The sequence below is a fragment of the Trachypithecus francoisi genome, unplaced genomic scaffold (assembly GCF_009764315.1).
Source record: "Trachypithecus francoisi isolate TF-2019V2 unplaced genomic scaffold, Tfra_2.0 Contig01554, whole genome shotgun sequence".
NCBI classification, from domain to species: Eukaryota; Metazoa; Chordata; class Mammalia; order Primates; family Cercopithecidae; genus Trachypithecus; species Trachypithecus francoisi.
This window is the reverse complement of record NW_022681439.1, coordinates 2,036,207-2,108,070: the sequence shown is the minus strand read 5'-3', so window position 1 is coordinate 2,108,070 and position 71,864 is coordinate 2,036,207. Positions and strand designations below refer to the sequence as shown.

At 45.4% G+C, this 71,864-nt stretch overlaps 1 long non-coding RNA gene and 2 other non-coding genes across 3 annotated transcripts; all 3 read left to right on the top strand.

Annotated features, from left to right (window-relative positions):
* Window positions 1-1,882: 1,882 nt before the first annotated feature.
* On the top strand, window positions 1,883-1,986 carry LOC117063559. The gene has a single exon (XR_004428986.1). It is a non-coding gene; the product is annotated as a small nucleolar RNA U13 (small nucleolar RNA).
* A 27,485-nt stretch (window positions 1,987-29,471) lies between these two features.
* On the top strand, window positions 29,472-36,291 carry LOC117063143. Its single transcript, XR_004428763.1, has 3 exons — window positions 29,472-29,804; window positions 30,122-35,273; window positions 35,533-36,291. It is a non-coding gene; the product is annotated as an uncharacterized LOC117063143 (long non-coding RNA).
* A 27,214-nt stretch (window positions 36,292-63,505) lies between these two features.
* On the top strand, window positions 63,506-63,609 carry LOC117063565. The gene has a single exon (XR_004428989.1). It is a non-coding gene; the product is annotated as a small nucleolar RNA U13 (small nucleolar RNA).
* The last annotated feature ends 8,255 nt before the right edge of the window (window positions 63,610-71,864 follow it).

Here is a 71,864-nt window from a genome sequence, read left to right as displayed (position 1 = left end):
ACAGACACATGAAAACATGCTCATCATCACTAGCCATCAGAGAAATGCAAATCAAAACCACAATGAGATACCATCTCACACCAGTTAGAATGGCAATCATTAAAAAATCAGGAAACAACAGGTGCTGGAGAGGATGTGGAGAAATAGGAACACTATTACACTGTTGGTGGGACTGTAAACTAGTACAACCATTGTGGAAGACAGTGTGGTGATTCCTCAAGGATCTAGAGCTAGAAATACCATTTGACCCAGCCATCCCATTACTGGGTATATACCCAAAGGATTATAAATCATGCTGCTGTAAAGACACATGCACACACATGTTTATTGAGGCACTACTCACAATAGCGAAGACTTGGAACCAACCCAAATGTCCATCAATGACAGACTGGATTAAGAAACTGTGGCACATATATACCATGGAATACGATGCAGCCATAAAAAAGGATGAGTTCATGTCTTTTGTAGGGACGTGGATGCAGCTGGAAACCATCATTCTCAGCAAACTATCACAAGAATAGAAAACCAAGCACCACATGTTCTCACTCATAGGTGGGAATTGAACAATGAGAACACTTGGACACAGGAAGGGGAACATCACACATGGGGGCCTGTTGTGGGCGGGGGAAGGGGAAGCGATAGCATTAGGAGATATACCTAATGTAAATGACGAGTTAATGGGTGCAGCACACCAACATGGCACATGTATACATATGTAACAAACCTGCACATTGTGCACATGTACCCTAGAACATAAAGTATAATAAAAAGAAAGAAAATAATTTTTAAAAGGAAAAAGAAAGAAACTAAAAGAAAAAGAAAAAAGAAAAGAATACTACAAGTGAGAGTGAGAGGGGTTCCCTCCATATGCCACCACCCACTTCCTGTATTCCTCCTTTCTGTCATCAAGGGCTTGCAAGAGAGGCGAGAGAGGTGAAGGGAACCTCACCTCAGCCATGAGCTATGTCCTTCCCTCTGAGCAGGCTCTGGAAGTCTCCACTGCAGAGCTCCTGGCTGCTACCCTTTGGCACTCCGACGCCTTGGGCGGCATCCTCCCATGCGGGCACATAGTTTCAGAGTGGAAACAGCCCAGTGCTCTTATTTTACAGGACCCCGTGAGACACAATGGCCTTCCCAAGGGTACACAGTGAGCTCCTGAGTCCCTCTCTCCCTCTCTACCAGTGCATAGACACTTTGTCAGTCGGTGGCCAATGGCCTGGCCCTTGGCAAATGCTGGAAGGTGGAAGCTATATTGAGGCCTGGCAGCCTCTACTGTCTGTGTTCTCTTCTCCTCTCACCCCAGTGCTGGTCTTTCCTCTTTCCGCCTTCCCAGAGCCATGATGTACTCAGTGATTCATCAGTGATTGCATTTGTCCAAGCAGACAAACGCCTATTTCACTCCAGACTCCAGGGGAGGAGGTGCTGGCCTAGAATTGCAGTCATCAGAGGCTAAGTAGAAAGATATTTTGCAGAGGAGGATCATCTCGTCCAAACTCTAATATGTGCTTTTTCTAAAGAGCTTTCAACTTTTTAAACCCACAGGACAGAGCAGAGTCCAAAGCCAGAGAGGAAATGACCGGCCCAGGATCTCTCTCGGAGTCAGGGTTGTAGGAGTCCAGGTATTCTGATTCCCAGTTCTCCATCTGCAGATTTTCTCTTCCCTCCATTATCAACATATCTTGAGAAGAGAAGAGTCACATAAACAAGAAAAATTTCCAGCAGGTTTTCCCTGAATCTTTCCAGCTCGAAGTAAGCCTGACATATGGATGCTTATTCTCACTCCTATCTTGAACCTCATCATCAGAGGCTGCCAGAGTGAACTTAGAGCAAGAGATAAAAAACAAAAAACAAAAAAAAAAAAACAGTCCTTTAAACAGGCCATATCCTTTTGTGGTTCATAAGCATGATGATTGGGTTTTCAGGCTATTGTGTGAGATGTGCCTCACTCAAACTATGATGTGATGTCTGCACATTACCCATCTGATGGGAAGAAAAAGAAAAAAGGCCAGGGACAGCAGCTCACGCCTGTAATCCCAGCATTTTGGGAGGTTGTGGCAAGAGGATCACTTGAGCCCAGGAGTTTGAGACCAGCCTGGGCAATATAGTGAGACCCCCTCTCTACAAAAAAAAAAAAAAAAAAATTAAATTAGCCAGGTGCAGTGCACACACCTGTAGGTGGGAGGATCACTTGAGCCCAGGAGGTCGAGGGTATAGTGAGTTATGTTTGTGCCACTGAACTGCAGCCTGGGCAACAAAGCTAGACCCTGTCTCATAAAACAAACAAACAACCCCAAAACAGGCCACAATTATTTCTATTTGTTGAGCATCTAATATGTGCCAAGCACTTCCAAGTATCCATCCTCTGACATAATCTACACAGCAATCCTGCAACATCAGCTCAGAGACCACAAAGCCAGGAAGGATCAAAGCTGGCATTTACACTGAGCACTGCGTGACACCAGAGCCCATGTTTTTTGCTCCTTAAAATCTTAGCTGCAGTGGGCAACGTCAAAATGGAGAAAAAGACCTTCAGGGAGGTGACCCTATTGTCCCTCAGAGGCTACCAACTCCAAAGGGGTCCCTTCCATCCCGCATTTCTGGGTTAGGTTTTCCACAGCTCCCGTTGCCATGGCATTAGGGGCTCTTGTCACCATTTGAAAACCCAGAAGAGGAAAATAAGAGGGTTCAGCTCTTTGATTCAAGAGCTGACCAGTTCAGGGCTGAGCATGGTGGCTCATGCCTGTAATCCCAGCGCTTTGGGAGGCCAAGGCAGGCAGATCACCTGAGGTCAAGAGTTCAAGACCAGACTGGACAACATGGTGAAACCTCATCTGTACTAAAAATACAAAAATTAGCCGGGCATGGTGGCAGGCGCCTGTAATCCCAGCTATTCAGGAGACTGAGGCAGGAGAATAGCTTGAACCTGGGAGGCAGAGGTTGCAGTGAGCCGAGAGCTGAGATCGCGCCACTGAACTCCAGTCTGGGTAACAGAAGAAAACTCTGTCTCAAAAAAGGAAAAAAAAAAAAAAAAAAGAGCTGACCCTGACCAGTTCTTTTAAAAGATCAACTTAATCTGGTCTTTGAATGAGGATTAGAAATTAGAGACAGATGATGGCACTTGCAGGTCTTGAAGTTATTCAGCTTCTTGCTCTAAGAAGTTCTGTTCACTTTTCAGACATGATCTCATTCTCCTCGCCAGGATCATAGTGGGAGAGCAGAGAGGGGATGGGGACAGCTCTCTGTAGGGTCAGATGAGGAGTGAGGCTCATGCCTCCACCCCTGTGGCAGAACCTGCTCCCTCTCCTCTCTTCTCCTGCCTGGCATGAAAGCTAAGGCTATCATGCCACTGGCACTGTTCCAAGTAAGCTGGAATTTACCTGAGGGCCATGGTTTGCACCATCAAGTTTAAAATATCAAGAAACAGGGTCAAGTGTGGTAGCTCATGCCTGTAATCCGAGCACTTTGGGAGGCAGAGGTGGGCAGATCACTTGAGGTTAGGAGTTTGCAACTAGCCTGGCCAACATGATGAAACCCATCTCTACTAAAAATACAAAAAATTAGCCAAGTGTAGTGGCGGGCACCTGTAGTCCCAGCTATTTGGGAGATTGAGGTGAGAGAATCATTTGAACCCAGGAGGCGGAGGTTGCAGTACTGGGATCGTTCCACTGTATTCCAGGCAGGGCAACAGAGTAAGACCTTGTCGAAAGGAGGAAAGAAAGACAGACAGACAGACAGAAAGAAAGAAAGAAAGAAAGAAAGAAAGAGAAGAGAGAGAGAGAGAGAGGGAGGGAGGGAGGGAGGGAGGGAGAAGGAAAGAAAGAAAAGAAAAGAAAGAAAGAAAAGAAAGAAAGAAAGAAAGTCCCCATGTCTATAGACTATTAGAGCTGAGAAGGACATCCCTGTTCCAAGTTTATCCTCCTACTCAACACCCACCTGGCATTTTCCAGAGGGGCAAACAGGAGCCCAGAGGGATGAAGCGAATGGAAGGGAAAGAGTTCCTGTTCAAAACAGCCTCTAGGTATCACGTCCCTCTTTCCTACTCCAGTGAGGAACATTTTCTATGCCCCCTATAAGATGCTCAGCATATGCTTTGTTCATCATTCTCTCGTTTGATTTTCTCCATGCTATGGTCTGTGTCCCTCCAAAACTCTATTGAAATCGTAACCCCAAGGTGATGGTATTAGTAGGTGGGGTCTTTGGGAGGTGGTTAGGTCATGAGGGTGGAGTCTTCAGAATGGGATTAGTGTTCTTATAAAGGAAACCACAGATAGCTCATTCACCCCTTTTGCCAGTAAGGATACAGCAAGAAGAAAGTGCCAACCATGAGCCAGAAAGTGGGCCCTCACCAGAGAACAAATCTATCTTGAACTTGGACTTCACAGCCTCCAGAACTGTGAGAAATAAATTTCTGCTGTTTATCAGCTATGCTGGTTATGGTCTGTTCCTTGGTTTCCCCATCTGTTACATCTCCATTTGTTACAGCAGCCCAAATGGACTAAGGCACTGTATCACCCTGCTTGCTCTTGGTGCAATGATACAGTGAAAAGAAAATGCCCTTTGGAATCAGACAGACAGGTTTAAAGCTCAGCTCTCCTTGCATTGAATAGCTGTGTGATTTTAGCAAGTTTCTTAATATTTCCTCAAACTCAGGGCTGAGAACAGTCTGGACAGGTCCATTTTAAATCTAACACTCTCTGGTTCTCTGTCCTAGATTACTTAAAATAAGGTACTGGAGGACTCCAGCTCTTTGCTTTATGTGTTGATATTCTAGTACTTGTATTCCAAATGTTTTTCACATTCAGCTTTGAATTCCATGTCTCAAATTTACCACATTTTTATACTTAGAAACTATGGTTTACATCACATTGACCAGTTCTCAATACAGAGGGATCTGTTGGGAGTTCTGAAACAGAGACACATACCAGTTTCCAACTTGGCCAGACCACTCAAAAATGAAAGGAGAAGAGACAGAGCTCTTGCTTATGGAGTACGCTTCTTAGTAACCAGCTTCCCATTTTGTAGGTGAGGCCAAGGATGTCAAACGTTGTTTGTTTAGACATCTGTGAATTAGCACTCCCAGCTCTTAGCCCAAACTGCAGAGGAAAATTCATTTGAAATTTCCAATAGTCCCAGCCTTTGGCAGCATATAAATTAAAAAGAAAGAAATGGCCTGGGGGTGCAATTCTAGAACATCCTAGCACAATCAGTAGTACACTCAAAAATTGAGCACATTAGACACTATTTATTTATTTGTATCATTATTTTTTGAGACAGAGTCTTGCTCTGTCGTCGAGGCTGGAGTGAGGGGCATGATCTCGGCTCACTGCAACCTCTGCCTCCCGGGTTCAAGTGATTCTCTTGCCTCAGCCTCCTGAGTAGCTGGGATTACAGGTGTGCACCACCACACCCAGCTAATTTTTGTATTTTAAGTAGAGATGGGGTTTCACCATGTTGGCCAGGCTGGTTTCAAACTCCTGGCCTCAGGTGATCCATCCACCTTGGCCTCCAAAAGTGTTGGGATTACAGGTGTAAGCCACCGTGCCCAGCCTAGACACTATTTAATAAGAATTCATCCAGTATTTTATTCATATGTTTAGACTAAACTCTCTACTTACCTGCTTTGTCAGAATCACTCTCAAACTCGTAGGGCTTGGAGAGCTAAGTAACATTCTAATAATTCAGAAGCTGTAAGTTTTCACACTGAAATCCTTCAGTGCCCAACAGGCCTGAGCTAAAAATCCCTGAGCAGGCCGGGCATGGTAGTTTCATTGTTAAAAGTAACTTTGTTCTTGTTTATATCATGGACTTCCCCCTACCCTGAAGGATAGGGAAAGTATCTATCCCACAAAAACCTGCACTTGGGAAGTGCTCCATATTATTTCTGGGCTGTATTTTATTATTGGATCTGTTTGAAATATGGAATTAATCTCCATATAGCTTCTTTTGTTCCTCAGTTTCCCCATCTGTCATTTATTTTCTAGTTTCTATCTAGTTGTGTATCAATCATCTATCTACAGGTGTGAAGAATCAAGCAGTCTCTAAACATGGTTTTCTCCATTGTCTGTCACCCCTGTGAAGCAGGCAATAGTCAAGAGGAGGAAATTATTGTTCCAGCTGAGAGGTCATCAGTTAAAGAGCCTTGCATAGAAGGGTAAACATGATATCATCTCAAAATGCTCCTTGCAGGAAGACTAATAAATGTTGCCCCAAGGAACCCTTTATACACAGGATCTTGGCTCCAAAACTGGCTTCCAAGGAGTTTTGAGTCCTTCTATTAGGTTGGCGCAAAAAATGATTGCTTTTAATGGCAAAAAATCCCACAACTACTTTTGCACCAACTTAATACTTGCCAAAGATCTCCTACCCTGGTAGGACCTTTGTTCAATGTAACTATAGGACATCCTTCCTACCAAAGCAAACAACACAAATCAAGCAATTAAGTTATAAAATGAGGCTTGGCACCTAGAGGAAATAGAACAATGATTAAGAAGGAATCCGAACACCTAATAAAATAGAATCCATAAACTGGCAGACTATGTTCTCAAACTACTGCCACCAAATGTCATCTGACACATGTGGCTAAGAGTGGCAGGAGTGAGTTTTCAAAATGCTGTTGGTTGAAGAAGCTCCATAGATTATTTTGGGGTACTACTTGTGGGGTTCAATAGCAGGTCAAGTTTGCTTTGTGTCTCTGACAAATGACCTAGACCCATCTCCTGACGAGCAACGGAGTCTATCAGAATGCTTTTAGCTGCAAGTAACAGAAACCCCTGTTCAATCGATAAAGAACTTTATTATCTCATATAACAGGAAGGCCAGTAGAAATGCAGGTTTCAGAATTGATTGATTTGGTGGCTTGGCAGTGTCACCAAGGACTCGGGTTCTTTTCATCTCTCTTCCCTGTCATCCTCAGAGTTGGTTTTAATAATAGAATGGCAGGAACAATTCTTAGCATCTCATCTAGACCCTTCATCATCTTCTAGAGGCAAGGAAGCCTCTCCCTGAGACCTTGCAGTGCTAACCACCAGCCAAGGGGAAAGATACCCTTTCACCAGTCAAAACCACTCTGGAGCTGAGGGTGAGGTCATCTCTCCACAGGCACATGGTCACATGGGTAATGGAGGACACATGAACAAGATTGGCATACTGTTAAAAAAAAAAAAAGAGGGGGGAAATAGAGTGATCATTGCAGAAACCATGCTAGGACACAATAGAATGACTACTGAGGGACTGAATGCCTATAGGAGCATATAGGCAAGAATTGCATTGTCCTCAGACTGAGTAACGATATGGCTTACCCTCCTTTCCGGGCAACACAAGGCAGTCTGTCTTAAGAATGCTCAAGGAAAGTCAAATCATCCCAAAGATGTGACAGCAATGAGTGGAAGTGACATGAAGGGAGCTGGGGGATGGGTGGAAGCACATGACAATTACTCATACAAACCCACAGGCTTTCTGCAAGGTCCTGAGCTGTCTTCCTGCCCATGGGGAATGGCAAGGAGGGGATGTGTCACTGGCTGTTTCCAGCAACACTGTGACTGCCTGATAAACTGATGGTGTCAGTGTGAGTGTCTCTGGCTTATTAAGTTAATGGAGGAAGTAAACTTTTTTTCTGAATATGGAATGGACAAAAGCCAAGTTCACAGGCAATAGCCAACTCAAAGCAGGATGATAAGTTTCCCTTGGAAGTAGCCTGACATCACTATCTGAAGACTCCATCATGGGCATGATTTGACATTTATCTAGCCCACAGTGATTAAAAGACAGAAATGCCTATTCCTTCCCATCAAAGACTTTGTAGGAACTGTTATTATTAATTGTTATGGCTTATCTACCTTACAGTTAACAAAACAACTTCCCATAAATGATCCCATTAATTTCATATAACTTAGGTATTTGTTGTTATCCTCCTTTATAGTTGAGGAAACTGACCCTTAAGGAAGTTAAATAACCCACTCAGGATTACGCAGTTGGTGAATAACTCGACCTATACCCAGAATGGCCTTTCACAGAGGTAGAACCTCAACTTGTCTTTATTGTACAATGTGTGGCATCTGTGAGGCCCTGAAAGGTTGTAGAGGCTATCTTCCACCTTGATCTGAAATTGAGCTTGACTTTCCTACTAGGAGGAACATCCCATTGAACTAAGGCACCATGTCTCCAAATGAGTCCTACCGAAAGGTTCACATACTGCCTGGGAAATGGAAAAGAAACTGGAATCCTATTCTCTGCCAATTATACTTCAGTGGCCCGCCATGCCTTCCCTTCAATCCAGAGCTATGTAGCTAGCTCTTACATGGAAATAAGAGGGCCAGGGGTCCGTGGAAAGAAAGAGTTACTTAGACATAAGGTAATGAGATCAGTTATGAGGAGAAGGAAGACATGCTACAGGATTTTATCCTCCTTCTTACAGGAGTGCCTCAGGCTTCTGGAAAAGGAAAAGGGAGGCTTAAAACTCAAAGGATAGACAAAAGGGAAATGATTCCAAGCCTGGAGGAAAACCCAAAGGAATCTGAATTACACCTCTGGGTGCTGAGCCTTCCTTAAGATCCCGAGTTTCAATCGTCAGCACAACTTGCGAAGGACATTGAATCAAACATTCAGAACTTCCCAGTCTAAACAGCGGCAGGCAGACTCCCAGCTTGTCTCCAAGGGGACCCTCCGGGCGCTGTCTGCGGTGCTGAAGCAGCGCAGCCTGATGCCTGGAACAGGCAGAGACAACAAGGACCTTTCCAGGCTGCTCCATGTTCTGTCTCTGATTTAGCTTCAAGGTCATAGCAATCCCTAAGCCTGGAATTCAGCTGCTTAAAAGGCGGAATTGGGACAAAGTGCCAAAATCTCCACCTCTAGCTTTACACCCATCACTGACACCAGCTTTTTGAAGACTTAGAAAAATTATTTTTGAAGCTTCAAGATTTGTATCAGCCAAACTGCCAGGTCAGATAATTTGCCAATAACATTCCAAAAATCCACTTTTCTAGTCCCATTTTCTCTCTCAGTGGATCTTCCTTTCCCCATCTCAAATGCTGCCCTCTTATACTGGGCCTCTTCTACAACCCACTTCCAAGCTCCTATTGGAAGAGCATCTGGGAGACATCTTTTATAAACCAGAGTGAATTTAAGTCAGTGCGGGCCTCCGTTTAAAACCTTACATTCAGCCAGGTGCAATGGGTCATGCCTGTAATTCCAGCACTTTGGGAGATCGAGGCAGGAGGATCACTTGAATTCAGGAGTTCAAGACCAGCCCAGGCAACATGGCAAAACCCCATCTCTACAAAAAAAAAAATACAAAAATTAGCCAGTCTTGGTGGTACACACCTGTGATTCTAGCTAGTCAGGAGGATCAGATGGGAGAATTGCTTGAGCCCAGGAGTTTGAGGCTGCAGTGAGCTATGATTACACCACACCACTCTAGCCCAGGTGACAGAGGAAGACCCTGTCTCTAGAAAAAAGAAAAGGAAAAAATGAAAACCCTTGTGTGCCATGGAGTGAAAAGTTATACTGCCACTTGGGAAATGTATTTTGAAGGCAATAAAAAGGTATTTCTCAAGGCTTATAATGCCACACCCATGGACAGCTTCCTATTGAATGACCAATGTTCATTGCTATCATCATTGCACAACGTAAAGGGTTTGGGTATTATAGGGGGAAAAACACATTTAATTTACTGTCAACCAAGAATGTTTAGTTATTCAAGTGAAACACAATAATGACTAAGACACAAGCTCTGTTCTCAAGGCATTCCCAACTTAGTTGGGGGAATGAGTGGTGGACTACAGACTGATAACTTACATACCAAGACTTCAGCCAGGTTTCATAGGAGTCCAGTGACCTGCCTAGAGGACCAAGCCACAAATCTTGAGAAGAAATTTACTAGGTTAGCAAAAGGGGAAAGAAAAAAAGTACAAGTTTTGAGGTTAGAAGACCTAGGTTCCAATCCTAATTCTGCCAACTAGGATGTGATCTTAGGACAGTCATTTTAACTTATTTTTCTTTATATTTAAAATGAGAAGAATACCGAGTTGCCATAGAGATTAATTGAGGTAATAAAAAACATAATTTATAAACTGCAAAGTACTATTAAATAAAAAGTTAACAATTTCTGACTGTTCAAGAGCTTGCATGTAAGTGCAATGAAGGCAGGGCCAGGTCCCCCTAGCTAGTTACAGTGCCTGGCATGTCATCATCTTCCCAGAGACACGTATCAAGAGCCTTTTGATTGTAAAAGAGCTCTGACTTGGAGAAGAAAAATTACAATGTTTGTCCTCAGTGGCCATTTCTGCCCAAGCCACCCCTGGGGTGTGGGGCAGAGAGGTGCAATGGAAAAAAGGCAGCTTTCACAGGAGGAGTTGGCCTACAACATTAGCTCCAGATGGAATTTCAGCTGGAAGCATACAGAAGCAGCTGAGCTCAAAGAAACGACTGAGGTTTTCTGGACCTCCTCTCTGGCTAGTGGATGAGACGCATCAGAGAGAAATGGAGGACAGGTGGTGCAGGCAGAAGGTAAGGAGAAGGGATGAGTAGAAGCAAAAGAGAGGTCACAATGGAGGGTCACATTCCAAATCTTTTGCTTGGGTGGAAAATTTTAAGGAATACAGCTGTCATTGTGTATCTCTCCATCCTCAAGAAGAGACACTTTTTAGAAAGAAGATAACCACAGATTATTAAAGTTGGATGAGACCTTTAAAATGATCTAATCCAACATCTTCATTTCACAAATAAGATTAGGGCCAAGAGAGGTGAAGTTCAAAGTGTAAAAAAAAAAAAATGATTTCCTGATGAAACAGAACAAGGAGTCAAATCTGATCCACAGGTCAGTTTGTTTCTCACTACTCAATAGTTGAAAGAAGGTAAAGTTTGAGGTGCTGTAACAAATAAATACAACACTGTAGAGACCTAGTAAATAAATAAGGGTTTTTTCTCCACATTAATGTAACAGTCACAATATGAGTAGCATATTGGTTTGGATGGTCCAGGAAATAGACTAATTAGGGGACTTGCGTGCTAGAGGTTTACTGGGGAGTACTCCCTGGAGCAGCAACTGGGCAGAAAGTCTGTTGCAGTTGCAACAGAAGCTTCAGCCAATGCCCCATGGGGCTCTGATGTCCCTTTAGAGTTGTCTAAAACTAAGGCATGTCCAATTTAACTTAGCACTGTCCAATCATTGGATATGGGATGCTCCTGGGGGAGGGAGTGGAAATATTCTGGTGAGGCAGCTCTCTTTGGCCAAGAGCAATTCCTAAAGAAGAATTCAAATGTGACCCATCAGCAGCAAATGCTCCCAGAATCTGGGAGAACGAGTGCTTCAGGACTAAAGGGGAAGACCTGGCAAGCCCTACCACAGTATCCACTACAGTAGTCCAGGTTTTGGGTTGGAGATAGGACAGCAGCTTTGCTCCACATAGTGATTCAAGGATCTAATCACTGTTCAACTATCCCTTAAGAATCATCATTATCCACATGTCCAAAGCTGATCATCATCAAGTCTAGATTTATGCCAGGGGAAGAAGAAATACAGCATGATAAAAACACACTACTCTATTAATAAATAGGCCTGGAAGTGGTTCAGATTCCACTGACAAGAACTCAATCACATTACTATACTTAATATCTAGGTAAGCTGGGAACTGTAGTCTTGCTAGGCAGCACGCACCCAGCAACAGTTCTGCTATTACCAGAGAACATATTGAGAAAGAAGGCCCTAAAGTGCCATCTATTTTTCAGTGAATATATGGTTAAAATGATCTCTTGGTGTTTTAATTCCTCTTTTGGAGGTGGAGAACACATATTCCTTGAGCTTCTTCTACCCTATTATTCTTCCTGAAGCCAAATTTACTCCAGAGATAATCACTACCTCCAGTGGTCAAGCCAGACTGTTCCCTGGGTGGGGGTCTTTCTTGATTGCCCTTGGAGTGACCCAGAAAACTATCAAAGAGTACCTTAGAGACTATCACTCTATTCCAGAGAAAGCTGGGGTTCTAGATTTCTCCAGGAAAATCTGCAGGGCGCAATGACTTCAAGTCTGTGCCCCTGCCCCCGACCCCCTCTATGAATGTCATCCCAGGGTGAGATACAGAGACTTGCCCTATGAAGCCTGGCCTAAGTCACAATTTATGAATATTCTGTGTCTCTCTCTCCCTAAGTCTGTCAGATCATAAGCAGTGTCTCTTCTGCCTCAATACCCAATATGACCTGATCCCACTTATTTCATATCAGAACCCTGTAACCTAAGTGCTGTTGAAGAAAGAACTGATGTTTTCAAGATCCAGGGCAGGACTTTTGAGACGTCTGTCTAAAATCCTAGAACTGTTTTGATAGTTCTGGTTCTCTGCAACTCAACAAAGCCCTCTGAGAATACAGTGTGGAAGCATTTTTCATTCTTCCTGTTTATAATCATATGGTCATACTAAATCCCAGAAGGCATCCTTCTCCTGGGTCTCCAATGTGGAGAATGAAGAATGGGGATCTGCATTTGAGATATTTCTAGCAGTCGTGCAGGGGGCACCGCTGGAGTCAGAAATGTCTATATATGACCATGTGACCAGCCTACCCTGCCCAAGGACTCCAATCACAAACTAGGAAGAATTGGGCCAATTCTTTTGTGGGTTTTTTTGTTTTGTTTTGTATTGTTTTGTTTTGTTTTTGAGATGGAGTTTCACTCTTTTTGCCCAGGCTAGAGTGCAGTGGCACAGTCTCGGCTCACTGCAACCTCGCCTCCTGGATTCAAGAGACTCTCCTTCCTCTGCCTCCTGGGTTCAAGCGATTCTCCCGCCTCAGCCTCCAGAGTAGCTGGGATTAGAGGTGCGTGCCACCACACCCAGTTAATTTTGTATTTTTAGTAGAGATGGAGTTTCACCATATTGGCAGGGCTGGTCTTGAACTCTTGACCTCAGGTGATCTGCCCTCCTTGGCCTCCCAAAGTGCTGGGATTACAGACATGAGCCACCGTGCCTGGCCTATTGGGCCAATTCTTATTGTGAGCACCAATGAGATCTATCCCTCCTGAAAGTGTCCTTAGAGTTTTAGGTGAGTACAGCTCTACACATGAAGAAATTCTTCTAGATATCAGCATCCTCTCTTTGATTTAGCCCATTTTGGCAACTTACAAAGCATGTTTATGTCCATTAACTCAGTGGTTTCAAAGAAAAAAAAAAAAGGTGCAAGCAGCTACCCCAGGAAATATGCAGAACCATCCATGGAAGTGCAGGAAGGAGAATACCAGAGCCTCCCTATAATCCAAAATATCAGAAAGGGAGCTTTATTAATATTCGATACGTGGGTTGACACTGATGACTTTTTTGTCTGTGTGTCAGTAGCCCAAGCGTCACTTCCAGGAAACACATTATCCTGAGGGAAGAACAGGAGTTCCACAATGTGAGAGGGGTAAATGAAGTTCCAGATTATACAAACTGGTTTTAGTTAAACTCACCCCCAACAAAATGGATGCTTGGCTTAGAAAGATTCCTGCAAAGAAACCCCTAATGAAAGTGAATACTAATAACACAAGCAACCAGACAAGGCAGAGCTGACAAGTCTACTCCTGGTTAGAGCTCTTTGCAACCACAGTGCAAGATTACAATGATGACTTATTCAGATCCAATACGAAGTTGGTCAAAAATTTTTAAAATTATCACATGGTTAAAAATGTGATTTAACATCTACTATTATTAATAATGAACCTTACCCTAAGTGTACATTAAGACTTGAGATATTTGGCTAATGGTATAAGTGCATTATATAATTTACAAATATATAAATATACATACATTGGGGTGCAAAGTAAAATTTTTACTAACGGGGATCATAAAAAGATTTAGAGAGCATTTTCATAAGTCATCTAAACAATTCCTTTTCTAATTTTTATTTTTATTTTAAGTTCTGGGGTACACATGCAGGATGTCCAGGTTATAATCACACCGTGAGTCATATTATTTTGCAGATGAGAAAACTGAACCTCAGGGTGGCAAAAATGCCCAGAGACCATCGGCTATAGGATTTATGTGGAGGCAAAGACTAGCCAATAGAACTGGTACCCCAAAAGCTGAGTGAGCAATTCAGAGAGACATCTGTGGAAATTAAAACGCAAACTCCTCTCCCAAAGCTAATGAGTCCTAGGCTCTGTCCTGTTCTACTCCAAATAGATTACGCCAGGAAAGCCAGCACCACAAAGAATAGCTCATTCCATCATCCCTGAATGATGTCGCCCTGAACCCTAGAAGCTTGCAGAAATGTCACCCTTTAAGAAAAAAGCTGGCATTTGCCCTAGGATGCTTTAAAGACCCTGTCATCATTACCATCAACAAACACTTAGAAATGTCGCCTTACTCTGCAGGTCTGGAGCAGGAAGAGAGATCACAATCCCAGGCAATTCAATCTGACTGCAAAAAGGGCTCTGATCTGGGCAAAAGCCAAGGTGTCTCACATTCATCCCTTTGGGGCTTGCAATGTTTAAAAGTAAATTTTCCCCCACCACTAGTACCCGCTGGGTGGAACTAGTCATGAGAAGAATGGAAACCCATTTCCCTCTGCAGCAATCCGGTCTGCCTCCCAAAGCTCAGAAATGTGCTGTGCTCAGCATTTCTGTGCTGATGCAGCATCCATGGTAGAAAAGGCAGGGGCGGCCGCAGCGCCGCAGCAGCAGTTGCTCTAGGGGGTGGAAATCAGATTGCACCATTCCTACCTCATTTGGCAGCAGAAGCATCGAGTCACAAGGAGGATGAGGTTCTAGCCCAGAAGCATCTGGGCTATGTCATTCTAAAGGTGGTGAGTAAAATGGCTATTCACTGGGGCATCAGGTTTTCTTTCGTGCTATTTCCCTGAGTGGAGAATCTGGGTCTAGAAGGGTGTGTGTGTGTGTGTGTGTGTGTGTGTCTGTGTGTGTGTCTGTGTGATGGTACACATGTATGGCACTTACATTTTCATTTTCACTGAGCAGCAATACTTGCAAAGCTGTGAGTGTAATAACTAAATAGATCATAGTGTTTTCAAGCGGGAAGGGGTCAGAAATCATGTATTCAAGCCTCTTGTTTCACAGAAGAGGATTCTGAGGTTCAGAGAGGTCAAGCCATGAGATTACAAAGCTCGTAAGTGGTCAGCTCTGGAACCCAGTGCTCTGATTCCTGGTACAGGATTCTTCCTGTTACTCTACATGGGTGAGCAGTGACTGCCTCTGTGCCAAGTGACCTGTGTCCCTGGGTATGAGACTGAAACCTGCAGTTGCAGCATTAGTGTCACTGAGACACGTCTCGATGTTTCCAGTAAACATGAGAAGCCATTTCTCACTAACTGCAACCTGGGGCGCGGCAGCAAAACAGCGGCACGTGTTTGCTATAAATTGCTCCGCCCTAATGGCTACCTCCTCCCCCGAGGTTACTCTCCAGGTCACGTTGCAAACAAAGTGTATACGGCACCAGCAAGTCTTCCCAGCAGAGTCAAGTGGGCTGTTGATAGGGCTGGAGAGTGTTTCATCAATGATATCCTCCTTTTCTTGCAAGAAGTATTTGCTGAACGCCATCCCTATGCCAGGTTGTGTGCAAGCCACTGTCACGTTCTTTATGTTATTTAATGCTCACCACGGCTTTGCAAGGTATTACTATGCATACCTGACCAGGAAGCAGAATGAGCCTATGTAAGGTTAAACAGTACAAGCTATTTGAGGTCTCTTAAAAATTTCTAGTTTCCCTAAGAATTATGGTTTTAAAACAGTTATTTTCTATGATCTTCCTTACTAGAATCACCATTGCTCCTAAACTGGAAGGGGATGTTCTTTCCTTAACAAAAAGCAATTATCTGCAACACTTTGGATCAGATGGGCAGTCAGAGAAGGGAAAATGACATTGAAAACTGGAGATCTTGACTCTCAGCAACTGCATGAGCTTTTGAGGTTTTCTCCAGTTTTTTTCCCATTTCTTTGGGTTCTGTTTCAAGTTAAGATTGCACAATGTGTTCAGGAATCTTGACTTTTTAAACCAGCTCTACCCCTAATGGTTTGATCTTGAATAAGTCAGTCTACTTATTTGGGTCTCAGCCTTCTCACTGATAAAATGACGACTAAGAGAAAATTATCTCCATCCTCCCTTCAAGCACTGAAATGTGTATGTAGACATTGACTCCTTCACTCACTCAAGCATTATCTTGAGTTTCCAGGACATGCTAGATGTGGCACTGGTGGTGGAAGGGTTTTAGAAATAACCTCCTCCAGCCCTATACCTTTCAGCTTTGGAGAGGTTATTTGCCAACAGTTATAGTTCCAGTCAAGCCCCATCAAAACTGCCCAGCATGCGTTCCAGGAACTAATCATCAGTTCAAATCATTCAGAGTTGGGAGAAAATTTACTGTGTCCCTCTGCTGGCTCTAAACAATTTAAATTCTCTTTCCTCTTGCCATTTCCTATAGTAACATTTATTCAGTGTGTAGTCAATAAAACACAGTGCCAGGCACTATGTTAAGAAGTTTTCATGCATTACGTCATTTAATCCTGACAATAATCCTATTCAGTACATAATACGATTAGCCCTGATTTACAGATGAAGAAACTGGCAACTTGACCAAAATTGCACAGAAAAAAAAAAAAAAGAAAAAGCAGTGAGGATAGAGTTTTGGTTTGGGATGATAAAAAAGTTCTGGAAATGGATCGTGGTGGTGGTTGCACCGCATGTGAGTATATTTAAGGCCACTGAATTATACAACTTAAAAAGGTTATGATGGCAAATGTCATGTATATTTTACCGCAAAAAAAGAAAAATGTAATGGAGGAACTTCAGCCCAGATTAGCACCCTACTCCAAAATCACCTACCCTACCCCTAACCACTCCTCAGCCAGTGCTACCAGACAGGACTCAGAACTCAGAAATAGAGTAGGTGCCTCTACAAAACCAACAGCTGAAGGGATGTGTTTCGTCTCCAAAGAGGAGTTTAGGAAATTTTTCCTTTGTTCATTCTTCCTTTTTTCTTTAGTTTCTTAGCCACAAAATCATGGCCCACACATCAGGAAAGCCCCCCCTGCTGCTGAAGGTAACTTCTTCCGAATGATCACCAGATCCCCAAATCTGGGAGAGTCCGAAATCACTTCCACTCTCCTCCCATGTCCTCCTCTGCCTGTAAGCCGAAGCTCTGTCTACAAATTCAATTCCACTTCAAACACATCTAGATGCCAGGTCGCTATTTTGCATGAGGTCCTGGTTTATGTGTTGTGGGGGAGCAGAGATGAGAAAGATACCTTTTCTATCTCAAAGACTTTATAAGCTAGCATAAAGGGCAAAATACACAAATAGCACGGAAGGAGAAAAGTCATTCAGTAAAATTGCAGAGCACGTAGGCTAGATGTGAAGGCTGCAGAGAGGAAGAACACACCAAGCTAGCCCCCTGCAAAGAGAACACAGAGTCAGGGAGAAAGGCCCTCAGAGGAAAGACGATAATCAGCTGAGAGGGGAAGATACTTGCACTGGAGGATGTTTCTCCTCATCAATAAACCAGCTGTGGTCTTTTCCAAGTGGTATTAGGATCGAAATCTCACCATCCTTTCCCCTTTTTTTCTTCCTACCTTTCTCTTTCTCCTTCTTGTTTTTTTTTTTTTTTTAGGCTTATCCTGTTTTTTTTTTTTTTTTCAACTTCTTTTGTTGAACACTTAAATCTTCAATCTTTGGTCTTTCTTCTTTACTAATATAAGTATTTTAAGACTGTCAGTTCTCCTCTGAGTGTTACTGTAACTCCATGACACAAAATTTTAAAAAGTAGTCATTAAATTAATTAATCAAAAATTTAAAATATGATTTCTTTTTGGAATAATGAGTTATTTAGAAATGCCTTTACCTCCACCCCCAGATTTATGGAGAGAAGCATGTGATTTGGGGGGGAGTTGATTATTTCTAATTAAATTATATTGTAGTCAAATAAGATGGTTTGTATGATATGACATCACAGTATTTGCTGAGACTTCTTTTGTGGACTACAACACAATCAAGTTTTATAAATGTCCCACGTATGCTCAAAAAAATGTGATTTTTCTAATTATTGAGAAGAAAATTTCCAAATGTGTCTGTTAGAGTACGTTTGATAGTGGTGTTGCTCCAATCTTTTATATTCTTTCCAAATTTTTTAATCAATTACCAAAGAAGGTGCATTAAAAGCTCTTACTATATTTCCAATTTGCCATTTGTCATTTTCTCCCCAAAGTTGCTCTTTTTTTTTTTTTTTTTTGGCTTTTCTATTTTGAAACTATGTTTCTAGGGGCATACCAGTTTACAGTTGTTCTCCTAAGTAGTTGTTCTTTTTCCATTGTTTATTATATACAGCCCATCTTTGTCACCAACAATGTTTATTGTCTTCCAGTCTATTTTATCTAACATTAGAAAACTATATCAGCTTTCTTTTGATTAGTGTTTACTTATCATTACTTTTCCATCATTTTTGTTTCATGTTTTTGGTGAATCTCTTGTAAACAGCATATAGCTAGATTTTCTTTCTGATCTAGCTATATTATTTTCTTTAAGCTCTATGAGGCAATTAAAAGGATACTCTAATATCTTGTCTAAAATTTTTAGCTACTAATTTCTAGGAGGTTGTCAGGGTTCTTATTGCCAGAAATGAGGGATTTTGGACCCTATTTTTCAGAATTATAAGGATTTTTTTTACATTCTCTCCTTTAGGATGTTAAAAACTGGACCTTTCTCTCATTCAGTCTGTGTTGTTTCATCACATCAAACAAGTTCTGAATTTCATCTTGTCTCTCCTAGACATCGCCAAGGAATTTCACATTTATATCTAAATTCTTCTCTTTTTCTTCTTGTAATGGTTCATGCTAATACATTGTACCGGCAGTGGAATGTTGATAAAGTGGCTACTATGGGGTATACTTCCTTGAAAACAGACATTAACTTTAAGGATCAGGTCCCCCAAAAGAAAGAGAGTTTCTTAAACCTTTGTAAAACATGATGAAAATCAGCATCTTTTGCTAAACTATCACCCACAAAACATTGGGGAACTTCTCTGGCTTTTATCCAGAGTAAAGCCAATTATACTAACAGCCTTTCTTTCCCAATGGTTGCCTTTTTCTTTTCTTTCTTTTTTTTTTTTTTTTTTTTAGGTAAAATATGTCTTCAGCTAATATTTGTTGAGCACGTACTATGACATGGCACTGTGTTAAATATTTCTTTATGCACTGTGTCATTCATTGTATCCGGACAATGACTCGAACACAGGTGTAACTATTATCTCTCTATCAGGGAAGCTCTGAATGTTTGGGGTTCTAGCAGGGCCAGGCTAAGGCTCGGTGAAAAAGGAAGGCAACAGACTGTCCAAGTTCCCTCAACACAAAACTCTACCTCTTCTCATCGGTCCCTTCCGCTGGCTTCCTGCGAGGTTGTGCAATGCTTTTGTCTTTGATTTCTAGCTACCTGATCAATAACTCTGCGGCCTTGGGCTAGGAAGATACTTCACTTCTCTGGGCCTCAATTTCCTTGTCTGCCAGCTCTAAGATGCTCTCTGGTCTCCCACCACCCCACACACAATGGGGTCAAGACCTCCAATCAGCTGAGAAAGGCCATGTCCCCCGCTCCTGTTCAAGCTCCATTTCTGCAGGAGTTTCTGACACCCTGCCTTAGGATTTTAAAAGCTCCTCCTGGAATTCTGGAAGGAGCGGTAGCAGTGCCTCCCCATTTCCTTCTGTGCTATTCTGACAAGGCTTGTCCAGTCACATGGTGGGTCAACGATGGGACTGATATGAAATAATCTTTCCCCGAGTTCCCTTTGGCTCAGGCTGGGGCCAGCCATGGACCACACAGGCTGGAGAATGGCATGGAGCATGGCAGTTCACTGCTGGCCACTGCCAGCTCTTCTTCTGGGGCTGGGAACCACTGACAGGAGCTGCAGTCCTCAGGCTCACCTTGGTCCATCTTTTTTTTTTTTTTTTTTTTGAGATGGAGTCTTGCTCTGTTGCCCAGGCGGGAGCGCAGTGGCATGATTTCGGCTCACTGCAACCTCCACCTCCCGGGTTCAAGCAATTCTCCCTGCCTCAGCCTCCCGAGTAGCTCACTTTGGTCCACCTTTTTGAGAAGAGGCAGAAAGGTGGAGACGCACAAAACTGGCATTCACTGGGTGTTATCTCAGTAAACAACAGCCCTATGGTGTCGAGACTATCATTGTCCCCATAGTGCACATAGAAAACTGGCCCAAAGTCACCGAGGAGGTAGGGCCTGGAGCTGGAATGTGGACTCTAATCTGTCTTGGCTCTGAGACCCATGCTTCTTCTCTCACAGGGTGTCCCGTCTACAGCAGAAGGGGCCAAGGAGCCACACAAAACCAGCGCCATTTCCGCGGTGCCCAGAAGGCGTCCTCTGTCTCCCCCAAACATCCATGGCTCACCTGCTTAGGGGTTCTCAAAATATTAATTGACGGTCTGGCTTTTTAAGAATTCCCTTAAGAGAATAAACATAGTGAGGTGCTAGTTGCTGAGTTGAGATCTTGCCCTACAAGCAGATTGGCTGAGGAGTCCGGAGGGAGCCTCATGAAAGGGGAGCAAGAAACAGAACAAAGAGGAGGTGGAGCACAGGGTAGGCAGAGAGAGCCCCTCCACCCTTCATTTACCTGGGAGGGAATAATTTCGCCGAAGGTTTCTGTCTGTGGCAAACCTAGAACGAGAATCCAGGCCTCCTGCCTCCCAGGACAGCAGTCCCACACCGCATAGCGTTTTGCCAGCATGCTGGCTCCTTTACTGGACAGGGAACTCTCTTGCTAATCTTGTAGTTGTAGACAAATGACTAGTAAGGAATTTGTAATGAACGCCATCTTTTCCTGTCCCCTGGCAGCCCCATCATTTCAAAGAAATATATATATATATATATATATATATAAAACAGAGAAGCAAATCCCACAAAAATGAAGTTCCTATCATTTAAAAAAAAATTCTTCCTGCTTTTTCTATCCCTTGTTTTCTGTTGTTTACTATCAACTCAGGGTATCTGCCCAGGCACCAAAATCCAGGGAACATCTTTGCCAAGTGCGGGTCTTGCCTTGCCAGCCCGGCTTTAGGGGAGACTGGAAACGGGATTATCATCCAGAAACATATTCATCCTGATTTACAGCCTGCCACCCCAAGAATTTCTCTAGGCAATGTGCCCCCAAATGGGCTGCTAAGTCCTCAATTTCCCAACCTCCCTTCTCCGCCCCACCCCAGGTGGCCAAACGCTGTGACTGTTAGGATGCTGTTTAAACGCAGAATGCTATTATCACTATATATCATACTGATCGGCTTTCTAGGTCGTACTGAGGATGTCAGAATGATGCAAGCCAACATTTTTATTATTTAGATACAGTATACTAAGTTTATGTTGATTACTTTGAGTATCATCTTTGAAAGATAACTAGCATTAAAGTGTTGATAATGTTCCACTTTTGCAATCATATTTGCATAGTGTACAACAGAGTTTAGCAAGAAAAGAAACGATCTTAAGTGATGTTTTTCATCTGCTCTGTCAGCCTCACCCTGCTTGTTTCAACTTGGTACATGAGGCAGGACAAACGCTTAGCATTTTTTATATCAGCTTTACATTATATAATGTTATTCTTATTCCTTCTGGGAAGCCTTCAGCATGCAGTTGTAATGGGAAAAGGAGAGTCTTTGGGGCCAGTTGTATCTGGATCCCAGTGCCAGCTTCTGCACTTGAGAAAGTCACCTCTTTGTAACATGGGGTTAGTGTGACTGTGAGATTGTAGATAATATAAGAAAAACATCTAACTAGCCCTGCGGCTGGCATGGAGCTGCCATACGGTGGCCCTTTGTCTTACGTACAATGTTTTTAAATGCCTAGTTACCGCATTTTGAAATTAAAGATTGAAAGTAAGCCAATGTTCCCCACACTGTACTTCCAGCTGACGACACTCTCGCCTCCCAGCAGAGTTATATATGCAGATAATCTGTTTGATGCTGCTGAACACAGGAGGGACACTGATTTTATTTTATGAACAATAGTTAAATGTCTCCTGAGTGTCGGCTACTAGGAAATAAATATTCTAGATTTCATCTCTTCATTCATTCATTACAAACAAGCTATCCTGCAAACGACCCCCTCGTTCTTCCGTTTTCCTTTTTCCATCTCCTTTTTTTTTCTTTCACAATCCCCCAGGCCTACCACAGTGTTTTTGCCCAATTAGATGCTATCTTTCATTTTTGTCTTGTCACCACCTAATGTCCAAATTTATTTAAATCATCCTCAGACACAAACCTATAAGATCTGAACCACATTTGAGGGGTTTTCCCCCTTCTAACTTGTCAGCTGCCTCATTTATGATTGACAAGATTTCCATTTCAGTCATTGCTACTAATTCTGCTTCAAATCTGTATATTTAATGAACACACCAATCGGCACTTCATTATTAGTCAAGGCCATTTTGTCAAGTGTAATGCTCTGATTTTATAACGTATAGTACATGGTAGCTGCTTCTAAATGAAATTCAAAGAAAGCCTTGTCCAGTTTGCATTATAACAATATCTGGCATCGGAATATGAGCACTCCATCCTCTCCATGGTCTCATGCTTTATGCATATAGAACATTGTTTTCATGCTCCCATCAGACTCAAACACGAGCAAGGCTTTTCTCCTTGTAAAGGTATGTTGAATTGTATATCTCTGCACAAAGAGAAAAAGAAAAACAGTTTGCCTGCACCAAAACACAGTCCAAGTTCTCTAACGCAAACACAATCTGACACATGCTAAAAATTGCCTGAAGCACTGGTGAGTTATAGTTCACCTCCCTGGGGCAGATAATTCATTAGGAAATAGCTGCATGCCCTATGTAGCAATGGAACAAAAATATTTACTTGTGGTAATATCAGATGATAAGGGTAACAGGGTTTCCTTTGGAACAAGGAGCAGAGAGGGAACCCCTGCAGTAGATGCCCATCATAAGCATTGCAAATGAATCATTAGCCTTCATCCTGCAATCTAGGTCAGGATGGGCGCTAAAGGGGAGGGCTTTTAAATCTGCTACAGGACTCAGGTCGAATCTGCTTAGGTGAAAACACAGAAAGCATTCAGTTATACTGTGCTGGGCGAGCTGAGGGGAATAGAAAAATGCTTTCACCTGATAGACCTTTTCCTAACCCAGAGGGTAATCAAAAATAAAGATGCTATACTTTCAGATGAATGCCACTTAAATGCATGCACACACACACACACACACACACACACACACTGCTTTTCTCAAAGCTTTCCATGTTCAACTTTTCAGGCCCTCAACACAGTGTCTGCCAGATAGATTTTAAAAGGGAGACAATATCTTCCAGGCTCAGAAACATGTGGATTCTGTCAAAAAAAAAAACAATAGAAACATACACTGTTCGTGTTGAAATGGACTTTAGACATCATCTACTCATGTTGAAAAGGAGGATAAAAAACAAGGAAAGTGACTTATTTGCCCAAGATCACACACGTGTCCGAGACCACAGCTTATGTTTCTTTCGGGTTTTTTTCTTTTAATTCTTTTTTGTGCAATACAAATAATTTATTAAGTAATCCAAAAACAAAACAAATTGACGTGGTGACTGTCACCTGATAGACTGAATTTGTGTCACAGACTCTTGTCCCCAAAATGACTGTGAAAGAACACTATGTTTCCCATACCTCTGTCTTGGTCTGGGGTAGTCCTTCCTCAGAACCCGAGTCCTAGCTTTACCATGATTATTTTCTAGACACGTTGTGGCACTTAATTCACTGGGTCAAAGGGTCTGACACTGTGTGTGGCTCTTGCCCTATCCCTCCAGGGTCACAAGAGGTTGGCTGGGTGTGTTTTCCTAAATAGCTCCTAAAATATTGCTAAAACTAGAGATATTTAAATAGAAAAAAAATTCAGATTTCAAAATTCAACCCAAGCTAAATACTAAATGAACTCACTAGGGTCAGCTATTTCTTTTATTTGCCAAAATCTTTAGGAAGCTTTCAATGTTCAAATACATGAGGAAAAAATACATACTGGCAATGAAGAGACCCAGGTTTTGTTCTTAACTTCACCACTGAAATTGCTACAAACCACTCACATGGTCTCTAGAAGCTCTTTTTCCATCTTTCTGGGCCCTGCTCTACTCTTTTATAGTAGTAAGGGGGGCACCAAATAATCCCCAGGATTCCATCATTAGTTATGCCATGCAAATAATACCTCCAAAATTGTTTTTTTAAGGACACAGTAACTGCAGAACTCTCTGTAGCTATTTCCAAAAATGTGAACTGACATTCAAGGAACACAAAAACAAGTCAGTACCTGCTACTGTATATAAAGGTTTCAAATGAGGGAGTTTCACTACTGAAATAATTTTCCAAAACAGTATTGACTGACTTGGACTAAAAGCTTATGTATCTAACCATCTAACCACTATTTTCCCCTCATTTCATTTTCCAGATTGATTTGTGAGGGTTTTTCTCTCTCTCTTTCTCTCTCTCCCTTATTTTTAAAACATTTGTTAAGGCCTAAAGAGACTGCAAGGGGCTATTCACAGACAGATAAGTAAGAACAAGCTGGGTCTTATCTAGACTGAGCGTTTCACTAGGAACAGAGTTTTGGATTCCGCTTCTCCAGCCACCACCACTGAAAGGTTATAGAATATTCTATTTCAGGACACCTTTAAAAACGAGAAGCACATTTAAAAGTACTGCAAAATGTTATTTTGATTTCTGCCACAGAATGAATCACTCTTCCTGAATGCAAACACCAGCAAAGAATGCGTTAGAGGATCCGCCATCATATTAAAAATTAAATCCGGCTGCATTTCATAATGGGTTTTCCTTTTTAAAGCACGGTTTCATCTTCTCACCATGGAAATTGCACTCTGATGGCTGTTCTTTATGGTTAACACAGGCATCGGCTGAGGTCAGAACCCTGCTTCTGTGAACAGGGAACCACAAATGTCACTGACACATGGTACGCTTGGCAAATAATATATTTCTTTCCTGTGTCTTCAGTTTGTCCAACGTCATGCTTGTGGTAAGCCACCGGGAGTTTATTTCTCGGGTTGTCCTTCCTTCCTTTGGTGGGACCAGCAGGAGGCACACAATATACAATGAATTCAAAAGTGCATCTCTTTTGATTTTTGTTGTCGTCTTTATTTTAACCTCCAAGAAGTGAGAGATTTAACTCAGTCTTCACCCCAGGCTAAGCTAATACTTAGGTCATGTCTGAGCTCTCTGGGGAACCCTCGCTTTATGCCATCGGAGGGGCCATGGTGTCTTTTCACGTGGAGCAGCACAGCTGTCCGGCCATATGGGCCCCAAACAGTCCAGTCAAGCGGATTTGGGGAGGTTTTACAATATAATTTCTTAACGTGTTAGTATTTGGGGTGAGTTTGATCAGGAGCATAGACAACACTTAAGCCCGAGGGTTTAGGTTTTAAGACGCCATCACAAATGTCCCAGCATCCGATCAGACTGGTTAAAAGCAGATATGAAATCCGTGACTGGGGGAGGGGAAAGGACTGCTGACCCCCTGGTTGAAGCAAGCCCCAGGGGCATACTCTAACTATTAATTCAGCATCAGCTGCTTTTTTCTCTCTCTCTCTCTCTCCTTTTCTTTTCTTTTTTAACCCGGGCCTCATCATTTAAGGCGTTCCCACTCAGGCCTGCAGAGCCTGTTACAAAACCATGCTCTCCTCCCCTCCCCCCATGCCGCAAGATGAGCGGCAAATACCCTGCATTGCAGCAACGGCGAGGAGGGACTGCCAGAAACCGTCCTCAATCTAAACAAAACCAGGCCTTTAAGAAAAACTACGGAAAAGGGAGCAGCAGCGTGTCCTACTGTCCTTCAGTCCAGGCCAACTCGGGTCACGGCCCCATCCCTCCATATACAAGGAGTTCCGAAACTATCTGCGAAAGGAATTCTTAGTGAATAGGAAACAAATTGTCCTGAAGCTAAAACCCCTTATCAAAATGGTGGGAGTCTTGAACCAAGCCACCGCCAGTGTAGTTTTTCCGCCACAAAAGTGTTTTAGTTTGAGGGGAACGTTATCAGAATGGTAAGTTTTTCCCTGAAAGCCAGCCCAAATGATGGCTTTTCCAATCAGTATGGTCTTCAGGAATTAAACACCAACTGCAAGCGACGGTTTATTTCTTCTTTTTCTTCTTTCTTTTTTCTTTTCCCCCTCCTCTTCCCTCCCCTCCTCCTCTTCCTCTTTTTTTCCTTCTCTCTCTGTTTAAACCAAAGCTTTCCGCTTCTTGAAATTTACAAAAACTGCTTCTTTTCTAAGCTTATCGTGGTGCATTGTTGGAAGCAAAGGCCAGTGCTGAAAGGGTTTGAGATCACCATTCTACTTCTGCTGGGACAAACACCCAATAACTGACAAGAGCCGAAATGACCTCGAAGCGAGAAGGGCCGCGCTTCGTGCAGCCACTCGGCCGGGTGGGCACCTCTGCTGCGACCCTCGCGGGCTGTGTGGTTTCAGGAGGACTGCTTTTAGCTGGTGGGGCTTGTCCTCCCCATCTCTAGTTGCCCTGAATCCAGCAGTGCCCAAGGAACACCTAGACCTCTCTCTCGCTCGCTCTGTCTCTCTTTTAAGTCATCAAAGAAGAAAAGCCGGAGTAGGGGAAGCAGATGGGCCCTGCGTGTGCGTGAACCGCGCGGGTCAGGCCTGCCCCTCGCGGCTGCGGCACTGACCCCTTGGAAAGTCCGAAGGTTTCTCGTTGCAGGCGTTGGGTTACGGTTGAGGGACTGGAGCGGGGGGTCGTCTTTGGTTTGGCTCTTACAGGCGGATTCATTCTGAGTCATTCCTCAAGGCCACGCTCACCCTGTCCTCCCGGAAAGACACCAACACCGCCACGGCCACCACAACAAAAGGCGTCTCCCCGAAGTAGGTCTGATGTCCGCGGGACGGGTGGGCCCGTCGTGGAGCGCACTTCTGCGCCTCTAATCTCGGGAGTCCATCTGGCCCAGGCGCGCGGGAGGGCTCCGGGAGGGGCGGGGCGCGCGCTTCTCAGGCGCGGGCACGCGCGCCCGCTCTCCTTCACATTCACCTTGACTGCGGGGGGCGGGGGATGGGGCGATCGCCCCCCTCCCCCCCACTCCTCCCCCCGCCCCCGCCGCTGTCCTGCCCAGACGCCCGCCCGGGCGGGGTGGGGGAGGCTGCACCGGCGCTCAGGTCTCCGCAGCGGCCCGGCAGCCGCGCGCTCTCCGCAGTGATGTCAACCGCATCCGCCGCAGCCCCGGGCGGCCCTAGCCCGCGCTGCGGCCCGCGGAAACCCCAGCCCGGCGCCTCCCGCCAGGGCCGTGGAGCAGAGGGTGCGCGGGTCCTCTGAGTCCCCCACTCCGTCTGCCTAAGCCGTGGAGACCGGGAGTGGACTCACGGCGGTGCCCGGATCCCCGGGGAGGAGGAAGGAGAAGAGGAGAGGGAAGGGGGCTGTGGAGTCAGGTGTGGATTTGACGCCCGCGGCCGCCGAGCGGACTCTGCCCGGGACTGGTGCCGCCTGGGGGGCGTTCAGGGAGCGTGGGGCGCCAACCACTGCAGATGCGGCGACGCGCGTGGGCTCGGGCAGGCGCCCCCTTCTCCCAGGATAGAAACGGATAAACGGAAGCGCGTGTGAGTGTGGGGGTGCGAATCGCCACCTCCGGCCTTGGCTTTCCCGCTCTTCCGAGCTCTCCCACTTCTCACTTTCCCCAAATCCGCATTTTCCTTGGCACAGCTCTCCCCGAGCACGAAGGAGAGGGAGGTACCCGGGGGCAGTGAGAATGACGTGTGCTGGTGCAGAGGGGGTGGGGGTCTGCGGGCCTGGATCTGTGGACGGGCTCCTAATCCTCTTGTTTTCGGAACAGTCAGCAGATGTGGCTTCCTTTACCTGAATAATCCGTTAAAGGAATAATATTTTTTAAAAAGGAGCTCGACCTCACCCAAAGAGGACGGCGCACGAGATTAGGGCTTGGTAAGGATAAATTAAAAGGCTCCCAATTCTCTCTGTCCCTCTCTGCCTTCCCCTCTACCCCTCCCCCTCCCTCCTCCACCCTCCCCACCCCTCCCCCTTCTTCCTCATCCCCTGCAATCCGCGCTCGACGCGAGTTCACGCGAAGGGCTGGATTTCCAGGCGGCTCCGCAACTTGCGCTGCGCGGTGTTATTATTCATCCGAGGGTGCTGCCTCCGCAACCTTTGCCTCCTGCGCGGCTCTCCTTCCCCAGTCCGCAGCCTCCAGCAGTGCAGTCCCTCCGGCACTTACGCTCTGGTTCACCAAGAGGAAGACTGATTTTTTTTTTTTTAAATCATGCTCATCATCATCATCATCATCATCATCATCACGTTCCTTATCATGGTTATCATTTCCTCCTGCCAGGCGGAGCGACCACCAGCGCCGGCTCGCCTCCTGCGCCTTCCCCAGCGAAGGCAGCAAGCAGTTCGGGCTTGGCCCGGGCGGCCGCTCCCAGGATGCTTCCCGCACCTCCGGCATCACCCCCTCATTCATCTGCCTGTATATTATCTCGATCCCTTTCATTTCAGTAGATCCACTGCCTTTGGTTGGGCTGGCTGAATCGCTAGGGACTGCGGCCAGTCTCTTAAAAAGGAGAACAAAAAGCCGAAGACCTTGTGTGGCCGCACAAAGCACCTTGGGCTCGGCGAGAAGGGAAGCGCAGGAGCGCTGAACCCGGAACACGCGTGGCCGCTGCGGAAGGGCGTCCGCCCGGCGTGCGGACCGCTGAGGGTATTCGGGATTGAATTTTATTTGTCCTTGTTGCTTGCTTTCACAGTGTCGACGTAGGAGAGGGGTCGGGGTTGTTGGGGTCTCTTTTTTACTGGGAGGGGTAGCTGAATTGTGGGAGACCAGGGAGCACTGGACTTGGCTTTCCTGCTACTCTGCCTTGCCTTCTCAAGATGCGGGGGTTGGGAAGGGGACAGGGGACTCAAGGCTTAGAAAAGAGAAGGAGCCTGCTGCTGCCTGAGGGCTAAGGGAGTAGAGAGTGGAGGTGGAGTTGAGTAGGGATGGGCCAGCCCGAGGAGCACTGAGGAGGAGAAGGGGTCTTCTCCTGCCTCGGGTCCACAGGATGAGTTTTGCTGGGAGTGCGAATTCGGGTGTCTGTCGATAGGAGCGCTGAGAAATTGATGAAACATTGACATGTCCGTGCACATGCATGAGGCGGCGACAGGATTTGTGTGTAAACAGTGCGAAGAGGTGGAGGAGGGCACGGTGGGGGGGTAAAATAATGTCTTATTGTCCTTTTGGCTTTCTGGACTCTCATCCTCTGTCTCGTCCCCTTTTTTGACCCAGGGATCCAGCCGCATTATACACGAGTGACCTTTTAAATCTACGTCCACCCTTTACCTGGTAAAGCCCGTTGACAGTTGGAGGTGGGGTGGGGAGAGTGTAGGGGTGCTCTCTCCCTCTCTCCCTCCCTCCGCCTCTCCTCCCTCGCTCCCCCCTGCACTCCTCTCTCTTCCTCCCTCCCACCTCCCTCGCTCCCGCCCTCCCTGCTGCATTTTGCATGAGCTATCTAGGTCATTAGCATTTTAGCGTATGCAAGACTTGACAAAGCTGATGAGGGGCCAGATGGGCCTCGCTCTTATGTTTTTTTTTTTTTTTTCTTCTTCTTCTTCTCTCTCTCTCTCTCTCCTCTCTCTCTCTCCTCTCTCTCTCTCTCTCTCTCTCTCTCTCTCTCTCCCTCTCTCCCTCTCTCCCTCTCTCCCTCTCTCTTCCTTCCTTTTCCCCCCTCCACCACTTGGGACCTAAGCGAGAGGACTGCAGCAGGCGAGTTCCGGAAGGCTGAATCCCCAGGTCCCGGCCCCGGACCGAGGCAGCTCGCCCTTGCGGCACGCCGGGCCCGGCTGCGCCTGCACTCAGCGATGGAGGTAAAGAGGCGGCGGCCGCGCGCCCTGCCCCGGCTGCCGCTGCCGAGCCCCTGCCGCTCTCCTTGTCCCTCGCCCTCTTCTTCCCCCTCCTTGCCCCCTTCAGTTTCCTGAGCAAAGCAGAGGGCGACATGGGTGGGTGGGTTTGCTGCGCTGGGGCGAGGTGGGGTCGATGTTGTTTTTTCATTGTCTGGAGCTGCAGGGGAGGCGAGGCGCGGGCAAAGGGGCGAGGGGAGCCGGGGTAATTAACACGGGGGAGGCACCCCTCCGTCTCCCACTTCTACCCACACCCCCATCCCTCCACCCCCTCCGCTTTGCAGGAAAAAGCCTGGATGCGAAAGGATGGGGGAGAACAAAGAGCCTTTGGAAGACGTCGCTGTTATCTCATTGTCTGTGTGATTGGGGGAGCTGCGGCGGGGAGGATGCTGTGGTCCCTTCCTCCGGCGCTCCCCACCCCCATCCCTCTCCGCGCTGTCAGTGCGCACGCACACGCGCCGCTTTTTATTTCTTTTTCCTGGTTTTCTTATTCCATCTTCTACCCACCCCCCTTCCTTTCTTTCACCTTTCCTTCCTTCCTTCCTTCCTTCCTTCCTTCCTTCCTTCCTTCCTTCCTCCTTTCCTTCCTCAGGAGAAAGGCCTCTCTCTCCGTGTTCACAGCGGACCTTGATTTAAATGTCCATACAATTAAGGCACGCGGTGAATGCCAAGAATGGGGCTGGCTGAGCACCGTGGGTCGGCAAGGGCCCGCCTAGGAAGGAGCGACCGACCGAACCAGGCGCCCTCCGCAGACCTCAGCGCAGCGGCTGCGGGCGCGAGGGGAGGGGTCTCGAGCTCCCTCCGGCTGCCTGTCCCGCACTGGAGCCCGTGGGGTGGGGAGGTGTGCAGCCTGTGGCAGACAGGGGCTTAGAGATGCAAACAGACTCAGGGAGAGAAACAGAAGCTGGTTCTGTGACAGAAGCAGATCTGTGCAGCACAGATGCGGTGTGCGTGGGGAGGGGGTCGCTTGGGAGCGCATTGCGGAGTGCTTGTGTGTGCAGATTTTTCTCTGGGCTCAGGACTCATTGTATGTGGGTCGACACTTTCCTCCGTGACTGTGTTTTTGTTCTGAGCTGAGTTTTTTGATTTGCCCTTAAAAAAAATAATAATTTGGCATCCAGAGACTGGCAGACTGCCTCAGGGCCTGGACTGCGGATATATTGTGTTCTGCTTGAGGTTTGGGGAGGAGGGCAGGCGGTTGGAAGGAAGAGGGGGAGCTGTTTGTCACCCTTTGCTGTAGAGCTGAGAGCACCTGACAAGCTTAAGGAAGTCGCTAGGCTATGTGGACAAGAAGGAGCCAGTTCCCAGCGGGTTCACAAGCTCCATCGGAGCTGAAAGCCTGGCCATGGCTCTAAGGAGCACCTCACGCCCTCCCTGTAGCTGTTATTGCAGTTTCAGGCAGAGATCCAGGAGCTGCAGAGGAAGGGAGAGGCACAATAACCTACATGGACCCAAGGGAGACATGTGTTCCTTTAAAAATGTGAACAGAAGGAAAAACAGAATGTGTGCAAGTGGGGGTCTGAGGAAAGACTGTTTTAAAAGAGGCTGTCAGGGAATGGAAAGGGTTAAGTTTTTCATCCTGAAGAACCTGCTTCCCAAATCAGGCCTTCCTCCCATCACTAGACCCTGAGCAGCAGCTGGTCCTAGAGACCCCCCTCGTACTGCGCTGCCACAATCTCATCCCATTTCCAGCTATGTATTAACCACCAAGCTGCAGCGGATGGGGCAAGACCTAAGCTCATTAATTTCCAGGTGGAGGAAATGGAGGAGGGGCAGGTCCCTGCAGTAGAGGGAGGAGCAGAGAAAGGAGGCCAAGAGCTGGATCCTTCTGCCCAGGAAGCCTGCTGCATCCCTTCCCCCGAGCATGGCAGAGGCCTGGCTTTGCAAGGCCAAGGCCATAAGGGATGTTTAGGAGATTAATTTGATTCCTGACACAGTAATCAAGGCCTAAGAGTCTCCACTGAAGCTTACTGAGGACTTCTTTCCTCTCCAAAGCCTCAGTCTAGCCTGCTAAATAAATTAGTATTCAGTGATGCCTTGGATCAGGGCCCCTCCCTGGCCTCAGTTCCCCCAAATATTTATTGAGTACCTACTATGAGCAATCCTTGTGTAATATTTACCTCTTAGGCTCTTCATTTGCCCTCCTAAGGCAGTGTTTAGAGTCAAGCAGAGGTTAAGTGTGTAGCACCCCACCTAGATACTTCCAGAACCTTCTCTGGGTCTGCAGAATGTGGCACAACCTGCTTGCCCCTGCAGAGAGAAAGCTGCAGTGCACATCTTGCAGACTGCAGGTGCTGGGCTGCCTCTGGAGACCCAGAAGGCAAACTTGGCTGCAGGACAGAAAGGGAAAACAGCTTCTCTCACCCCTGAGCCTTAACAAACCTTGTCTATTTGCCATTGCCTTCAAAATAAGTGCCTCCCCTGAAACTAGTAGCTTTCTGAGTTCTGGTGTCCCCTTCGCCCTTTCTGGACAGGTTTGGGAAGAAGAAAGCAGTCAGTTCTGGGCCTTATTGGGGTGTAAAGCCCCTTGCTCTGACCCCTCTGTTCACTGTGAAGGCTGCTGGATGCTTCCTTTAGGCATAGTTTAAGCCTCTGATTACTAAACCCCTTGCCCCACAAATGTCCACATTGAAGAGCCTCTTTTTGGTAATTGCTTCCCCGTAATTCCTTCAGAGGTTGCTGTACCCTTTGCGGATGTGCCCTCCTGTAAAATCTCCGGATGCCTTCCCACGTAATGCCCCTTTCAGATGCTTTAAGCTGAGAGCTTAAACCGCAGGTACCATGGCTGACGCCTGCTAGGTTTCTGCTGTGGATAATCTATGATGGGAGGGGCATATTTTTTACTTCATTACTTATGTACACTCTTGTTCCAGAAAGCTTTAATGTGTGTGGGAGTGTTCTGGGTCTACTAGGTCTGTGTGCAAGAGTGTGGGCATTTGCCTGTGTCCACTGGGTGGGTCTCATTACAAAATGTATGTTTATGTAGGGCTTTAATGGTCGAAAATGGCAAAGAGACCAATGGACCGCTTGGTCCTGTGTATAATTGCCAGGCTCCTTCTGTGCTCGAATAAGATGTCCAAGTGAAGGTCAGCCTTCTGTATTTGGGGCCTATTGATGCCACCAGTAATTTTACAAGAAACCTGGATATTTCTCCCCTTTGAGGGCATTTAACTCTTTAACATCGTCTCTCTTATTACCTATTTGAGCCCCTCTAGCTACAGTCTATGGCTTAAATGAAAGGGGAATTATATGGTTAAGAAAAAGTAGGACAAGGTTGAGGCAGTTTGCTGACTGAATATGTGAAGAAGGCCCTGATGGGCTCATATGCACCGCCGCCATCACAGTCCTCAACGTGATGCAAGCTTATACGATTCTTCAGGTAACTCTACCAGATACTTCCAGATTTAGAAATGTATCAAAGGAAAAATTGGTGATATTCTTCTTTCCCCTGCCAGAAACAGCCCAGATCTCCGCTTAAGCGGAAAAGAGATTGACCTTCTAACAGAGGCAAAGGTAAACTCCTGTAAGTTACTTCTGTTACCAAAGGGAGGGGGGCAGTTTTGTGAATGTTTGAGGAGTTTTGCCAGAGAGATATTTGGAGGAGGGGTGTGCCCATATGCACACATACATTTTCCCACATAACCATATCCAATGCTAGCATTTAGAGGAAGGCATTTAGCCACCAAAAGTCCATCCACCTATGCTGCTTCCACAGGGAAAACGTTTTCTCTTTCTTCCTCTTGAACTTACATAATACCCTCCTCCCATTCCAACCTTAGAATGGAGTCTTTTGGGGGCAGCTGCAAAGCATTCTCCCTAGGACAGATGGAGCCTCCCTTTCCTCATCTACTCTGTGGGTGGTTTCAGGGCCCATGAGTCAACATGAGGAGTTGTGCTGGTGGTATGTGTGTTGGAGGCTGGGCTGGCTGATTCACAGTGACGAGGATGTCAATAATAACAATAATGAGGATGATGGTACCCAATAAAGACTTTTTTCCCCAAATCCCATCTACAATTCTTTCATTGGGTGTTCTGCCAAGTCTTTCTCAATATCATTTCAGCTTTTTTAAAAGAAAATGTATTCAATAAATTGCATCACAAATGTAGACATATAAGAAAAAAGGACTTCAAACGGAATTTATGGGAGGCAATGTGTGTGGCTTTTTGCCTTATAGAGCTGTGTAGAAGGCCTGGAATGATCTTCCTGCAACAAATTTAGATGGCCTCAAAAAAAAAAAGAAAAAAGAAAAGAAAAAAAAAATCAGGCCTTATTGAGGGCAAGGAATGTTCCAGGTCAGAAATAAAAGTGTCAGCAACTCTCAATAGGTTCATCTTTTTATTTCCTATCCTTCTCCCTTTTGTCTTAAAATAGAAACGCTACCGAGACCTGAGGGACTGGGTCAGGGGCCCGGAACCCAGAAAACAAACTTCCAGAATCACTAAGAGCTTTCTCTCTCAAAATTACACTGGGAGGGTTCTTTTGAAATTCAAATCCAACCTATTTGTTGCTTAAGCACACACAAAATACTGAGACCTGGGGTCCAGGAGGCAATACTTTGGCTGCAAGTGCATATTGCAACTTCATGTGATGTTCCCAGGGCGGTTCTGCGTCGAGTTGCGGCTCCACGACTGTAGGCGCGGGCCCCATTTCGGCCCCTGCCGGCCGGGACCGCGCCCCGAGGCATTCTCATCTCTTTCTCTTGGAATGCACCAGAGACTCCTCCATGGAGCAAGGAGAAGATGAGCAGGCGCTGGTTTCCCTTTTCTTTTTTGCTTCCATTTCCCAGTCTTGATTTTTTTTTTTTTTTTTCTTTCTCTTTCTCTCCTGAATCATGCAGACCTGGAACTCCTGAGATTCGGGTCCTCCTGCAGTTCCCAAAGCTTTGGACCCATCCGAGGTGTGGGTAGACGCGGGTTAGTCTCAGGTTCTTTCTAGGACGAGCCCCAAGCCCAAGTTCTAAGTCGAGGGGGAGGCGAAGAGGTCAGGGCGCCCCCAGCTCGGGGCGACAAACGCCAGGGACTGTCCCCGGAGAGGTCATTTTTCCATTTTCCATGCACATTGATTTCACTCTAGCGCCAGATGGACACTCGACGGTCAACGTTAGAGATTATTACGGAGTCGGGGGCAGGAAGAGGGACGAATCGAGGCGAGGGTACATCCTCAGCTTCCAAGGGTGGCCGAGCCGGACCGAAGGCCTGGGCGGGAGGTCGCGTCCTCCCCTGGCCACCCGCAGCGCTCCCCAGTCGCAGGCCTGGGCCTAGACGCCGCATCCTCACGGCCGTGCAGCCGGTCAGCCTGTGCGCCCGGCGCCCGCAGTCCTGCTTCCCTCGTCCTCCTCCGGGCCTCTCTCCGATCCACTTCAGTACCTGCGGCCTTGAGGACCCCACTCTGCACCCCGGAAAGCCTCAGAACTTGCAAGAAAGAGGGGCTGGCAGGTGCAGCCTGGGAAGGGGTACAGACAAGGGGGAGGTTGGGAGAGGACCCCGCCGCGAAAGCGCTTGGGGGTTTGGAGTTTTATTTGCTGAGGCCGTCTCAGTGCATCCTCCTGAACTCCCCATTAGGACGCCCCGCCCATACCTCCAGCCTCCTCTCCCGGATAGCCCCAGTGACCCTGCCAGGGAGCGGGCATTTTCCCTGAGGACCCAGCGACGTGTCCTCGCCATCCCCAAACACCCTCCTTCCCTTCCCCCGCAGCCCTCTCCACAGAAGCCAAAACCACAACAAAAATCTTCAACCTGCAAGGAAAAAGACGCATTCCTCCTTCGGCCTTAGTCAGCGTTAGTTCCAGATCCCACGCCGGAGGGGACGGAGCCGCTAGAAGTCGGTTGGAAGGAAGGCGCAGAAGCTCTTTCTGTCTTCATGAATCTCCTTGCAAATGCAACTGCTGCTGCCATTAGGACGGGGTCTCTGTTTTCAAAAGAACTCAATTCCTTCCGTTTCCTCATCTGTTGGGTCCATCAGCGTGCAGTGAGTGATACAAGGTTCCTTTGGGTCAACAGGCCGTGCACCGAAACAACTTTGGGAGCCCTGGCCTCAAGGTCATGGGCCGGGTGGTGCCTGACTGAGGCTGTGCCACTGAGACCTTCCGACATGCAGGAAGGTGCCCTGAGCTGCACAGGGGGCTTCTGTCAGCCCCCTCCCACTCTACACAGATTGATGCGGCAATATTTATTCCCATTTAATTGAGACACTGGTTTAATTTCAGATTGCTTCGGCTTAAGGCCCAATGGGGTTTTCTGCAGCTCTTTTCCCCAGTGCCTCTACAGAAATTAATTGCTGTTAATATCCAATTTTGGCTTTATTATTCGTTAGCCAATTATGTATCCCATAGCCCAGGCCCCTTGCTGCTTTCAGTCTCTGCTGGAATCAGCTCACACTATGCCCCGCTTCTGCTTTTCTGCTTTCCCCTCTATTCAGACTCTCTCCTCCCAAGATGATTTACCGGCCAGTCAGGCATTTTGCTTGTGTCCCAGTGCTAGCTGAGCTGGGGGAGGTGTCTTTAAGACGTTTTCCCCCTTTTGAGGGAAATGTCTTCTTTGCAGTGGAAATAACTAACTTCCATTTAAAAAAGAATCTAAGCTTCTCCACTGTCTTCACTATCTCAAGGCTTGCTTTCTCTGGAGCCATTTTTGGAGAGCAGTTTTGCATCAAAAGCAAGCAAGGTGCCCCAGCCTCAGGGCTCTCCTCCCCACCTCCCTAGGAGTCCCTCTGAGACTGTGTTAAAGCCACCACATATACATAACACCATAGATTCAAACAGTGTGCTTGGAGGATGTCATTTCACATTTCAAGGAGGGAAACTTGAAAAAGCAATTTGGGAAAAGCACTATTTTCAGAGATGAGGAGGGCAGCTCTCCCCTCCTCCCCCGCAGAGGCCCTGGAAACCATTCCAGCCTTGCACTGCACAACCCTGCTCGATGGAGCTGATGCAACTGGGGGCAAGAGCCTTTAAAAAGTGTTATTTTGCCTTGGTTTTTTGTGCCTTGAGTTCAATGATAGAGAGAGGCAAACACTTCCCATCACTGATGCTCTGGAAACAGAAACATACAAGTGAGAATCCTAAGGACAGCAGAGGCCCTTCTTTGTCGGCTTCCTGTCCTTCCCCCATTTGGAAAGAATGCCTTCCATGCCTTCATGTGCCTTCACACTTAACTCTAGCAGTTCTGTAACAACCTGCGCAGTGTCGGCATCAGAACTGAGTGCAGAGAAAACAAAAAGTCCAAGCCGCTGGCTTGGACTGCGGCCCCTACAGATGAAGCCCGAGGTGGGAGGTTTTCTTCTCTGCCTGGAAATCCTATAGTCAGATTTGTCGTAGGGGGGAGGTGGGTGGTGACTGTGGTGGAGGGCTGGGACATTGTTAAGAAGGTGCCTTACACAGAATGCTCAATAAATACCACCCAAATTGGATGTAATTAAATTAGCAGCAGCTGTCCTGCTTTTCCTGTCGAAAAGCTACAATTAGGCATGAAGGCCTCTTGGGCAAAGGCTAGATAGAGTGGCATCCAGGAAAGGAGGGGGCTAACAGTGTTTTTGGTTCATCATCTATCCTCAGCCCCTGCCTAGCTTGTCCAGATGTGTGGAGTTTTCTTTTCTTTTCTTTCTTTTCTTTCCTTTTTGTTTGTTTGTTTGTTTGTTTGTTTTTGAGATGGAGTCTGGCTCTGTTGCCCAGGCTGGAATGCAGTGGCTTGATCCTGGCTCACTGCAACCTCCATCTCCCGGGTTCAAGAGATTCTTCTGCCTCAGCCTCCTGAAGAGCTGGGATTACAGGCATGCATCATCATGCCTGGCTATTTTTTTGTATTTTTAGTAGAGACAGGGTTTCACCACGTTGGCCAGGTGAATTGGTAATTTTCCAAAAATATGACCAAAGGACTGCCTATGGCCTCGAATCCCAACCTCAGGTGACCCACCCGCCCTGGCCTCCCACAGTGCGGGATTATGGGCATGAGCCACTGCACCCAGCTGAGTTTTATTTTCAAAATAGTCCAAGCATAGTAAAGAGCCCACATACTGTGCCCAGTCCCAGAGAGAATTTCTGGGAAAATAAGAGGAAAAAAAACCCTCTTTTTTAGAACCCTTCTACCGTCCTTTGAGAGCACTTTAACTTTCAAAGATCCTCATATTCAAATCTCTCTTGTCACCACTCCAATTCACATCTCAACCAAGGACTTTCCCACTGCGGTATGCCCTCTAAACAAAACTAATAACAACAACAACAACAACTATAATAATCAACTTCTATTACCTTCTCCTCTCCTTCCCCCAGCCCCTTGAATATATCTCTATTCTCAATGTTCAAGAGGTATTAGGAGAAAGACAGTGAGGTTAAACCATTTCATGCTAACATGTGAGTCACTTCAACAAGTCTTTTAACTTCCCCAAAGATATTTAACATTTTAGAAGAGGTGTTGGCTGGGCATGGTGATTCATGACTATAATCCCAGCATTTTGGGAGGTCAATAAGGGAAGATCACTTGAGCCCAGGAGTTTGAGGCCAGCCTGGGCAACGTGGCAAGACTCTATCTCTACAAAAAAATCAAAAAATTAACCGGGAGTGATGGGGCACAATCCCAGCTACAGTCCCAGCTACTCAGGAGGCTCAGTGTGGGAGGATTGCTAGAGCCGCAGAGGATGAGGCTGCAGTGAGCTGTGTTCATGCCACTGCACTCTGACCTGGGAGACAAGAGTGAGACCCTGTCTCAAAAAAAAAAAAGAAAAAAGAAAAAAAGAAGAAAGAAAGTGAGAGAAAGAAAGAGAAAGAAGAAAGAGAGAGAGAGAGAAAGGAAGAAAGAAAGAAAAAGAAAAAAGTAAAAGAAAGAAAGAAAGAAAGAAAAGAAAGAAAGAAAAAAAGAAAGAAAAGAAAAGAAAGAGGAAGGAAGGAAGGAAGGAAAGAAAGGAGGGAAGGAAGGAAAGAAAGAAGGAAGGAAGGAAGGAAGGAAGGAAGGAAGGAAGGAAGAAAGGAAGGAAAAGAGAGAGGCACTTACCTACAAAGTCTAATTGTAGGAGTTTCTTGTAAAGGCACCCAAAAGCAGTAAGGCAGAATCACATCAGCGCCTCCACTTTCTGCTTGAGGATAACATCATTGTTCCTTCCTTCCAGACACACCAGTGCTCAGCCTTCCAAACATAACGTAACAGGAAAACACATGTAAAAAACCCTAATGAATCCTCATGGCTTACTCTGTCCTCTGCCTCCTCTATTAGCACCAATTGGTAGGAGCACCCCAAGCTTTTGGCAGGGACATCTGTGATGTTGGTACCTGTGATATCAGTCTAAGTCAAGGCTACTGCATCTTTTGCAAATTTGAAGCCAGCCCTTTCAATAATCGTGAATTCTGATTTTGCTATTTCCGTGATTTTTTTTTTCTTTTTTTTAGACAGAGTCTCACCCTGTCACCCAGGCTGGAATGATGCAGTGGTGGGATCTCGGCTCACGGCAAGCTCTGCCTCCCAGGTTCAAGTAATTCTTCTGCCTCAGCCTCCCAAGTAGTTGTGATAATAGGCGCATGCCACCATGCCTGGCTAATTTTTGTATTTTTCAGTAGAGATGGGGTCTTGCCATGTTGGCCAGGCTGGTCTCGAACTCCTGACCTCAAATGATCCACCCGCCTCAACCTCCCAAAGTGCTGCGATTGCAGGCATGAGCTACTGTGCTTGGCTTCCATGAATTATATTTAACTAATTATTTGATTAAATACCAGACTATCTGACACAGTAAGCCTGCTTCACCCTGCTAACCCAAGGTAGACACAAAGTGGCTCCACACAAAGCTGGAACTTGGGACTGGGCACTTCCCTGGGCTGGGTTTTGGTCACTCTCCTATCCTCAGCCAGCTCCTTCCCCCACTTAACCAGAACTCTCTCATGTCCTTGCAGCTCCGGCTCTCCAAGCACCCTGTCCCATGTCCCATTCTCAGGGCATCTAAGCTTCCCGCAATGACAAAGCCGGCACCCAGGAGCAAGTTCTCATGGGGTGAGAAGCAGACGTGTTAGGACTTTCAGGGAGAGTGAGAGCCTTCCCAGCCTCCTGCCAGCCTCTTAGAAAACTTTGCCTTTGAAAATGTCAACTGTCTCTCCCTTCTTTCCAGCCTTCTACTCCTACCTCAGCATCTTGCCGCCTTCATGTGGACAGTAAATCAACAGCAACAGCATAGCCTGAGGGTTGGTAGCCTTGCCTTTTCCTTCCTTCCTTCCTTCCTTCCTTCCTCCTTCCTTCCTTCCTTCCTTTCTTTCTTTCTTTCTTTCTTTCTTTCTTTCTTTCTTTCTTTCTTCTTTCTCACTCTCTCTCTCTTTCTTTCTTTCTTTCTTTTTCTTTTTGATGGAGTCTCGCTCTGTCACCCAGGCTAGAGTGCAGTGGTGTGATCTTGGTTCACTGCAACCTCTGCCTCCCAGATTCAAGCAATTCTCCTGCCTCAGCCTCCTGAGTAGCTGGAATTATAGGCATGCACCACCATGCTTGGCTAATTTTTGTATTTTTAGTAGAGATGGGGTTTCACCATGTTGGCCAGGCTGGTCTCGAACCCCTGACCTCAGGTGATCTGCCCAACTCAGCCTTCCAAAGTGCTGAGATTACAGGCATGAGACACTAAACCTGTCCTATCTGATTCCCGAATCACTCCTTGCACTATTGACCAAAACCTATCCAAGACAGCATGTGGAGGCAGCTGGGAAAAGGATTTAATGTGATCCCAGGGCCTCTCAGAAGCCTGGACAGACTTGGTGCCTTCCTTTTTATCTTTTTGAGGCTTCCAGTACATTCAGAAGTGCCAAATCAGAGCTATAAAAATTGCTGTATGTATAGCATCTTCCAAAAATATTACCAAAGGGATTGCCTATGAGAGCCTTTGAGACCGTGTGATTCCATGAAAAGGCCCTGTATGTTAAGGCCTCAGCCCCTAGAGAAAGCGAAGCCCGCTATGACCGCCAGCTCTGATATCATATTACCTCTGCTTGGTCCACGGCGCTACCACCAGGCTGTGTAACTGTGCGTAGGTTGTTAAACCTCTCTGAGCATCCTCTGTAATAAGGTGATACTAATGATGGTATCTACCTCAAAGGGTTGTCAGGAGGAAATGAGATAATGCACGTTAAAATATTCAGCACATCACGTAGCACTGTTCAAAAGAAATATAACGCAAGCCATATGTGGTGTTTAAAATTTTCTAGTAGCCACACGTTTAAAAGTAAAAAAGAAACGTGACATTAATTTTAATCATATATTTTATTTAACCCAATACGTATAACCAAAAATGGCATGATGGTGCACACCTGTGGTCCCAGCAACTCAGGAGGCTGAGGGGGAAGGATCACTTGAGCCCTGAGCCCAGGAGTTTGAAATTGCAGTGAGCTATGATCACACCCTTGCACTCCAGCCTGGGTGACAGAGCAAGACCCCGCCTCAAAAACTATATACATATTAATGAGAAATTTAACATTCTTTTATTCATACTAAAACTTCAAAATCTGGTGTGTGTTTTATACTTCCAATGTGTCTCAATTCAGATGCTAAATTTTAACCAGAAATACTTGCTTCTTGGGCAGGCGCGGTGGCTCAAGCCTGTAATCCCAGCATTTTGGGAGGCCAAGATGAGCGGAACGAGGTCAGGAGATTGGGACCATCCTGGCTAACATGGTGAAACCCCGTCTCTACTAAAGATACAAAAAAAAATTAGCTGGGCTTGGTGGCGGGCGACTGCAGTCTCAGCTACTCGGGAGGCTTATATAACTATATCTATATCTATATATATATATTTGAGACAGAGCCTCACTCTGTCACCCAGGTTAAAGTGCAGTGGCGTGATCTTGGCTCACTGCAACCTTCATCTCCCGGGTTCAAGCTATTCTCCTGCCTCAGTCTCCCAAGTAGCTGGAATTACAGGCATACGCCACTACAGCCAACTAATTTTTGTATTTTTAGTAGCCATGAGGTTTCGCCATATTGGCCAGGCTGGTCTCGAACTCCTGACCTCAGGTGATCCACCCACCTCAGTCTCCCAAAGTGATGGGATTACAGGCATGAGCCACCACGCCCAGCCCTGAGCACATTTCAGGTACTCAATAGCCACATGGTTAGTATCTACCACACAGTGCAGGTGGAAAATACTGTTTGGTACATAGTAAGTGCTCAGTAAATGCTCACTGCCATTACCCTCAGGGCCCCATCCCTCCTAGGCACAAGGAGCAGCTCCTTCTTTTTCTTCAGACCCCAAATCTGAGGCCAGGCCTGTTATTTGTTCTATGCATGGCCTATGAAATGCATGAGCCCAGGCTCAGCATGTCCGGGGCCTCTTTGGAATATGTCTTAGTCCAGTCTGGGTGCTATAACAAAAGACCACAAACTGGGTGGCTTATAAACAACAGAGGGCTAGTCATGGTGCCTCATACTTGTAATCCCAGGACTTTGGGAAGCTGATGTGGGAGGATCATTTTATCCTGGTAGTCTGAGACCAGCCTGGGCAACATGGAGGCACCCTGTCTCTACAAAAAAAAAATAATAATAAATAAAAAAATTAGCCAGGTGTGGTGGTGCATGCCTGTGATCCCGGTTACTGGGGAGGCTGAGGCAGGATTGCTTAAACCCAGGAGGTCGAGGCTGTAGTGAGCCATGATTGTGCCACTGCACTTTAACCTGGGCAACAGAGTAAGACCCTGTCTCAAAAATAAAATAAAATAACAAATAAATTTCTCACAATTCTGGAAGCTGGGAAGTCAAGATGAAGGCGCCAGGAGATCTGGTGTCTGATAGGGTCCACTCCCTTGTTCATAGATAGTGCCTTCTCACTGACCTCACATGGCAGAAGGGGCAAAAGAGTTCTGTCAGGCTATCATAAGGGCACTAGTCCTATTCATGAGGGCTCCACCTTCACAACTTCATCACCCCTCAAAAGGCTCCGGCTCCTAACACCATCACCTCAAGGGGTTAGGATTTCAACATTTGAATGCTGGGAGGACACAAACATTCAGACCATAGCAGGGAACAATTTTATTTATGTTGTGAGTTAGGGTCTCACTCTGTTGCTCAGGCTAGAGTACAGTAGCACAATCACAGTTCACTGCAGCCTCATAATCCTGGGCTCAAGGGATCTTCCTGCCTCAGCCTCCTGAGTAGCTGGGACTACAGACATGCACCATCACCCCTGGCTAATTAAAAAAAAAAAAAATTTGTAGACAGGGGATATTACTATCTTGCCCAGGCTGGCCGCAAATCCCTGGGCTCACATGATCTTCCTACCTTGGCCCCTCGAAGTGCTGCGATTACAGACATGAGCCCCCGCACCCATCCAGGGTAAAATTTCACAGTCACTGAAGGGGCCATTTTCCAGGAACATCTTCCTGACCTTCCCCACTGGGATTCTAGACAGGCTTTTGGGCTCTCCAGGGTTGTCTTGCCATGCATGTGTGTGTAAGAAGTAGGGAAAACAAACCTTCGTGGAGGGTTATTCTTTAAACCGTAACCCAGTACATCTGTGCAGCAGAAATAACAAGACTAGCATGGTCACACTAGTGACTGATAGCTCTTCCTATTCACAAACCAAATGAGGAGAAAATAGACATGGGTGTGGTACATGTTCCTAAATTTAATTCTGTGCTCATCTCTCATTCCATTAATAACCAGTCTCCTCATCCTTCTCTATATTCATGTTTTTCAACTACTCTTCATTGAAATCGTGCTGCCTATCAATCACCAATGTGAGCTAGGTGGAATTTGTGGATAAATAAGACTCACGCCCTTCCTGCCCTCAGCAAGCACACAGTCCAGTAGAGAAGACAAATACATTAGCAATGATGACAAAGCAAATATGAGCAGTCCTATGTAAGACAGACAGTCAAAATGCCAGGAGAGTTCAAATGAAAGAGAGTGTTTTCCAGTGAGAGGGCTGAGGAAACCTCAAGAGGCAGGTGGGATCTAGGATGGAGGGAACACCCTCACCGGTAAGATTAGCATCCACTCCATCCCAGATGTGAGGAAGTTTTGCAGAATTAAGCATAGGTACAATGGCAATATAGGAGAAGGAAAGTTTGGGGTTAGATTGCAGGTGGAAAGTGCTGGGTCATATGGTAATTCTGTTTCATTGCGTTTTGTTTCGTTTTTGAGACAGTCTCACTTTGTCACCCAGGCTAGAATGCAATGGCACAATCTCAACTCACTGCAACCTCCACCTCCCAGGTTCAAGCGATTCTCCTGCCTAAACCTCCTGAGTGGCTGAGATTACAGGCGCCCACCATAACGCCCAGATAATTTTTGTATTTTTAGTAGAAATGGGATTTCACCATGTCAGCCAGGCTGGTCTCGAACTTCTGACCTCAACTGATCCACTAGCTTTGGCCTCCCAAAGTGCTGGGATTACAGGTGTGAGCCACCACGCCCGGTAATTCTATTTTTAATTTTTTGAAGACCCACCATACTACATCATTCCATATACCCATCAACAGTGTACGAGGATTCCCATTTCTCCACATCCTTGCCAATCTTTGTTATTGTGTGTGTGTAGGGTGTGTGTGTGTGTGTGTGTTTATAGTAGCCATCCTTAAAGGGTGTGAAGTGGTATCTCATTGTGGTTTTGATTTTCATTTCCCTAGTGATTAGTGATGTTGAGAATCTTTCATGAGCTTCTTTGCCATTTGTATATCTTCTCTGAAAAAATGTCCAAGTCCTTTGCCCATGTCTTCACTGGGTTGTTTGCTTGGGTTTTGTTGTTGTTGTTGATGATGCTATTGTCATGACAATCATTACTTTTGCAAGTTCCAAGGCAGTTTTTTTGGTTGTGTTTGTTTTGTTGTGTTTTGAGACAAGGTTTCTCTCTGTCACCCAGGCTGGAGTGCAGTGGCACAATCATGGCTCACTGCAGCCTCGACCTCCTGGGCTCAAGTGATCCTCTCACCTCAGCCTCTGAAGTAGCTGGGACTACAGGGGCATGATACCATGTGTGACTAATTTTATTTTATTTTTAGTAGAGACAGAGTCATGTTATGTTCCCCAGACTGCTCTGGAACTCCTGGACTCAAGCAATCCTCCTGACTTGGCCTCCCAAAGTGCTGGGATTATAGGTACGAGCCACCATGCCCAGACTCCAGTGCAGTTTTGACAAATGAGATGGAATCAGCAGCCCATTATCCACTGAATAAAGCCGAGCTCTCCTAAGTCCTGCATTGGTGGTGCCCTGCTCACTAGCATGCCCAGTGATTGTCCTGTGCCTCCTGGGTTATTTGCTTAAATCCTCAAACCTCCCTCCTTGGTTGGGTTGCTGAAACCCTTCCTACAATTCCTGAGAGCTACATTTAACCTCTAGAAAGCTCCTATTCCAAATCTGTTGAAGCACTGAAAACAAAATATTTTCACATCCTTGACCCTGACCTGTAGCATGTTACTCAGAACTCTTATGATTTCAAGTCACAGAAACTGAATCTGAACCAGCTGAAACACTCAGGGGGATTTAGTGTCTCATGGAACCCAGTGTCGCAGGGACAGGTGGAAACACTCGAACATCTCTTTCTGAGTTTCTCATCTCAGCGCTTCTCTGCATATGTTGAAATCTTCTTTTTTTCTGCTAACTGGCCTCTGCTCCCCAGGTTCACACAGCAAGAAACACGGCCATTGGGCTGTCCCAGGCTTTGCATTTTATAGCCCAGCTTAGGTCAGGTGGCCACCCCGTGCCAATCAACTTAACCGAATGAATGAAAAACCCCAATTGATCAAGTTGGAGTCAAGTGCATGCAGGGAGCACCTATGGTAACTGTGGATGGCAGGGAGGGCAGCCACCTAGAAAAAGGTACTGCTAAACAGGTCAGACCGCAGGTATCCACAGCTACCACCAATCTACTGTGAAGAGTGCCTCTGAAGTTGTGCGGTACACAAGCTGTGTGATGCTGGTCCTAGTAGAATATCTTATTTCTAAACTCCAACCATCAGGTTGGCATCTGCCTCCACATTTGCCCTCCTCAGAAGATCTTGACACCTAAGTTCACCCCATCCTCTGGAGTCCTGTGGTATGAAATACTGACCATTTGTCCCAACCCTGGAGCCAAGGTCCAGCATGCTCTGTGTCCAAGTTCAGATTACCACAAAAGCAGGTTGTGAAGACCATAAGTTGTTACCTATTTGCTTCTTAACCAATTGTATATATAACATTTGGTGCTTTTCACAACACCACACTGTTTCTGTCTTACTGTACTGTTTCTCCTCCTAGCAAGCTACCAATATTTCCCCTCTCCTCCCTAAAAAATGAAAAAAAGAGAGAGCTGCCGGTGATGCCTATACGTTCATCTCCTAGGAGGTCCTTGAGACAACGGGTTCCAAGGAGCAGCTGGGAACATGAAGAAAATCCCAATGGGGAGGCCCTGCTCCCAAGTCTCACTAATTCTGGATTTAATTCTCCATTGTGGGCCAGGTGTTGAATTAGTGGCCCTCCCACCTTACCTTCTGTTTTCTATGATCTCGTCTCATCTAATAAAGGTTCCAGATCTGAAAGTCTCTGAGACCAGAACCTTAATCCAATTAAACCCTGCTAAAGCAAACAAACTTGGGGGAAACAACGAGGTGAAGAGGTTAACAGCAGACAAAACCTCCACTGACAAGCTAAATTAGCCTTGCCTACCTCAGGAGAAGGTGAAAGATGGACAGCAGAGATAGCTGGTAGTGATTAACATTTGCTCAAAATTCTAAGGAGCTGATTTTTTTTTTCCAAGTTAAATGTTAACCTGTGAAAAGAGGAACAGTAACTACAGGAAGAGGAATGTGAAGAAGAAAACAGAAAGACCAGCCTGCTGGGTGGATGTCTTCTTCCCAAAGCAGTTGAGACCAGGGATACTGAGGAACAGTTTTCCATTTATCCTTCATCATCTCCATTCAACAGGGCCACTGAGCTCCAAATGAGCGTGGAAAGATGGAGGAGCTGCCAAACCTGACCTTGGAGGCCCTGTTCAGGAGCCTGATGGAGACCTTCCAGTTTTACACTCTTTGTGAATTTGTCTGTGGGGTGGGTTTGTTCTGATGCCATGAGTAGCTCCCACTGGAAGAGGCACCATCTCCACCCAACATTTTAGGTACGTTGGTGCATTGGGAGGACATTCTTGGTGCAAATAATCATCTGAACGTTCCTTGCTATCCTTTGGTAGAGGCTCTGTTTACCACATTGAAGAGTAAAAAGATTATGATGTGCGTTTTGGGGGTGTGTGTGTGTGACTGTTAGTGAAAACTGCTAGTAGGATGTCAGTGTGGAGAGAAATTCAGTCCTCCCACAAGTGATGAGGCCCAACATTGAGGGGCAGAACATCTGTGAGCACCACATTAAGGCACTAATCTCGACATCTGGGAAGAAGCAAAGAAAAATGTGACATGCCTCTTACCTTTTAGGGACTTATAATACAGGAAAGAGAAGACTTGTATAAATGGCTAAAAATATACTAAGGAATATAACTAATAACTAATGCAGAGTGTGCTGGTAAAAGGTTATGTGGGTTCAGGAATGTCAAAAGTTGCAGCTGCTGTGAAAGCCAATATGGCAGATCCTCAAAAAATTAAACACAAAATTACCCTATGACTCGGCAACTCCACTTCCGGGTATACACTTAAAACAACTGAAAGCAGAGACTCAGATAATTGCACACCCATGTTCATAGCAGCATTATTCACAATCGCCAAAATGTGGAAGCAACCCAAGTGTCCACTGGCCAATGAATGAATGAGCAAAACGTGCTATGTATCGACAGTAGAATATTATTCAACCTTAAAAGGAAACAAATTCTGGTACGTGTTGCAACGTGGCTGAACCTGGAGTGGAAGAAGAAAACAGAAAGACCAGTCCGCTGGGTGGATGTCTTCTTCCCAAAGTAGTTGGGATCAGGAATGCTGAGAAACAATTCCCCATGCATTCTTCAACATCTCCATTCAGCGGGGCCACTGAGCTCCAGGATGAGCATGGAAGGATGGAGGAGCTGCCAAGTTTGACCTCGGGGACCCACGTCAGGAGCCTTCTGGAGACTTTCCAGTTTTATGCCCTTCGTGAATTTGTTTGTGGGGTGAACTATATGAAGTGAACTAAGCCCATCGCACACAAAAAATAAAACGGTATGATTCCACTTATATGAGGCACCTAGTCAAATTCAGAGACAGAAAGAAAAATGGGGGTTGACAGGGGTGGGGAGGACGGAAGAGTGGGAAGTTAGTGTCAATGGGAACAGAGTTTCAGCTTTGCAAAAGAGTTCTGGGAATGAATGGGGTAATGACTGCACAACACTGAAGGTACTTAATGCCCCTGAACCACATACTTAAAAAATGATTAAGATGGTAAATTTTTTGTAAGTGTATTTTACCGTATATTTTTTTCAAAGTCATGTGGTTTCAGATGAGACTTTATAGAAAAGGTGGCATTGAGCTGACTGAAAGAATAGATGAATTTCAGTATATAAAGAAGAGGAAGAAGGACATTAGAGACCAGGGGAAGGACATGAAAGGATCAAAGGCAGTGAAGTATCCATGGGTACGCACAGTGAGTGGTTTAAGTTTCCTGGAACAAAGGGTTCCAGAAGGAAAACAAGGTCAGACAGCCATTGAAACCCAGACAATGGTGAGCCTTGAAGGCTAGACTAAGGAGTTTGGATTTTATTTCTAAGTCAGCACATGTACCGTTTCCATAGTGTTCCACAGGACACTAATTCTATGAGATGCTCTGAAAAAAGCGGGGGAAGGGAGCCATTGAGGAACAGGTTTGAGAAAGGCTGCATAGCCCTATGGCCAATTTGCCGTGCACACTAGCTAACATTGGTAAGTCCCGACGTAAAGAAATCTGCCTCATTTTGCTTAAGCCAGTGTTGCCCAAACTTGTTGGATTATGCTGCTCTGGGATTCTCGTGACACCTATTAACATCCTCCAAAAGCATTCCACATGTTTAGAGAGACGTCTCCATAGGAAAGGGAGCTATTGAAGCTTTTTAGCAGAGGCGTTTACATGGTCAGAGTGCTGCTTTAGGAAGGCTAATCAGATGGCAGATTGATGCATGGATTGAGGGGGATAGAGACAAATGACTAGAACTGTGGATATGTCATTAAGGACAGGTGCACGTCAGATTTCTAGTGTCTGAAACACCAAAGAGAAATTTCAAGTGCTGAGAAGACACCCTGTTACTGAGATCAAATGCTGGCAATCAGCAGACTCCTCCACCTTCCCTAGATTTTGACTCACTCTACCCTGAAGCACATAGGATCCACCATGGGCTCACGCCCCTCCATGTCTCTCAGCCCCCAGAGGCACATGAAGTAGTGCGTTGGAGTGACTGGTGCCAGCTCATGGAAGCCACTACTTGGGAGTTTTGCAAGAACCATTAGTAGAAGCCTGCCATGGTGGGGCCACCTACACCATGGAAATCAGCCAATGCTACAAATGAGAGCTTTTGTTTGGGGGGATCCATTTACCAGCACATCACTGACCAGGTGCCAAGTCGGGATTAAATGTCTAAGGGTTGTATTAGGGAAAGCACTTGTGTGAGGAAAAAAATGGGAAGGGGGGTAGGATAGTCTGGGATGGCGTGTCCAACAGCAAACCAGGGAAGGGAAAAGAGAGGAGAGAGGGAAAGGAGGTGGGATGGACGTGTCCCAGACTGCAAGCTTTCTGAGGAAGGGTCAACGAGTCCTTCAGCCAACGTCAGCCGTCCGTGGATGTCTTCCAGGAACCGGTGTTAGATCCCCGCAGCGATCAGCCACTCACAGGGAGCTGCCCGCGGGGAACGCAGCCCAGGGCACACACAGCAATAGGTTTCTGCGCGCAGCGGCCTTGGCCCCTGCTTTTTTTTTTTTTTTTTTTTTTTTTTTTTTTTTTTTTTTTTTTGAGACGGAGTCTCGCTCTGTAGCCCAGGCTGGAGTGCAGTGGCCGGATCTCAGCTCACTGCAAGCTCCGCCTCCCGGGTTTACGCCGTTCTCCTGCCTCAGCCTCCGAGTAGCTGGGACTACAGGCGCCCGCCAACTCGCCGGCTAGTTTTTTGTATTTTTTAGTAGAGACGGGGTTTCGCCGTGTTAGCTAGGTTGGTCTCGATCTCCTGACCTCGCGATCCACCGTCTCGGCCTCCCAAAGTGCTGGATTACAGGCTTGAGCCACCGCGCCCGGCCGGCCCCTGCTTTGTTCATGCTTCTCGTTCGTTGATGGTGGTCCGTGAGGCGCATGCTCATCACCACCTACTGCCCACCCCTTGCCCCACACAGATCTATTTCTCCAACCAGGAAAGTTCAGAAAGCAGCTCCTCCAAGGCTCAGGGGCCTTTACTTCTTGAGCGATAAACCACAGCCCCCGTGACTGCCGAGGATCTTGGCGCACCCTAACCCCTCCCCCGACCTGCATGTAAATTCCCCTCACCCGCAGCGGTTAGGTCAGCAGGTGTCGGTAGTTTACCTGATGGTCTGACCCTCCTTCCTGAAGGGTCTAAATTAGAATCACACCCTGCTCAGTCTGGAGTGACTGCACCTGCGTATTCACAGTTACAAGTGGGTGAGGGAGCCGCAGGAGGCACCTGAGCCCAGCTCCTGGGTTCTCCCCGTGTTCCTCCCCGCCCCCCCCAGGTAAAAGCGCGCCTGCCTCCTGCTGCTGATGAGGTCCATAAAGCCTGCCAGTACCATGATTTCTCTTTTAACCTGCTGATCCTTGCGAACGAGGCCTCCTAAGTGTCCTGGCAGCAGCTTCAACTTGCGGTTCAACAGGACGCTTGCTGTGTCTCCTGGCCAGAGTGTGTCCTCTTCTGGATCCGGACTTCCAACCCTGCAGAGCCCAGAGTCGCAGAGCAGGAAGCTCCAAATCCCGCTGTGGGTCTTAGAGACTGACAGTAAGTGAAGTCACTTCTGCTTCTACCCCTTGGTTTCCAGACTCATGGGTCTTTCCTTTCGGGGACCCAATGACATATATAAGTCTTTGCACACTGAAGGATGGCAGCACGTCCTTGGGGGGGTTTCCTCTGAGCTAGCGCTTCCGTTGCTCCTTGAAAAGGCCATGCCAGCATTCTGTGAGGCCAGCTGCCCCGGGGGTTGCAGTGTGTGATGCAGTGAGTGAACCCCACTGTCGTGGGCTGTGAGGTGTGTCTCTTAGTCGGCTGCTGTGCTGTGTGGGACTCACGCCTAGGCGTCAGGCATTCTATAAGCCCCCAGATGGTAGTGCTGGCTGAGATGCTCTGGGCAAGAAAGGCAGAGCCATTCCCAAAGTATCTGCACCTGTGAAAATAAACCACTGGCCCTTTTAGGTTGGAGTCCTAGGGGAATAATACCATAACAGGAGCAGCTCTGCTGCTGACATTCAGAGGCACAGTGGCTAGACTGGTACGCCGGAGCCATGCTGTTGACCTCATACATAGCCTCCATCTCCACACCTTAGCCATCTATTTGTTCATGCTCCTGTCATGCCAGTTCTGGGGTGGACACTGACAGCCAGCATCACTGGGCCAAGTCATCTTGTCTAATTGATTGTTCAGAGGCTCTTCCATGATGAATGTGTCCTGGTGGACATGAACATGTGCAACAGAATCCTTCACACTGTGTGCCCACTCTCAAGTGTACATTCACACACCTCAACCCCAGACCTTAGTCACTATTCAGGATTTGCACAAATTCTCATCTTGGGCCACATTTTTTCCCCATGCAAGGGGTAGATGACCAGTTGCACTTTTCAAAACCCTGTCTGCTAGGAAGAGCTTATCTCGTCACTGAGTTTCAGGACCACCCCTGAATGTGACTGTCATCTGTTATATTTCATTTTTATTTTTACTATTATTGTACTTTAAGTTCTGGGGTACATGTGCAGAAAATGCAGGTTTGTTAGATAGGTATACACATGCCATGGTGGCTTGCTGCACCCATCAACCTGTCATCTACATTAGGTATTTCTCCTAATGCTATCCCTCCTCTAGCCCCCTACCCCCGCCAGGCCCCAGTGTGCGATGTTCCCCTCCCAGTGTCCATGTGTTCTCATTGTTCAACTCCTACTTTTGACTGAGAACGTGTGGTGTTTGGTTTTCTGTTCCTGTGTTAGTTTGCTGAGAATGATGGTTTCCAGCTTCTTTCGTGTCCCTGCAAAGGACATTAACTCATCTTTTTATGGCTGCATAGCATTCCATGGTGTATATGTGCCACATTTTCTTTATCCAGTCTATCATTGATGAGCATTTGGGTTGGTTCCAAGACTTTGCTATTGTGAATCATGCCGCAATAAACATACATGTGCATGTGTCTTTATAGTAGAATGATTTATAATCCTTTGGGTGTATACCCAGTGATGAGATTGCTGGATCAAATGGTATTTCTGGTTCTAGATCCTTGAGGAATTGCCACACTGTCTTTCACAGTGGTTGAACCAATTTACACTCCCACCAACAGTGTAAAAGCATTTTTATTTCTCCACATCCTCTCCAGCGTCTGTTGTTTCCTGACTTTTTAATGGTTGCCATTCTAACTGGCATGAGATGGTGTCTCATTGTGGTTTTGATTTGCATTTCTCTAATGACCAGTGATGAGTTTTTTTTCATATGTTTGTTGGCTGCATCAATGTCTTCTTTTGAGAAGTGTCTGTTCATATCTTTCACCCACTTTTTGATGGGGTTGTTTGTTTTTTTCTTGTAAATTTGTTTAAGTTCTTTGTAAATTCTGGATATGAGTCCTTTGTCAGATGGATAGATTGCAAAAATTTTCTCCCATTCTGTAGGTTGCCTATTCACTCTGAGGATAGTTTGTTTTGCTGTGCAGAAGCTCTTTAGTTTAATTGAACTCATTTGTCAGTTTTGGCTTTTGTTGCCCTTACTTTTGGTGTTTTAGTCATGAAGTCTTTGCCCATGCCTATGTCCTGAATGGTATTGCCTAGGTTTTCTTCTAGGGATTTTATGGTTTTAGGTCTTATGTTTAAGTCTTTAATCTACCTTGAGTTAATTTTTTAAAAGGTATAAGGAAGGGGTCCAGTTTCAGTTTTCTGCATATGGCTAGCCAGTTTTCTCAACACCATTTATTAAATAGGGAATCCTTTCCCTGTTACTTGTTTTTGACAGGTTTGTCAAAGATCAGATGGTTGTAGATGTGTGGTGTTATTTCTGAGGCCTCTGTTCTGTTCTATTTGTCTATATATCTGTTTTGGTACGAGTACCATGCTGTTTTGGTTACTGTAGCCTTATAGTATAGTCTGAAGTCAGGTAGCATGATGCCTCCAGCATTGTTCTTTTTGCTTAAGATTGTCTAGGCTATACCAGCTCTTTTTTGGTTACATATGAAATTTAAAGTAGTTTTTTCTAATTCTGTGAAGAAAGTCATTAGTAGCTTGATGGGGATAGCATTGAATCTATAAATTACTTTGGGCAGTATAGCCATTTTCATGACATTGATTCTTCCTATCCATGAGCATGGAATGTTGTTCCATTTATTTGTATCCTCTCTTATTTCCTTGAGCAGCGGTTTTTAGCTCTCCTTGAAGAGGTCCTTCACCTTCCTTGTACGTTGTATTCCTAGGTATTTTATTCTCTTTGTAGCAATTGTGAATGGAAGTTCACTCCTGATTTGGCTCTCTGTTTGTCTGTTATTGGTATATAGGAATGCTTGTGATTTTTTGCACATTGATTTTGTATCCTGAGACTTTGCTGAAGTTGCTTATCAGCTTAAGGAGATTTTGGGCTGAGACAATGGGGGTTTCTAAATATACAATCATGTCATCTGCAAACAGAGTCTATATGACTTCTTCTCTTCCTATTTGAATACCCTTTATTTCTCTCTCTTGCCTTATTGCCCTGGCCAGAATTTCCAATACTATGTCGAATAGTACTGGAGAGAGGGCATCCTTGTCTTGTGTCAGTTTTCAAAGGTGATGCTTCCAGTTTTTGCTCATTCAGTATGATATTGGCTGTGGGTTTGTCATAAATAGCTCTTATTATTTTGAGATACGTTCCACCAATACCTAGTTTATTGATAGTTTTTAGCATGAAGTGGTGTTGAATTTTGTCAAAAGTCTTTTCTGTATCTATTGGGATAATCATGTGGTTTTTATCATTGGTTCTATTTATGTGATGGATTACTGATTTGCATATGTTGAACTAGCCTTGCATCTCAGGGATGAAGCCGACTTGATCATGGTGGATAAGCTTTTGGATGTGCTGCTGGATACCATTTGCCAGTATTTTATTGAGTATTTTCACATTGATGTTCATCAGGGATATTGGCCTGAAATTTTCTTTTTTGTTGTGTCTCTGCCAGGTTTTAGTATCAGAACGATGCTGTTCTTATAAAAAAAGTTAGGGAGGATTCCCTCTTTTTCTATTATTTGGAATAGTTTCAGAAGGAATGGTACCAGCTCCTCTTTTTACCTCTGGTAGAATTCGGCTGTGAATCTTTCTGGTCCTGGACTTTTTTTGGTTAGGCTATTAATTACTGCCTCAATTTCAGAACTTGTTATTGGTCTATTTAGGGAATTGACTTCTTCCTGGTTTAAGCTTGGAAGGGTGTATGTGTCCAGGAATTTATCCATTTCTTCTAGATTTTCTAGTTTATTTGCGTGGAGGTTTTGATAGTATTCTCCAATGCTAGTTTGTTTTTCAGCAGGATCAGTGGTAATATCTCCTTCATTGCTTTTATTGCATCTATTTGATTCTTTTCTCTTTTCTTGTGTATTAGTCTGGCTAGCAGTCTATCTACTTTGTTGATCTTTTCAAAAAAACATCTCCTGGATTCACTAATTTTTTTCAAGGGTTTTTCGTGTTTCTGTCTCCTTCAGTTCTGCTCTGATCTTAGTTATTTCTTGTCTTTTGCTAGCTTTCGAATTTGTTTGCTCTTGCTTCTCTAGTTCTTGTAATTGTGATGTTAGGGTGTCGATTTTTGATATTTCCTGCTTTCTCTTGTCGGCATTTAGTGCTATAAATTTATCTCTACACACTACTTTAAATGTGTCCCAGAAATTCTGGTATGTTGTGTCTTTGTTCTCATTGGTTTCAAAGAGCGTCTTTATTTCTGCCTTCATTTTGTTATTTTCTCAGTAGTTGTTCAGGAGCAGGTTGTTCAGTTTCCATGTAGTTATGTGGTTTTGAATGAGTTTGTTAATCCTGAGTTCTAATTTGATTGCCCTGTGGTCTGAGAGACTATTTGTTATGATTTCCATTATTTTACATTTGGTGAAGAGTGTTTTGCTATCAATTATGTGGTCAATTTTAGAATAAGTGTGATGTGGTGCTGAGAAGAATGTATATTTTGTTGATTTGTAGTGGAGAGTTCTTAGAGGTCTATTAGGTCCGCTTGGTCCAGAGCTGAGTTGATGTCCTGAATATCCTTGTAAATTTTCTGTCTCATTGATCTAATATTGACAATGGGGTGTTGAAGTCTCCCGCTATTATTGTGTGGGAGTCTAAGTCTCTTTGTAGGTCTTTAAGAACTTGCTTTATGAATCTGGGTGCTCCTGTATTGGGTGCATATATATTTAGGATAATTAGCTCTTCTTGTTGCATCGATTTATTTACCTTTATGTAATGGCCTTTCTTGTCTCTTTTGATCTTTGTTGGTTTAAAGCCTCTTTTATCAGAGATTAGGATTGCAACCCCTCCTTTTTTTTTTTTTTTTTTTTTTTTTGCTTTCCATTTGCTTGATAAATATTCCCCCATCCCTTTATTTTGACCCTATGTGTGTTTTTGCATGTGAGGTGGGTCTCCTGAATACAACACACCAATGGGTCTTAGCTCTTTATCCAATTTGCCAGTCTATGTCTTTTAATTGGGGCATTTACCCCATTTAAATTTAAGGTTAATATTATTATGTGTTAATTACATCCTGTCATTATGATACTACCTGGTTTTTTTGCCCATTAGTTGATGCAGTTTCTTCATAGTGTCAACGGTCTTTAGAGTTTGGCATGTTTTTGCAGTGGCTGGTATCGGTTGTTCCTTTCCATGTTTACTGCTTCCTTCAGGAGCTCTTGTAAGGCAGGCCTGGTGGTGACAATATCTCTCAGCAGCTGCTAGTCTGTAAAGGATTTTATTTCTCTTTCATTTATGAAGCTTACTTTGGATATGAAATTCTGCGTTGAAAATTCTTTTCTTTAAGAATGTTGAATATTGTCCCCCACTCTCTTCTGGCTTGTAGGGTTTCTGCAGAGAGATCCACTGTTAGTCTGATGCGCTTCGGCCTTTGTGGGTAACCCGACCTTTCTCTCTGGCTGCTCTTAACATTTTTTCCTTCATTTCAATCTTGGTGTGTCTGACGATTATGTGTCTTGGGGTTGTTCTTCTCGAGGAGTATATTTGTGATGTTCTCTGTATTTCCTGAATTTGAATGTTGGCCTGTCTTGCTAGGTTGGGGAAGTTCCTGGATAATATCCTGAAGAGTGTTTTCCAACTTGGTTCCATTCTCCTTGTCACTTTCAGGTACACAAATCAAATGTAGGTTTGGTATTTTTCACATAGTCCCATATTTCTTGGAAGCTTTGTTCATTTCTTTTCATTCTTCTTTCTCTAATCTTGTCTTCATGCTTTATTTCATTAAGTTGGTCTTCAATGTCTGATATCCTTTCTTCCACTTGATCAGTTCGGCTATTGATACTTGTACATGCTTCATGAAGTTCTCATCCTGTGTTTTTCAGCTCCGTCAGGTCATTTATATTCTTCTCTAAACTGGTTATTCTAGTTAGCAATTCGTCTAATCTTTTTCCAAGGTTCTTAGCTTCCTTGCATTGGGTTAGAACATGCTCCTTTAGCTTGGAGGAGTTTGTTATTACCCACCTTCTGAAGCCTACTTCTGTCAATTCATCAAACTCATTCTCTGTCCAGTTTTGTTCCCTTTCTGGTGAGGAGTTGTGATCCTTTGGAGGAGAAGAGGTGTTGTGGTTTTTGGAATTTTCAGGCTTTTTGCGCTGGTTTCTCCCCATCTTCATGGATTTATTACCTTTGGTCTTTGACATTGGTGACCTTCAGTTGGGGTCTCTGAGTGGATGTCCTTTTTGTTGATGTTGATACTCTTCCTTTCTGTTTGTTACTTTTCCATCTGCCAATCAGGCCCCTCTGCTGCAGATGTGCTGGAACTGAACCCAGTTATCAGCCTGGCAGCCAGGAGCAGAGATGAAGGTGTTCCTTAGGGGAGCACCTGGTGCCTCAACAAGGAGAAGTATTGACAGCACCTTCCAGGGACAACAGATGAGCTGGCAGGGCAGACAACCTCTGCAAGGCCAGAGGGTCCACCGGTGTCTGTGGAATCAACGTCCTCAACATCCATCTAGATGCTCTCATCCATGCTTCAGGGTCACAGGCTGTCTTAGTCTACTCCAGCTGCTGTAGCAAAATACCACAGATGGCAGCTTCAACAATAGACATTTATTTTCTCACAGTTATGGAGGCTGCAAAGTCTAAGACCAAGGTGCCAGCCAAATCTGTTTCTGGTGAGGGCTCCTGTCCTGGCTTGCAGATGGCTACCTCCTCACCATGTCCTCACAAGAAAGAGAGAGAGAGAAAGACAGAGTCTCATGAGGCCACTCACTCTGCAGTGCTTCCAGTCTTCTCTGACTCCAGTTGTCAGAGAGATAAAAATGTGACATTCAAAAAGAATTAGCCTATAACATTTTTAATTCTTGGGTGTTGATCTAAATATCCACTTCTGCCAATAAATGGCAGAGATCAACTTCCTTATCCCCACAGTTCCCACTGTACTGGTAGGTATTCATTATTTGCTCCTAGAGGTTAAAGATAGAACTACCTGCATGCCAGGTGCTGTGGCTCATGCCTGTAATCCCAAAACTCTGGGAGACTGAGGTGGGGTGGATCACTTGAGCTCAGGAGTTCAAGACCAGCCTGGCCAACATGGTGAAACCCTATCTCTACTAAAACTACACAAATTAGCTGGGCATGGTGGCGGGAGCCTGTAATCCCAGCTACTTGGGAGGCTGAGGCAGGAGAATCATTTGAACCCAGGAGGCATAGGCTGCAGTGAGCCAAGATCATGCTACTGCACTCCAGCCTAGGTGACAGAGCAAGACTCCATCTCAAAACAACAACAACAACAACAACAACAACCTGCCATTGATGGCAGGAAATGAGACTGAGTATACTAAATGCTGTCTTCATGTTTTGTACTATGTCTCTTCCATAATTTTCTTCTGGAAAGCTTACCACCAAGAAGCAGTTGTAATGATTTGCCACTGTTGTTTTTATAACGTTCATGATGCTAAGTGCATCTCTATGTATGTTAAATGGCCAGTAAAGGTGCATCCCCACACTACTTCAGAAAGGAAAGGGGTGAGTGGGTGGGATTTCATTCCTTTACCCAGGGGAGAAGCTTAAGTTTACAGTAGCAGAGCAACCACTGTCTGGGAATGAGCTACTCTGCAGGCCAGAGAGCCCCCAATCGCCAAAGGTCTTCCCAGGACAGCTCCAAGTTGATCCTGTGCCAACGGATCTTTACATCTGTCCTCTGCTTTTTCTCTTTTATTTCATATCCTATCCCAGTACCTCCTGACCCTAGTCAAAATCAGTTTCCAGTTATCAGTGGTAGGTTCCCATAAGCTCCTTCTGGCCTAAACTTACAGAAAATAAGAATAAAAAGATCCTGATTGTCAAGTCAGCATTTACTTATTGAGCTCCTGCTGCATACCAAGCACACACTGTTAAGTCCTGGGCTATGGAGATAATAAGATGCCAGCCCCACTTTCCCAAAGCTCCCAATCAGCTTGTTCACAGTCCTCATGCTCTCGCTGCCTTCGGAGCACCGGCGTCTAAATTATTCACAGAGGATAACATAGTCTATTTTGGGGTAATTCCTATCACACTTCGTGGTGACTGCTTCCATTTTTAAAATAGCCTCAAGTATGACTATTAATCAGGATATCATTAAAAATAATATGTCAGGGTGACATTCATTTCCATTCCACAAATAATGTCACCAGCTCTGCATTACTGAACAATGGGACATTTACCAGGAGGGACAGGGTTTTGTCTTTTATGTTTTCTTTCTTTCTTTCTTTTCTTTCTTTCTCTCTCTCTCCTTCCTTCCTTCCTCCCTCCCTCTCTCCCTCCCTCCCTTCCTTCTTTCTTTCTTTCTTTTTCTTTCTTTTTTCCTTCCTTCCCTCCTTCCTTCCCTCCTTCTTTCCTTCCTTCCCTCCCTCCCTTCTTCCTTCTTCCTTCTTCCTTTCTTCTTTCTTTTTTTTTTTTGAGACAGGGTCTTGTTCTGTCACACAGGCTAGAGTATACTGGTGCGATCATAGCTCACTGCAGCCTGGAACTCCTGGGTTCAAGTGATACTCCCACCTCAGCCTCCTGAGCAGCTGGGACCACAGGCATACACTGCCACATCTGGCTAATTTTTTGACTTTTTGTAGAGATGGGGTCTCACCATATTGCCCAGACTGGTCTTGAACTCCTGGACTCAAGTGATCCTCTGACCTTGACCTCCCAAAGTGCTGGGATTACAGGCATGAGCCACTGCATCCAGCCTACTTTTCTAACACTGAACAACCAGGACATGCCTGACACTTCATAGGAGCTTAGCAAATGTTTATTGAGTTCATTTTAAATTCACTTGGGACTTGATTGTAGATGCATGAGGCTTTTATTTGTGATATCAAACTCCAAGGTCAGAAATGCTCCCAAAACTTCTTCATGTGTCTTAGAAACCCAATGTTGCATATATATATATATGTGTGTGTGTGTGTGTATGTGTGTATATATATGAGTATATATGTGTATGTGTGTGTGTGTGTGTGTATTTAGGTCAGGTACAGTGGCTCAACATGCCTGTAATCCAAACACTTTGAGAGGCCAAGGTAGGAGAATCACTTGAGCCCAGCAGTTTGAGGCTGCAGTGTGCTATGTTTCCACCACTGCACTCTAGCAGCCTAGGTGACAGAACTGAGATGCTGTCTTTAATATATATACACATACACATACACACACACACACACACACACACACACTGTATAAATCTTTATCCTCTCATCTGTTAGGCTAATACATTTCATAAGTCCATTATTCAATGTGTGAAAAGGTGCATAGTTTTCATTTGTTTAAAATCTGCCTCTATTAAAGGTTAAGAGCTGCCCCCTTTTGAGTTGGGTAAAAGTCAATGTGGTCCATTTCCACTTTTCTCTAGCACTAACAGTCTAGGCTTATTTGATTTCTTAAATTAGATGTTTGAGATAATCGCAGATCTCAAATCTATCTCCTGTGCCCTTCACCCAGTCTCTCGCTAACAGTAACATTTTGCGTAACTGTGGTACCCAAGTCGCAGCTGGGAAATTGACGTTGATGCAATCCACTGACCTTTTTCAGATATCGCTAGTTTTACATCAGATTTTCAATAGTTATGTATGTGCATGTGTTTAGTTCTATGTAGTTTTATTGCACGACAGTCAAGCTACAGAAGAGTTTCATGACCACCACGGTCCCTGGTGCTTCTTTTTTTTTTTTTTTTTTGAAATGGAGTCTCGCTCTGTTGCCCAGGCTGGAGTGCAGTGGCACAATCTCTGCTCACTGCAAGCTCCACCTCCAGGTTCATGCCATTCTCCTGCCTCAGCCTCCCGAGTAGCTGGGACTACAGGCGCCCGCCACCACTCCCAGCTGATTTTTTGTATTTTTAGTAGAGACGAGGTTTCACCGTGTTCACCAGGATGGTCTCCATCTTCTGACCTCATGATCCGCCCACTTCGGCCTCCCAAAGTGCTGGGATGACAGGTGTGAGCCACCGCGCCCGGCCCTCTGTTGCTTCACTTTTACAGTCATAGCCATTTCCGTTCCTCCCCACCTCCCTAACCCTGGCAATCACTAGTCTACTCTATTCTCCATCTCTATAATTTGGGTGTTTTGTTTTGTTTGGAGATACAGTCTTGCTCTGTCACCCAGGCTCTGGACTGCAGTGGTGCAAGCACGCTTACTGCAGCCTCAAGCTCAAGCGAGGTTGCATGTGATCCTCTTACCTCAGACTCCCAAGTAGCTGGGACTACAAGTATACACCACCATGCCCAGCTAATTTTTCTATTTTTTGTAGACACAAGGTTCCTCCCTTCCTTCTTTCCTTCCTTTTTTTTTTTTTTTTTTTTTTTTTTGAGTCAGAGTCTCACTCTGTTGCCTAGGCTGGAGTGCAATGGCACGATATCGATTCATTGCAATCTCCGCCTCCTGGGTTCAAGCTATTCTCATGTCTCAGCATCCTGAGTAGCTGGGCTTACAGGGCACATCACCATGCCTGGCTAATTTTTGTATTTGTTGAAGGGATGGGGTTTCACCACGTTAGCCAGGTTGGTCTTGAACTCCCGACCTCAGGTGATCCACCCACCTCAGCCTCCCCAAGTGTTGGGATAACAGGTGTGAGTTACCGCACCCGACCTAAAGATGGGGTTTCACCATTTTGGCCAGGCTGGTCTCAAACTCCTGAACTCAAGCTATCCACATGCCTCGACTTCCCAAAGTGCTGGGATTACAGACATGAGCCACTGCACCTGGTAGTTTCGTTTATAGAATGTTATATAAGTGGAATCACACAGCATGTAAGCTTTTGAAATTTGCTTTTTTCACCCCACATAATTCCCTTGGGATACATCCCAAGCACCTGCATGCATCTATCGCCATTCGGTTTTCTTGCTGAATAGTACTCCATAGCATGGCTGTAGCATAGTTTGTATAACCATTCACCTGCTGAAGGACATTTTGGTTGTTTCCAGTTTGAGGTTAGATCTATTTAATTTTATTATTATTATTATTATTATTATTAGAGATGGAGTCTTGCTCTGTCACCCAGGCTGGAGTGCAGTGGCGTGATCTTGGCTCACTGCAACCTCCACCTCCCAGGTTCAAGCAGTTCTCCTGCCTCAGCCTCCCAAGTAGCTGGGATTACAGGCACCCGCCACCATGTCCAGCTAATTGTTTTGTATTTTTAGTAGAGATGAGGTTTCACCATGTTGGCCAGGCTGGTTTCAAACTCCTGACCTCAAGTGATCTGCCCACCTTGGCCTCCCAAACTGCTGGGATTACAGGCATAAGCCGCCATGCCTGGCCAGGTCTATTTAATTTTATAAAATAAAATCATCAAGGCATATCATCTGTCAGTTTTACCATATTAAAAAGTCCAAATGCTTTCAGTTTCCTTCCAAATCCCCATCCTTGCCTTTTCCTTTAACTTTTAAAGTGCACTGCTCACATCCTAAGCATATTTTTCTGAGGTTTATTGACCAAAATTCCATAAAATTCAGACTCAAAAATGCAATATTTTTGCCAGATGCAGTGGCTCACACCTGTAATCCCAGCCATAGTCCCAACCCTTAGGGAGGCTGAGGCAGGAGGATAGGGGTTAAAGAACAGACTGGGCAACATAGGAAGACCCTATTTCTACAGAAAATTTAAAAATTAGCCAGGCGTGGTGGCATTTACCTGTAGTCCCAGTTACTTAGGAAACTGAAATGGGAGGATTGCTTGAGCTAAGGAGTTCCAGGCTGTAGTGAGCTATGATCACACCACTGCACTCCAGCCTGGGTGACACAACAAGACTCTGTTTCTTTCTTAAAATGCAATACTTTTATACGATAGTATAATACTGTTTTATCTTATGTTTCTATTACTTCTCTTGATTGGGCCCAACATATAGCCAACTTTTTTGGCTGCCTAAAGTTGATGAGCTCAGAAAATAGTCTAATATTCCTCACAGATGTATATTTAGCCCTAGGAGCTGTAAGTATAATCTGGACTATTTTTGTCAACATTCCATCTTTGCCAGGCACCTATACTTCCCAGCTACTCAAGAGGCTGAGGCAGGAGGATCACTTGAGCCCAAGAGTTCATTTAAGGCTGCAGTGAGCCATAATCACGCCACTGCACTCCAGCCTGGGTGACATAGTGAGATCTAGTCTCTAAAAAAATAAAAATAAAAATTCCGTCTTTCATTGACCTGGGTTGAAACCCACCTACCACTTCTCTGTAGCTCAGAGAGTCTGGCAAGAGTTTCATGTATTTTATGAGTTTTTGTTTGTATCTCCACTACCTGTCAAGTCCTGTGCTATCTGCAAACTTAGGGACTGTAGCATGCAGTCTTCTTCCCTACTCTTACACAAAGGACCAGGGCTTTGGGCCAGCTTTTCTCAATTTCCTGGTCCTGTGTCCATTGCAAATGAGAGTCTTATCTATGACTGCTCTCTGTTCATCAGAAAGAAGGAATTCATTTGACTTTCTAAAACCCTGGACCAGCTCTCTAAGTGCTAGGAGACCAGGACTGTTCCTACCATAGGCTAAGGAAGAAAGAGACCAGTGAGCCATGCCAGTGGTTCCCGCACCTGCCTGCATCTAATACGCAGGCACATTAGAGCTGAGGAAGCCCCAGGGCAAGAATATCTTTGGAAAAACCCAGGGACTCAAATAAATGCTGGTAAACATAGACACTGGAATACTAGGCAACCATCAAAAAGACTGGGGCAGCTACTTATACACTGGTAAGAAAAGAGTTTCAAGATCCATTGTTATATGAATTAAGCTGGTATAAATCAGTATGCTTCCGTTTGTATAGGAGATAGTAATGTTTAGTTGCCTTTGGTTATAGATGCATAAAATCTCTGGAAGGATTCACAAGACCCTTGGGATGAGGGTTGCCTCTGAGGGAGTTCTAGGAGACTGGGAGACAGAGGGCAGAGAGTAACTTTTCCTACGTACCTTTTAAAATTAGTTGAATGTTAAACCAGGTAAATAGATTATCTGTGTCAAAAATCAGATTAGATCCTTTTGTAGGTCATAATTGCGATGATTGGGTTGTTGTGCTCAAGCATGAGATGTGCCTCCCTCAAACCTTGTTACAACGTTGGCACATTACCCATCTGACATGAAAAAAAGAAAAAAGGAAAGGGGCCGGGCATGGTGGCTCTCACCTGCAATCCCAGTATTCTGGGAGGCCAAGGTGGGAGATCACGTGAGGTCAGGAATTTGATAACCTGGCCAACATGATGAAACCCCGTCTCTACTAAAATACAAAAATTAGCTGGATGTGGTGGTGTGCACCTGTAATCCCAGCTACTTGGGAGACTGACGCAGGAGAATCACTTGAACCCAGGACGCAGAGGTTGCAGTGAGCCAATATCATGCCACTGCACTCCAGCCTGGGCAACAGAGCATGACTGTTTCTCAAAAAAAAAGAAAAGGAATCAAATTAAATTAACAAAATTAAAATAAAACAAAAGTGATTCTAATGTACTGAGAACTACTGTGCAACACAGCCATGAGCCAACAGTGAAAATTACAAGGCCAATTACAAGCCTCAGAGACTATGTACATATCTATCTATCTCTTTATTTACTTTGGAACAAGGTGCCTGTGGTCCCAGATACTCTGGAGCCTCAGGTAGGAGGATCATTTGAGCCTGGGAGTTGGAGACTGCAGTGAGCTGTGATTGCACCACTGCACTCCAGCCTGGGCAACAGAGTGAGAACCTGTCTCAAAAAACAACAACAAAAACAAAAAACAAAAGTTGAAAATTCCTAGGTCCACATCTACTTACCTTTAAAAAATTGAGAGATAATGGGCCAGGCACGGTGTCTCACACCTGTAATCCCAGCACTTTGGGAGACCACAGCAGGCAGGTCACTTGAGGCCAGAAGTTTGAGACCAGCCTGGTCACATGGTGAAACCCCATCTCTACTTTTTTTTTTGAGACGGAGTCTCGCTCTGTTGCCCAGGCTGGAGTACAGTGGCCAAATCTCAGCTCACTGCAAGCTCCGCCTCCCGGGTTCACGCCATTCTCCTGCCTCAGCCTCCCTAGTAGCTGGGACTACAGGCGCCCGCCACCTCGCCCAGCTAGTTTTTTGTGTTTTTTTTTTTTTTAGTAGAGACAGGGTTTCACCGTGTTAGCCAGGATGGTCTCGATCTCCTGACTTCGTGATCCGCCCGTCTCAGCTTCCCAAAGTGCTGGGATTACAGGCTTGAGCCACCGCGCCCAGCCTACTTTATAAAAAGTACCTGGATGTGGTGATACACGCCTGTAATCCCAGCTACTCGGGAGGCTGAGACAAGAGAATTGCTTGAATCTGAGAGGCAGAGGCTGCAGTGAGCTGAGATTGCTCTATTGCACTCCAGCCTGGACGACAGAGCAAGACTCAAAGAAAAAGAAAAAGAAGAAAAGAAAGAAAAATTGAGGGATAATGTAAATAGAGAAAAGTGTACAAGTGCACACCTTGACAAATTTGCATATGTGTACACCTGCAGAATCACCATTCAGATCAACATATAAACCCTTTCCAGCCTGGGAGACATGGTGAAACCCCGTCTGTACTAAAAATACAAAAATTAGCAGGGCACGGTGGTGCATGCCTGGAATCCCAACTACTCGGGAAGTTGAGGAAGGAGAATCACTTGAACCTGGGAGGCGGAGGTTGCAGTGACCTGAGATTGCACCACTGCCCTCCAGCCTGGGTGGCAGAGTGAGACCCTGTCTCAAAAAATACTAATACTAACCCCCCTTCAGAGGTAAATGCTCTTCTGTCTCTCTGGCCTCTTAGACTTCATACAAACAGAATGCGGTGCGTGCTCTTTTGTGTCTGCTGTCTCGCATGCAGCCCTAGGCCTGTCAGAGTGATTCATGCTGTTGCATTCAGCAGCGGATTGTTGCTATTTTTGCTGAGTAGTCTTCCATTGTATGAAATTTATTTATTCATTCCTCTGTTGATGGGTGTTTGGGTTATTTGCCATTGGGGGCTATTATGCATGAAGCTATATGAACATTCTTATAGCTGCCTTTCATAGGCACTCATTTCTCTTGGGTACTCTTACGTCTTCTTAACAGCGGTTCTTCAGTTGTGCAATTAACTGCTCCATGTGTATCTTCCCTGAGGGTTTAGCAACTCCATGATGGTAGGGCAGGATCTGCCCCTGTTCACTGGAGGCAAAAAGACAGATTCTCCGTTGCCCTTCACCTTGATCCTGTATTCTAGCCTGGGAGGAGAGGCAGGTGCCTGCAAAAATGGCAGCCATCTTCTGATAACAAGAGCAAAAGCAAAGGAAAGGCAGAGCGGGAAGCTGTGAGGACTCTAGGTCTTTGATGGTGCCCTAGAGTCATGGACATTAGCTCTGGACTGCCCACCTTCAGACTGGTCTGCAGGAAAAGAGAGAAAAAAGATAGAAATAGGTGCATGGAGTAGAACAGAGAGGAAGGATGGAGAAGGTCCCAATGGGTAGGGGTCTGAGTCCCAGTTCACTCCTGAGACCTGGCCACACCCTGCTCCTTCTCTCTTTGCTTAAGCATTACTTGATTTCTATCACTTCACCTGAGGATCCTGCCTAAGTCAGTCCTTTGGCATAGGATTATCACTGATGTTCATAATTTTGTCGATAACTCGTGAAGAAAAGGTTAAAAATATTCTTGATCACCTCTAATTTGTAAGAAATAAGTGAGGCATCACAGCGTGGTGACAATCCCATGGGCTGCAGGGTTGGACAAAATTGAATTCAAATCCCCACTCGGGCACTCGCTCACCCAGCGTGTAATTTTGGCTACGTTACATAAGTCCTCTGGGCTTCTATTTTTCTCACTGGCTAAATGGTGAGAATAATACCGGCTTTTCGGGGTTCTTAAGGGCTAAATGAAATAATGTATGTAAAAGCCTGGCAGAGCATTAGTATTTAGTAATGATAGGAATTATTTTAAAAGGTGAAGTATATACTCATATATATATAATATATATATATATATAAAAGATTTACCTGGAAAGTGATTTTTCTATTTAATGGCTTATCTTTATTTAGAGACAGAGAGAAAGAATTCCCTTATTTCCTAGTGATGCCATATGGTAGACTATCAATGTACACTAGTCCCAACTTGGAGTATGGCAAACATTATTTTTAAGTATCAATAAACCGCCAGAAAAAAATTGTGTGTTAGCTAAATGATATCCTCAAAGTAAGATTTATGAAATTTATAGGCACTGTGAAAAGGGATTGGCAGGCCAGGGCTGCTCTGAGCTTCACTTGCCAGAGCTTGGGGACAAATAGGATGTCTCAGAATACCAGATGACTCGACAGACCACATGCCTCCTGCATTCGTTGAAGCCCCAGAGGCTTTGTGCAGTCTCTGGGCTAGAAAACCACATGCCCAGGTCTGCTCTTCATCATGGACAGTCATAACTTTAAATACAAGACAGTACTTTACAATCAAACACATCCATATGGATGGCTCTCCTAAAGCCAAATCTATACCCAGGATGCAGATTTCTAGAGGAAAATGCAGCCAAGCCAGATACAAAAAACAACTCAGGGAACAAAAAGTCCCTGCCACTGTAAAGCCGTGGTTCCCTCTGCTGCTCCGAATGGAGCACCACATGCAGGGGGTGAGGACAGGCGCTGGACATCTGGAAGGACCTAGAGTCGGACACCAAGGCCCAGGAAATGGGCAAGGGGCATACATGCAGAAGACAGAAGAGACAGTGGGGAGGGCAGACATACCCCTCTCTAGTCCTCCTTAAAGTGTGGGGACCCAGCTTTGCACAGTCCTGCAGCATGGGCCACCGTTACCTGTGTTAGGTGCAACACCTGGAGAAGATGGGCCACGGAGGATGCTCACTCTCCCAGAAGCCACTACGGCTCCAGCTTCTCCCAGCATGGCAGACCAGGACCACAACTGGTTAGGTTGCTCCAAAGTGGCCAGCCCCATGGGAACTGCCTTGTGCTAACTAGACTCGTAGGAAGCTTGTTGATGGCCCAGATGCCTGTCAACTGGTCTTTTTTTTTTTTTTTTTTTTTCTTTGAGACAGTCTCACTCTGTCGCCCAGGCTGGAGTGTAGTGGTGCCATCATAGATCACTGCAGCCATGACTTCCTGGGCTCAAGCCATCCTACTGGCTCAGCCTCACAAGTAGCTGAGACTACAGGTATGCACCATCATACTCAGCTAATTTTTCTTTTTTTTTTTCTTTTTTGTAGAGACAAGGTCTCGCTAAGTTGCCCAGGCTGGCCTCGAACTCCCAGGCTCAAGCAGCCTTCCCACCTTGGCCTCCCAAATTCCTGGGCTGTCAGGTGTGAGCCACTACAGCTGGCCCAGACTGATCTTTTATTAGAGGAATGCACCCTTTTGCAGGCTGCCCTTGTTTGGTGACATCCCTTGCTCCAAACCTTCACTTCTGTCTTCCACTAGCCTTTATTCACCGCATGTCCACACCTTCTAGAGCCTTCTCCTAGAGGCTAAACTACTGGATAAGCTGATCATGAATGATGATGAGGAGAGTCAACGACACGTTGTTTCTTTCCCAAGAGCAGTAACAAGAGTTACCATTTATTAAGCAATTATTATGTACCAAGTTGGTAAGTGTTTTACATAGAGGACCTCATACAATTCTCAGTCCTACGCAATGGACACCAAATTATTATCATCCTGATTTTTATAGATGAAGAAATGGAAGCCGGGCACAGTAGCAGGTGCCTGTAATCCCAGCTCCTTGGGAGGCTGAGGCACAAGGTTCACTTGAGCCCAGGAGTTCAAGCTGTAATGAGCCATGATTGCACCTGTGAATAACCACGGCCTTCCAGCCTGGGCAATACAGAAAGACCCCATCTCTAGAACAAGAAAAGAAATGGAGGCTCAGAGTGATCAAGTAACTTAACTGTCCCAGGTTGGGCTCCTCAACAAGGAGACTCTGGGGTTAGTAAGTAGTGTGTTCCTCAGGGGGTGCCCTTGAGATGACACGCTTGGAAGGGAAGGGAGGGGAGCAGGAGGGGGCAGATAAATAAATGGTGCTCTGGTGTAACCACCGCCAGCCTCAGCCAGCACACGGGAAGCTCTGGAGCCTGAATGGCACTTCAGGGTTGTCTGGAAGTAAGCCAGGGTGGCCAGGCCTTCATACACCCTCTCGATCAATCGCTGGATGTGGGACAGCCCTGAAGGGTGTGGCCCTGGGCAAGATGGCTCTGCAGCTGAGGCAAACTCTGGGGGCACTAGCAGCTGGAGGTAGTCTGTGACCACACTCCCAGCAGCGCGGTAACAAGTCCCTCACTGGCATGAGAATTGAATGTCTGGAATGGTAAGAAGGTCCCACTTTGAGTAGTCGGGTGGGATGGGGACAGAAGCCTCTCTGATCCCAGATCCTCCTAATTACCCACCTTTTCATACTGCCTCCCACAACCCTCCAAATTGAATGCTGAATGTCTGCCTCTCAAAAGGTGGTTTTCTTCTACGTGCTTGGCCTACAAATAGGTCCCCTCCTCCCAGGTGGCTGAGACTCTTGGGTACATTCATGATTCTTGTCTAAAGGAGATGGCCTGTGTCCCTCCATGGAAGAACAGTGGACTCAGCAGTGCCAACATTCTGAGTCCTTGGCCTGGGGTAAAATCAAATCTATGTGTCCCTCATAACATGCTCAGTGGTCACGACCACCCCAAGACCAAGCACACATGCTCCAGAACAAAGCCAAGCATTCCAGCAGCCCCACTTCATCCTATTACCCCCCACTCTCCATCCACTTTTTCTCTAAAAATTAATTTTTGGGAATTTTTTTTGAGATGGGATCTCACTCTGTAGCCCAGGCTGGAGTGCAGTGGCATGATCATAGCTCACTGCAGCCTCGAACTCCTGGGCTCAAGCAATCCTCCTGCCTCAGCCTCCCAAGTCACTGGGACTACAGACATGCACCACCACACCCAGCTAGTTTTTAAATATTTTATAGAGATGGAGTCCCACTATGTTGCTCAGGCAGGTCTCAAACTCCTGGTCTCAAGCGATCCTCCCACCTCAGCCTCCCAAAGTGCTGGGATTTCTGGCATGAGCCACCATGCTCGGCATTTTGAGGTCTTATTTATTTATTATTTATTTATTATGTATTTATTTATTTATATTATTTTTTGAGACAGAGTCTTGCTCTGTCACCTGGGCTGGATGGAGTGCAGTGGCATAATCTCGGCTCATTGCAACCTCTACCTCCTGGGTTCAAGCAAGTCTCCTGTCTCAGCCTCTCGAGTTGCTGGGACTACAGTTGCATGCCACCACACCCGTTAATTTTTTTTTTTTTTTTTTTTTGTATTTTTAGTAGAGATGGGGTTTCACCAAATTGGTTAGGCTGATCTCGAACTCCTGACCTCAGGTGATCACGTGCCTTGGTCTCCCAAAGTGCTGAGATTACAGGTGTGAACCACTGCGCCTGGCCTGAGATCATATTTAATTTGCTCTTTCCTATCAGAGCTCTTAAACCAAGAATGAGCCAAACAATCCAAGAGTCACAGATCAATTTTATAAAAATGACATTTTACCTCTATAAAAATTTCAAACCATATATTTTAAAAATTGCTCACAATGATACCACCCAGAGGTAACCACAGTTAACATTTTGAACATTTCCTTCCTGAAAGTTCTGTGCATGTATACAGATTAAACTATGGGTTCTGTGAATAGTCACTGTGTTCCAGCCTGGGCAGCATAGTAAGACCCCATCTCTAAAAAAAATTAATATTAAATAAAATAGGTGTCTTCAGTTTTACATAAATGAAGATATGCCAGACATGCTTTGCATGTAATCTGCTTTTTCCCTCCCCAATGTGATAGGGGCACATTTCTGTGCCTTCAGACAGTCACATAGGGACATCAGAGCAGCTGGAGATCACCCTAGAGATATGGATAGAGTTGAGAAGTGGCAGGCTAAGGTGAAGTCTTGGAATCTTATCTTTATAAGTCTTTATAAGAGACAACATCGAAGGACTGCAAAATATAATGTAGTTTTTTAAAGGCTTATTCTGGGCCAGGCACAGTGGCTCATGCCTGTAATCCCAGCACTTTGAGAGGCTGAGGCAAACAGATCACTTTAGCTCAGGAGCTCAAGACCAGCCTGAATAATATATTGAGACTCCATCTCTACAAAAAAATAAAAAACTAGCTGGGCATGGTGTTGCACACCAGCTACTCAGGAGACTGAGGCAGGAGGATGACTTGAGCCCAGTTGGCAGAGGCTGCAGTGAGCCGTGATCACACCATCGCACTCCAGCCTAGGAGACAGAGCAAGACCCTGTCTCAAAAGAAAATAGAAAAGAAGCCAGGCACCATGGCTCACGCCTGTAATTCCAGCACTTTGAGAGGCTGAGGTGGGAGGATCGCTTAAGCTCAGCGGTTCGAAGCCAGCCTGGGCAACATAGCAAAGCCCCATCTCTACAAAAAAATTGAAAAAGAGAAAAGAAAAGGCTTATTTTGACTACCAGTGGTGACATGAGTGTTTGTTGCTATTATGTAGTCAAGATCTCTGTCTAAATGACATTTCTTTTTAAAAAATATGTCTATAGATTTTGGGGGAACAGATGGCATTTGTTACATGAGTGAGTTCTTTAGTGATGATCTGTGAGATTTTGGTGCACCCATCACCTGAGCAGTATATACTACATCCAGTTTGTAGTCTTTTATCCCTCAACCCCCTCCAACCCTTTCCCCTGAGTCCCCAAAGTCCACTGTACCACTCTTATCCCTTTGCATCCTCATAGCTTAGCTTCCACCTATGAGGGAAAACATACGGTGTTTGGTTTTCCATTCCTGAGTTACTTAACTTAGAATAACGGTCTCCAGTTCCACCCTGGTTGCTACAAATGCCATTAATTCATTCATTTTTATAGCTGAGTAGTATTCCATCATATATAGAGAGAGATATATGTGTGTGTGTGTATACATATGATATGGTATATACATGATGTGATATATATATACATATATATATGGTGGTATACACCACAGTTTCTTTACCCACTTATTGATTAGCATTTGGGCTGGTTCCATATTTTTGCAGTTGTGAATTGTACTGCTATAAGCACGTGTGTCTGAGTATCTTTTTCCTCTAACGACTTCTTTTCCTCTGGGTAGATCCGGGGATTGCTGGATCAAATGGTAGTTCTCTTTTTATAACATTTCAATGTGTTCAACCTCAAACTTGAGAAAGGAAGATGTCTGCTGACTCCACTCAGTCCAGCCCTACATATGGGCTTATTTGACTGGAATGTATTAATTATTAGGAAAAAAGTCATCCATTATAAAGTGTTTCCCATCTGTATAAAACATATTCATCTGTTTTCCAGAAATAGTAAATACTCCTGGTTGAAGACACAGAGAATTATAAAAGAAAATAAAAGTA